This window comes from Mus caroli, unplaced genomic scaffold (assembly GCF_978045245.1).
Source record: "Mus caroli unplaced genomic scaffold, Mus_caroli_1 scaffold_11, whole genome shotgun sequence".
Lineage (NCBI taxonomy): Eukaryota > Metazoa > Chordata > Mammalia > Rodentia > Muridae > Mus > Mus caroli.
This window is the reverse complement of record NW_028227266.1, coordinates 33,275,240-33,347,328: the sequence shown is the minus strand read 5'-3', so window position 1 is coordinate 33,347,328 and position 72,089 is coordinate 33,275,240. Positions and strand designations below refer to the sequence as shown.

General features: G+C 37.8%; 1 protein-coding gene across 1 annotated transcript; it reads left to right on the top strand.

The window, feature by feature from the left end:
- The first annotated feature begins 50,910 nt into the window (after nt 1-50,910).
- Nucleotides 50,911-56,001, top strand: LOC110302597 (urinary protein 2-like). Its single transcript, XM_021173387.2, has 3 exons — nt 50,911-50,977; nt 55,564-55,692; nt 55,844-56,001. The coding sequence occupies exons 1-3, from the start codon at nt 50,911-50,913 to the stop codon at nt 55,999-56,001; spliced, it is 354 nt and encodes a 117-aa protein (XP_021029046.1).
- The last annotated feature ends 16,088 nt before the right edge of the window (nt 56,002-72,089 follow it).

Genomic DNA, 72,089 nt, shown 5'->3' with positions numbered 1-72,089 from the left:
TGTTGTAACCATTCTAATATTGAATAAAATCGACTTTCAACCAAAAGTTATCAAAAAAATATTTGGAAGGACACTTTATATTCATCAAAAGAAAAATCTACCAAGATACATTCTCAATTATGAACATCAATGCTCCAAATGCAAGTGCACCCATATGCTGTTCTTTCTTTCCTTTTTTCCTTTTTTTGTATATATATTTTTATTAGATATTTTCTTTATTTACATTTTAAATGTTATCCCCTTTCCTAGTTTCCCTCTGGAAATCCCCTATCCCCTTCCCCATCCCCATGCTCAACAACCCATCTACTCCTGCTTCCTGCCCCTGGAATTCCCCTATACTGGGGCATAGAACCTTCACAGCACCTAGGTCCTCTCCTCCCATTGATGACCGACTAGGGCATCCTCTGATACATATGCAGCTAGAGCCACAAGTCCCACCATGTGCTTTCTTTGTTTGGTCGTTTAGTCTACAAGGAGCTCTGGGGGTACTGGTAAGTTCATATTGATGTTCCTCCTATGGGGCTGCAAACCCCTTCAGTTCCTTGGGTACTTTCTCTAGCTCCTTCGTTGGGGACCCTGTGCTCCAATCAATGGAAGACTGTGAACATCCACTTCTCTATTTGCCAGGCACTGGCAGAGACTCTCAGGAAACAGCGATATCAGGCTCCTGTCAGCAAGCTGTTTTTGGCATCTGCAATAGTGTCTGGTTTGGGTGGTTGTTTATGGAATAGATCCCAGGTGGGGCAGTCTCTCGATGGTCATTCCTTCAGTGTCTTCTCCGAACCTGTGTAACTCTTTTTCCAGGGGTATTTTGTTCCCCCTTCTAAGAAGGATCAAAGTATCCACACTTTGGTCTTCTTTCTTCTTGAGTTTCATGTGTTTTCAAATTGTATCTTGGGCATTCTAAGTTTCTGGGCTAATATCCACTTATCAGTGAGTGCATATCAAGTGACTTCTTTTGTGATCCTCACTTAGGATGATATTGTCCAGATCCATCGATTTGCCTAAGAATTTCATAAATTAATAGTTTTTAATATCTGAGTAGTACTCCATTGTGTAAATGTACCACATTTTCTGTATCCATTCCTCTGTTGAGAAATATCTGGGTTCTTCCCAGTTTCTGGCAATTATAAATAAGGCTGTTATGAACATAGTAGAATGTGCCCTTATTACAAGTTTCAACATCTTCTGGGTATATGCCCAGGAGAGCTATTTCTGGATCCTCCAGTAGTACTATGTACAGTTTACATAGGAACTGCCAGATTGATTTCCACAGTGTTTGAACTAGCTTACAATTCCACCAGCAATGGAAGAGTGTTCCTTTTTCACCACATCCTTGCCAGCATCTGCTGTTACCTGAAGTTTTCATCTTAGCCATTCTGACTGGGGTGAAGTGGAATCTCAGGGTTATTTTGATTTGCGTTCCCCTGATGATTAAGGATGTTGAACATTTTTTTCAGGTGCTTAACAGCTGTTTGGTATTTATTAGTTGAGAATTCTTTGTTTAGCTCTGTACCCCATTTTTTAATATTGTTATTTGATTTTCTGGAGTCCAGCTTCATAAGTTCTTTATATATGTTGTACATTAGTCCCCTATCAGATTTACATTTGGTAAAAATCTTTTCCCAATATGTTGGTGGCCTTATTGTCTTATTGTCTTTCGCCTTACATAAGCTTTGCAATTTTATGAGGTCCCATTGGTCGATTCTCAATCTTGTAGCACAAGCTATTGCTGTTCTATTCAGGAATTTTTTCCCCTGTGATCATATCTTTGAGGTTTTTTTCCTACTTTCACCTCTATACGTTTTAGTGTCTCTGGTCTTATGTGGAGTTCCTTGATCCTCTTAGACTTGAGCTTTGAACAAGGAGATATGTGTAGCCACCTGTGGCCAAACTAACTGTGTTCCTGAGTGGGAGGCCGGAGCTGTATACGAGAGAACGGCAAGAGAAGTAACAAGACCAAGACAGATTTCTGATCAAGGCCCAAAGTTTACTAAAAATCTGTGCTTATATAGAGGGAAAGCCCATCTTCCACAGATCCACCCTTAATCTGTCTGACAGAGCTGTTCTGGCAAGAAGGTGTCACTCACTGGGTTTCTTGCTGTCTCCAGAATTTCTCAGAAATCTCTCAGCAAGTAGCAGAGTCTTGGAGAAGAGCAGCGAGTGGCAGGTGACAGAACAATAAACCATCTAGGCCAAAAGGCTCCTCCCCAGGTGGTATCATTCACAGTGGCAGCAAGGTCTGAGCCAGTGTACTCAAGGCTGTGGGAGGCTAAATTCCTCCCTAAATATATAATAAAAATTAGCTGGACTGGGACATAAAATTTATTTATGCTCCATTGTCCTGCCTGGGAATTATGGTGGCTGGTGGCCGTGCCTGGCTTGGGGACTCAGATTTTCCATAAACTATTCTTATCCGTTAAGGAGAATATATGCAGTTTGCTTGTGTTTATTTTGCACAAACATGGCTCTGTGGTGTATTATTAATAAACCACAGCCTCTTGACATATACCTCCATCTTAGATTGATATAGTTCAGAAATCTCAGTGGCCTGTCATTGGCTAACTAGCCCTCATAGCACACCTTATTCCCAAATCAGACCAAAGCCACAATATATACTCAATATGTTTCTTCATACCTATGAATTTCTGCCGCCTGCACTTGCTGGAGGCCAGGCTACAAGCTTGGTGAGGACAGGCTGTAGTGGGGTGACTGACCTGCTTGAAATACAAAGCATAGAGTTGAAAAGCAAGAGGATAAAAGCTTTTTGAGGGAAGTTCAGGTACTCTATTCAGTTGCAAATTAGCAATGATCAAGCTCAAACCCTGGCCTCCTGGTATAGGAGAGTTGGCTTTGAGATCAATAAAAATGCTGTTTCTCGTGTAAATAGGCTAAGCTCTTATATTACTCTGCTAGCTAATAAAGATTTTTAGCTATCTTCATAATAGGAATCTCTAATATTTGAATTATTACTATACAAGTCCAAGATTGAGCTAGAATAACTGGTCACATTAAAGGAAAGAGAAGAATCACTATAACTCCTCCTTATGACTAATTTTTCTAAGTCAGTTTCTACAGTCTCTAATATTTTCTGTCCCGTAAGGTTTAAAGGCTTGAAGTAAGGCATCTTAGCTTGTCCAATCTGGGACAAAGTCAAGCAAAGGTGGTTCAAAAACATATACCAAAATCAGCTTTCTTGTCACCACAGTCAGGGCATTCAGCAAACTCACAGGTCAGCCTGTCACACGAATCATTCTGGCAGTTGTCATGCTCCTGCGGCATTCTGTGGAGAAAAACATAAGCATTCCCTCTTTCCCATGTAGGGTATCCTGTTCAGGATCAAGCCATATGCCAATAAGTAGATCCTTTTCATCTCACCTAGACATGAGTATGTCTAGGTTTAAGATACTATAAGGCATTTAGTAAGTCCTTTGACATCCTAATTTTAAAATTAAAAAATTTAAAAATGTGATTTTAAATAATGTGCACAGGGATATGATTCCTCCCCTTCTTTGTTTTTTAAGATGATATAGTTTTAAAAGTTCCACAATACCTTGTCTTTGAGAATTATAAAAAGTCTCAGTAACATGGGTAAAATTAAATTGTTGACAAAACATCTCTAATACTTGACTTTTATAGCCAATTCCAATATCTGTTTTAATCTAATTTGGAATACCAAGTATATTTTTTTTTTAAAAAAAAATTAACATAGGCAGTGACTAATTACACTTTTAGTTGTTTCTCTTGTAGAGCAGTTGTAACTAGAAAGCTTGAAAAGGTATTAAATAGTCAAATGTGCATATTTTATTTATTTTTAAATCAGAAATAAGAGTATCCATTTGCAGCAATTGATTAAGTATAAGTCCTCAAGAAATAACACCATTATTTGGAAACAAGTAGAAACTGAAAACGCTAAAAACAAATTTTTAGAATTTGACATGCACATTCTCTGAAAATACCAAAATATTATCTTAAGCCATTATTATTTTGATGATGTAAAGAATGAGATTATATGGCCAATTATTCTTGTGTAAGGCCTGTAATCTGCCTGAGATATAAATCATCTAACATGGCATTGCCTTAAGAGGTCTTGTACAGGCAATCTAAAACAAATTCTTAAATGGCTAAAAACAGTCTTCTTAAAAGAACAGCTTTTTTTTTTTTTGAAGTGGTATATGCATAAATAATTGCAAATTTGAGAATTCATAGTATCGGAGGGACGTACATTTTTTAAGCAATTGTAAGCTCTGATATATATATTTAACATTTGATTATTTAACATTTTTAAACACCGTCTACAGCACACAATTTAATTATCTGTGCTGAAGAAGAAGGAAACTCAAAAGGGTAAACATGTGATCCAATTCACATATACTTTTCTCCCATAGAAGGGCTGTTTTCAAATACAGTAAATGGGATGCATGCATGCATGAATTTATAGAAGATACAAAAGCATGCATAAAAGAAATTTTTAACAGCTTATCTTTATGATAATGACTCTCAATTTTATTTAAAATGATGGTATGCAATAGGCCAAATATCAATATTCTGCAATAGCCAATTTAATTGCTGTTTGGAACAATGAACAGGCACTTTGTCAGGTTTTTAAGATACAATTTTTTTGTTGTAGTTTTTCTAAACTATATGAATTTATCTTACAATTCTTTATTAGCACCACAGCAGCCTTATAATAGGATATTAAAACTTTACTTTGAGGTGAAGAAAGATGATTTTACGTTAATCCTTTCTCTTGCCAAACAATTGCTGTGGGCACATGTAAAAACCATAACTAAAATAAGCAGCTAGTATTTAATAACCATTGATTATAATTGATAACAATTATAAAAGCTTATTTTATTTTCTGCAAAGCCTTTTTCTTTACCTGTTAATTTGTGTCTCTTGAGATAACATCCAACAAAGGTTTAAGTCACTTTAAGGCCTTAAGGTGAGGTCTTAGCCAATTAACATCTCCTGGAAGCTTTTCAAAATAAAAAAATTGAAGCAAATCAATTTTTCTTTCTTAAATTTTTTGTACCACAATTTTCTAGTATAACTGAAACCCTAAATATTAAAAAGATACTACCTCTGAATCTTTTATGGAGCAACAGCTACTCCCTAGAACCTTAAAGCTCATCGTGTGAGAGCAAAGATTTGAAGTAAGCTTCCATTTAGAGGCATTAGCTAATAAAATACTCTCCACACTGAAATATCTAAACTCTTAGCTTCTTGTATTGAAGCAGAGACAATTAAAATTTTTTCTTACATAATGTGAAGCTATATTAGACATACCTATAGGTAAAATTTTCCAGTGATCACCAGTTCACTAGAAGCAAACCCTTTACAATTATAAGGATATAAAGAAAAAAACAAACTTTCAAATCTATAATAGCGTTTTATGAAGTAAGCAAGCCAGATTGTAATGCCTTTATAAGTTCTACAGCCTGATTGACCTTTTATAAATTCTGAATTTAAACTATTAGAACAACATCTAGGTAGATCTGCAACAATGTTGTTTTGTTTTGTTTTGTTTTGTTTTGTTTTTAGATAAAGAGAAATTCCCCTGAAGGCAGGCAAGAACTCCCTAGACACTGTTAGCAAAACAAAAGAAAGCCACACAAGTTCCACTGAGGCCACTCTGAGATTTGTATTAACTTAAGTATATATATATATATATATATATATATATATATATATATATATATATATATGTATATATATATATATATATATATATATACATATATATATATATATATATATATATATATATATATTAAATCTGAGCATACTGCCTCCTGAGACTAGGCCCTGCATTGAGGAACAATTTGACTGTCTATTTCTCCAATTTTGGACAGTCATTCTTAACATGATTATACTTAAAACATTTCTTATAACTTTAGTATTCTGAAAAAGTTGTTTGTACAGTAATCCCCTGCAAGTGGAACCATAGCCAAACTGTATGAGAGTCCATTATTTGCACAAGGACGAATATATCTAGATAAGTATGTCCTTGCTTTGTATGGTTGTATGGCCTCAGAGAGCTGTATTAGCACTCTCATAAGATGATTACTCTTGTAATTATCCTAATTACAATATATAGGTGAGTTAAAGATCTTAAATTTGCAATCAAACTGCAAACTGCAGTCAATGGAACATTGGCAATTTTAACCATAATTTCTAAATATTTATGCAATGTTTATATATATATATATATATATATATATATATATATATATGAGCAAAACCCAATTTTAAACAATTTATTATCTTAAAAATTAATACCAGAAACATTACTTTAATGTTACAAAGTTTGGCTGCCAATTTATACATATGAATGCATAACAGTGCAATCTTTTTAAGTACAAAACTGTTTTATATTTGGGTATTTGTTTCATTTACATTTCCAATGCTATCCTGAAAGTCCCCCACATGCTCCCCCACCCACTCCCTCACCCACCCATTCCCACTTCTTGGCCCTGACATTCCCCTGTACTGAGGCATATAAAGTTTGCATGACCAATGGGCCTCTCTTTCCACTGATGGTCGACTAGGCCATCTTCTGATTCGTATGCAGCTAGAGTCAAGAGTTCTGGGGGGCGGGGGTAGTGGTTAGTTTAATGCTTCATTAAAACACATTGTTTTCAATCTTATCTCTATAAATCTACTTTCTAGCATAAGAGTTACATAAAATATTATCTCAATTTAGATGTATCCTAGAGGCCTAATTTTCTGGGCTAGTTTATGCCACATGTTGTTATTTAAAATGACTCCAATCCTGAGTTACCAATTTAAAGCTGACTTTATTGTGACCAATGTTACAACTTTTTATAAGCCAATATTCTATGACCAAGACATGTAGAGCATATTTAAGACCAGTCAAAAACCAAATGAAATGGCTACACTAATCTTATAAATTTAGACCAAAAAATTTTACCTTATCTAGCTATAATTGTATGATAAAAGCACTTTGTCATTTGCTGAACCCAATTTCAGATAATTTTCTAGGAAAAAACAAACTTTCAGTTTTTTTGCCTTAGAGCAAAAAAATTGCAGACTCCCCTTGCATAACTCCTGGCTACAGTGCAGGGCAAATTAAATCATCCTGCGCTGTGTAAACTGACTGAATCAATAGGTGGATAGCCATCAGATAAATTTTTAACCATTTTTTTTAATATGAAACAAAACAGAAGTCATTCATACAACGAAACAAACACAGACATGAATTGACACGTGGACATATTTTTGCACCAAATACAGACAATACAAAGAAGGTAGAAAACTTGATGTAACCAAATCTAAGAGTGTCTTCTGTAGGGGCCAGAGAGAAGGCCAGACATCTCCAGATTTCCCTCTGTCCCTGGGAGAGTTCCAAAATCCATTTTTCTTCTCTCTCTCTCTCTCTCTCTCTCTCTCTCTCTCTCTCTCTCTCTCTCTCTCTCTCTCTCTCACTCTCATTCTCCCCCTAATTCTTTTTAAAATTTACTCATTTTATTTTATTTTATTTTATTTTATTTTATTTTATTTTATTTTATTTTATTTTATTTTATTTTATTTTGACTGCAGACAAATGCCTATTTTCTTTTTCACTCCCATTTTCCACTGTCAACCCCTAGCTGATATCAATGCTGGGCCAACAATAACTCATTCTTGCCTGTATCCCTTTGCACCTACAGCAACAATTTCAAAAAGATGAAGTTTAAAGCTAGAGCTAGCATGAATACAAAGTGTTGCTCACTGTGCCAGATACATCTTCTTCTTAATATTTCTTGTAAAGCTCTACCAAGACAATCTTCTCTCGGTTGATCCACCCATAATCAGGTTGATATTCAGAGGACACCTGTACCTGCCTGTAGCCACACTAACTGAATTCCTGAGTGGGAGACTTGAGCTGTATAGGAGAGAATGACATGAGACGTAATGAGAACAAGACAGATTTCTGATCGAGGCCCAAAGTTTACTAAGAGTCTGTGCTTATATAGAGGGAAAGCCCATCCCCTGCCATACCAGGCTTGTTGATGCTTAGTTGCAAAGTTGTTAGCACTAGTCTGTCAGAACTTTTAGCATTAAGTTGCCAAGTCTACAGGTTGTCAGCTATCTCAGGAATATCTCAGGAAGACAAGATCAGCCTCTCAGTGGTAGAGGTGTCTTGGAGAAGAGCAGTAGCAGGAGACAAAACAATAAAGCCATCTATGTCAGAAGGCTCCACCCTACATGGTCTCATTCTCAGTGGCAGCAAAGTCTGAATCAGCCTGCTTCAAGGCTGGGGGAGGCTACAGATAAGAAGGGATCAATTCAAATTCTTCTACACGCTAACTGCCAGGTAAGCCAGCACAATTTGATGAAAATGCTGTCTTCTTTCCACTGGATGGGTTTAGCTTCTTTGTCAAGGATCAAGTGTCCATAGGTGTGTGTATCTCATTTCTGGGCCTTCAATTCTATTCCACTGATCTGCCTGTCTGTCCCTGGACCAGTGCCATTCTGTGTTTTTCACAATTGCACTGTAGTACAACTTGAGTTCAGGTATGGTGATTCCACCAGAGGTTCTTTTATTGTTAAGTAGAGTTTACAGTTGGTGGATGGCTCTCTGGAATGAGAATTGAGACACATACTCAGGTGACTTCTTATGAACCAATCCTCTAATTAATGAAGGATCCAATCACTGGCTGAATAGGCAGGACTTTCGTGTTGGACAGAGGAAGAAATGAAGCAGAGGAGAGTTAGGTCCCTTTTGGGTTGGGGAAGCAGAGGGGTGAGACATAGCTACTAGAATTTTCTGGTATCATGGTGGATCTGTAAGGATTCACCACTGAAGAAATCAAATTTTAATAGGGCTTGCAGGATTAAGTTTTACATGTTGTGCCCAGAGATTGAGTTACCATTGTTTCTGCACTATGTTTGTGTTGCGTTTTCCTTCACTAGGTGGCTCTACTGGGTTCAAGAGAGAAATTTACCATGGCAAAGAGTGGGTTTGCCAGATGTGCACCACAAAGGCCATGGGGTTTTTAAAGCAAGGTGTTGGCATGGTAGCAACTGCCAATGGGAACCTAGAGAGCTGGGTTTAGAGATTGTGGAGTTTTGCATCAGTCTTCACAATATTAAAACAGGCTAGCCATTGCCTGACTGTACATGGCTGTCCAGGCTGCCAGGGCAGAGTTAGAGGAACAAACATGGGAGTGTGCCAGATCATTTTTAAAATATTTCCCTGCAACAAGTCATATTTTAGATATTTCCCACAAGAGAACTAACTGCCATATTTTAAACAAAATCAAATAAATAAACTAGGGTGTTTAGTGTAAATAATATCTTGCTTATTGTATGGATACAACATCTTATGGCTCATGGCTTAGGCAGGAAATAAATGTGGGATATCTGGGAGAGAGAAAGAATTCTTGAAGAGAGTCAGGCAGGAGATCTCCGTGGGAAGATATGAAGATATAGATGCATTGTACCTGAGCAGAGGTAAAAAGCCAGGTGCCAGGATATAGATTAAAATAAATGGATTATCTTAAGTTATGATTCTAGTCAGAATAGAGCCTAGCTATATGGCTAAGGTATTTGTACTCATTGATAAGTGTTATTAGGTAAAAAAGCTCTGAATACCCACAATATACCTCACAGAACACATGAAGCTCAAGAAGAAGGAAGATCAAAGTATGGATGTTCCAGTTCAACTTAGAAGGTGGAACAAAATAATCATGGGAGGCAGACATGAGGAGGAGGAAAAGAGAGCAGGGTTATGTGTAGAAGGAGACTATGAAGATGTACAGAGGGTCATAAAATTGAACAGAGGTGTGAAGTAGGGGGGAGGAAACTTGGAGTAGACATCAGAACGTCCCAGATGCCAGGAAAGCAAGAAGGTACCAGGACACATCTGAGATGACATTAGCTGAAATACCCAACAAAGAGGAGAGAGAATCTGTAGAGACCATATGCAGAGGTTAGACATGGCCCATGTTTGAGGGATGGGGCCACTCACCCATCTCAATCATTTCAACCCATACTTGACCCTATCTGAAGAAAATACAGTGACAAAGTGTGGAGAAGAGACTATAGGAAAGGCCATCCAGAGACTGCCAGACCTGGGAATTTATCCCATATACAGAGACCAAACCCAAACACTATTGCTGATTGTCATATCTGGTATCAATAGCAGGTGAGGACTTTGGTCCTGTGAAGTCTCAATGCCCCAGCAAGGGGAAGGCTAGAGCAATAAGTCAAGAGTGGATAAGAGGGTGATGAGGAAGCACCTACATAATAGCAGAGGAGAATGGGGATGGTATAGGGGACTTGCAGAGGGGAAACCTGGAAGTGAGAAAACATTTGAAATGTAAATAAATAAAATAACCAATTTTTTAAAATGGGAAAGTAAGTTCTAATTCTAGTCAGAATAGAGCCTAGCTATATGGCCAAAGTATTTGTAAATATATTTTGATTCTGAGTATTATTTATGGGAACATGGATCTAGGAGGTAGAACTGAAGGGTTAGCTTTTATAGTTCAGTCTTTTCTCCCTGGTCATATAAAGTATATTATTCCTGGGCTGCACACTGAAGAATATGTTATCGTGAGAGGAACACACTCTTAGTCAAACCATTATTTCAGAAGTGTTTGTTTTCTCTAATTTGATTTTGGTAATTTTGTCAAAAAACTATGTACATATTTGTACTTCTATTTGTACATAGAAGAGCACAGAACATCTGCTAGTTTAGAAAACACAGAAAATAATCCAGTTTAAAGTAATACTTGGGTAAGATTTCAAGCTAATCTGTTTGCACATTTACTTCCCTTGCAAAATATCAAAAATTAAAACAGAAGTTCTTGAAGTCTCCCCCATTCTAGTATGGATACATTTGTAGAAGTCCTGTTCTGTGGTGTTTCTACATATATCTTGTACATGTGTACATCATTAACATACAAACTATGCATAGGTAATTATGATTTTATAGCTGACTGATGAATATAGCTACATAATTTGTAATATGTTCTATATTATGCATCCCTAAACTAGCTCATTGGAATTTAAGCATGAGATCCTAGGCTAGCATTATACAAGTACTAGATGTATGTACCTTAGGCCATGGCATCTTCCTAACTTGAATTATCTGTTATGTTTATACTAGTGGAAAAGAAAACCAGATGTCTCCAATGAAAAAGACACAATGAGAAAAAAGGGAAAGAAACACCTTAACTTAAAAAAAATTATGAAGATTTCTAATTCTTAACTAAATAAGAATGTCTGTTCTCATATCCTGTAAGAACTAAAAACAGAAATTTAAATCAATGAAATGGAGAGTGAAAAGGCAATTCTCAGAGTGCAATTATGACAGTTCAACTACTAGTGACAATTGAACTCTGACAGATTTCTTGAAAATGTATTAATTAAGTCAAGCAGATTTTTATTTAATACTAATCAGGCAAGAGATGGATGTTACAGTAAGTCTCCAACAAAAATAAGCCCAGGCAAAGAAAACACCACCCAATTAATATGAATACAAGCTGCAAACCTAGATTGGGCAGATCTACCACTACACTACTATCTTCCCCATCAATGAGACCCCTTATAACTTGCTTTTCTCCAGGTCACATGCTTCTGCTCCACTTTCCTTCCAACTCCTCATTGGTTGTCCTCTCTTCTCGCTCCTCCATATCTCCCAAACTTTCAGCTCCACCTTCCCTTCTCCTGCCCAATCACCAGCTCATGCTTGTATTTTACAAATTAAGGTGGGGAGAAGGTTCATAGAGAGTCACCTGAATACTGATGCATTCCTTGTTCACAACCCCTCCCAAGAGAGCAGAATTAGCATCAAAATACAAGAGCCAAAGGACTGTCTTCAACAGATGAAAATATGAGGGATATAAATGAAACAATGAAGTCAAAGACTTACTACTTGATGGTGATATGATTGCCTATATAAGGAACCATAAAGATTTCACCTCAAAGTCTAAGAGTTGATAAATGCTTTAATCAAAGTGACAAGTTACAAAATTAACACACAAAAATTAGTATAAACTTTCTTTTTTCTCTGCATTCTCACTAGCATTTGTAGTTTACTTTCTTTATTATAAACAATCTAACTAGAGGCTGGAGATATGACTCAGCAGTTACTGGGTTTTGTCAGGAGGTCCAGGGTTTAATAGCAAGTTTCTATCCTGCAGCTCACAGACATTTGTATCTCCAGTTCCAGAGGACCTATTGTTCTTTACTGCCTTCTTGGTAACCAGGTATGTAGGTCACACAGAAAAACATTCAGTCAAAACACCAACACACATAAAAATTAAGATTAAAAAAATCTAATTGTGGTGAGATACACTTTTTACGGTTAGTTTAAAAAAAAAGAAAACTGTCTTTTTAAAAATTATTATTTATTTACTTAATTTTTTTTACACTCCAGACTTTATTCTCCTACAGGTCCAACCTCTGACTGTTCCTCATCCCATACTTCCTCCCTAACCAACTGTCTCTAAAATGATGTTCCCATCCCACCCCTACCCGACCAGATCTCTAAACTTTCTGGGGCATCCAGTCTCTTGAGGGTTAGGTGCATCTTCTCTGACTGAACCCAGACCCCACAGTCCTTTGCTTTATATGTGTTGTAGGCCTTGTATCAGCTGGTGTATGCTGCCTAGTTGGTGACTGAGTGTCTGAGAGATCTTGGGAGTCTAGGTTATTTAAAGTTAAAGCAAACAGAACAGTTGGCCATACCATCTTCACCCTTTATGTGTTCTCCACTCTCCTGTAATGTATCTTTAGGGATACTTTACTTAAGTTATATGAAAGGATTTTCAGAGTCCTTCTTTAGAGATCTAAGGTTTTTCTCCTACTTTGAGTTTCAAAAGCATTTCTATCTTTATCTGCTTTTACAGAGCACACTGGATCCTATAACTTATTTGGAATCTGAAAATTCACTATTGGCATATGGCATAGAAATTATGTCATGGTGTAGTCTTCTCCGACCTCTGCCTCTATCAACACCATGCATAACACAGAGTGGACTAATCATATCAAGAACACTATCAGCAGATAGTAATCATAGGCATTTGTTGTTCTAGTCTTGGTGCTCAAGACTTTATCACTTAATTTCTACTATTTCCCTGCACTATATAGGAGACCCAGGTGAATCTTATTCAAGGAACTATTTAAAGATAATACCAGCATTTGCCCTTAATGTGGCCATCTTGACCAAATACTGTCTCTCCATAGCTTCCCCTTACCTGTCCATTTTCACCCAGCTGTTCTGTGTCAACACCTTGAATGGGGAGTCCCTGTTACTACGACATTAGCATATGGGTGGTTACTTAACTACTGTCTTCATGCTCAGCTAGTATGAGACACTGAATCTATCCCCTCAGAGCTTGTCAGTACCAGAAACATAATAATGGCACTAAGTATGTTTAGAACAAATGAATCAGGAAGAAATGTTGGAACATTTTTTAGTGGAGACAGAGAAGGTGGCATGTAGGTTGGACATTGCCTTGTATGTCTTGAGGAACCAAGTTTGCTACCAATAATTACAGATTTTGAGTGGTTCTCCAAATGTAGTGCTCAGCATGCTAGGTAGAGAACAGCAGCCAGGGAACTCTTCACCTCTCACAATGTAATGGGTTGATCCAAGAACAAATTAAATACTGATTTCCCAACATTCTCCTTATATTTCTTAAATATGAATTCAGGGGACTTTTCTTCCAAATTGATATTAGAATAAAATATACATAATGCCATATTAATTTCTATCATATTTAAATGTTGTTATTGATGGTCCAAGCTATTCTTTGCCTCATGAGAGTCTTTCTTATATACTAAATTATCTTGCACGTTCTTTGTATATAATTTGAGAGATTATCCTCAGTATGTTGGAAAATGACCATATTTGTGTACAGATGTGATTGTGGCTAAATGAGAATATATGTGTAGCACCTAATTCAATAAATAGTAACTGAACAGATGAAAACAGAAACTGAGGATTTGTGTATAAAGGGAAATTGTGTGTAAAGACATAAGAAGAAGGTGGCCATACATAAACCAGGAAAAGAAGGCTCTGAAAAACCAACCCTACTGAGACTTTGCTCTTGGAATTCTATCTTCCTTAACAATGGAAAAATAGACTTCTGTGATTTGAACCACCAGTTATCATGTCCTCTCATGGCCCTAACAGACTAATATGGAGAACTATCATAAATATCTGAATTACAGTTGAGAGATTGTTCCCCATTGTTATGAGAATCACCGTCAGACTCTGAAGCCCTTTCCTAAGCCCTTGGTGTGAGAGGAGCTGAGTGTTTGTCCTTCCCTAGATGGAATGCCATGAGGGCACACAGGATCATGCTTCTGGGATAACATAAAGGGATTGGCAGGATTGGTGCAGCTAAACTTGGCAACTGCCTGAATCAGGGTTTGATCTGGGATCAGGTTCCCTTCTAATCTTTCTGGATCAGAGCTTATTGGTATTCTAGAAGAAAATTGCTTGAACCTCAAAGTTTGACTTAAGAGAAAGAGATTTCAGAGACTGTCATAAAATCCCTAGAAGAAATTCCTGTAGATGGAGAAAGAAAGCAAGGCTCCAAACACATCTGTGGAAGTGCGTAAGGCCATAGCCCTCTAAAGGTGTCTTTTCCTACTCTAGGCTGTGGAAGTACAGCTCCAGATTTCTCTCCATGACTCATAGCTAAATTTATCTCTTTAACTAATCAGTTGGCTCAAGAATTCAGCTTGTCCTGAAGTTCATCCCAGATTGCAAAGGCTGCCTAGAAGAAATTGTTCTTAGTTTCCTACCCACTCAAACTCACAAACCATATGAAAGCCATGTGGGCAGCTGAACTTTTTCAGACAATTTCTACAGCTATCCACAACTGCCAGGTTCTTTCTCTTCCCATGACAGAGTGTCACTCTTAGGCCTTGGTCTGCTGTTGCCTCTGGAGTTATAACTTCTCAAAGGGACCTCTGACTGAAGTATCTGAGACCAACTCCCTTTTTGGACAAGGTCTCAATATACAGTTCTGCTAACCTGGGACTTACTATATACAACAGGTTGGCCATGAAATCACAGAGATATGCACTCCTCTGCCTCCTAAGTGCTAGGATTAAAGGTGCACTGTACCTTGCCCTTTCCCAGGTCTAATCCCTATAAATAGTAGATGGTTCCTGAGAATCTAAAATGTCAAGCATTCTATAATCCCAATCTCTTGCTTCTTTGTGCTTTGGCAAAGGAGAGTAAGGCTGACATAGCCTTGGGGTTACTTTGTCAAGGAACAATGTAATGAATCCTATAAAATGATGCTGTGTGATAGAGGTTTTTTTTTTTTCCTTTCGTAGGATCCTATGATAGAAATCCATGGAAATGGAAAATCCACATGGTTATTTTTATGGATGTTTTATATAGATTTCCTCGATTAAGAGAATCATTAAGAAGTCATACCGTGAATCACTCTCCATGCTTCTTCTTTAGCCTGACTGTCCATACTGCTATGGGAATACTCTGAAAAATACTTTCTGTAACTACAGGTGCCACAAAAGAGGTAGAATTGTTCATGATTCCTCCATCTATGGTGGCTACAAACAGATGAAGAGCTTGGAATGAAGGAGTCTATGTGTTAGGAATGCCTGTGAGAGTAGACTTAAGGCAAAACCTCTCATCTTGTCACACTAAGATCATGCTTTCTCATTCCAGACAAAGACTGGGTCATGGAAGATCAAAAAGAATCGTTCAAGAAGTTTACATAAAAGTCTTTATGATTGAAGTTAATTCTTGGTGTTTTGGATTTCCCAAATATCTAAGTTTGTGTTGTCATTAGCTGAAGATTTTATGCCAGGGCTGAGGTAGAGATGACATGTGAAAAGATATGACTCAAAATTCCTACCTAAAGCCAAGTTTATAGTTCATACTTTTCTAACTTAGCATCTGGCTTGATAAACTGAGAGGACATGGATCAGAGTTTCCCTTTGCCTTCATATTTTGTTGAATTTTAATTGACTTCTCTTGTGTAAACAATATGTGGAACTCCATGGCTCCTAATTTAACTCCTTAATTTTACATATATGAAAAATTATTACTATCCATGGTACCTTTGAGATCATCCAATATCAGAAAGGTTGCAAAATAATTAGAATAAATTGTAATTAAAAAGGGCTTTGGCAGAAGGCTCTCCTTGGTTGGTGGTATATGAGAAAATAGAGGATGGAGGGATCCCTGGTATTAACCTGGCAGACAGAATAATTTTCTGGGATAACTGTAGGCTACATGGAGAAGGAATATGTAGCCTTTTTTGTGGCACACTGGTATAGTATGATTCTACTATTCATACTTCTTCCCTGTTTCTTACTGAGTGCAAAGCATTTAACTTTGAAGACACTGTTCTTCATTTATTTCCTCCTTTTTCTCTCCAGAGATAAACACAAAGGAGGCTACTCAGGATTCAAAACTACCATTTGCCTTTCCCTTGTTGTAAGCAATAAGGGAATGGGTGAGGGGAATCTTTGGGCAGGAGGAGAGCAGGACAGAATAGTTTGCCCTAAAATCCCTGGTATAAGAAATAACACTGAGAAGTAATAAAGCTTTGGGTCAGAGCCATTGTTGGAAGTAAGCTTATACTTTACACATTTACCAGAAGTCTCAAGAAATGGTGAGAGGTAATTTAGAAATAGGAGAAGGGATGACAGTTTGGACAGCATGTCTTCCTCTCTGTGGATGGAAAAGGGGGTTTCAAGAACCAGAAGACTATCTATGGCTCATACTGATCTGAAAAGTATGAATGGTATCAAGGCAAAGCTTTTATATCAAACCACAATTCTGTCTTCTGGTGAATGTTCTAGTTCAGGTGCTCTGGTACCTCCTACTCAACTCCATTTACCCTTATGTTCTGATGCTCACCATTTTTAGGATGATAAAAATACCATTGCAAAAAGTCACATTTTCTGATGGATCTTTATGTGGAGGATCAAGGAAAGCAGACTACTTAGAAACAGGGCCAAAGAATCATTTCCAGAGGAATGACTTGCAAAAGGTAATTGAGGTAGAGGGAGGGTTTGTATTACTCAGAGCTGGAAGGACAATGAGAAATTAGAAGACATTCTGAAACTTAAATGCAAGGAATAGTCAGTATATTTGTTGAAGTTCTAATGCCTACCACCATTTTGTAGGAGTCATCTGGCCATAGCTACTTCTGTTCACTCAGCTCTTGTCTGTGATATTTCTATTGACTTTACTATGTTCTCATAGTCAAAGACAAGTATATCAAGATGAAAAATTAGCTGAATACTAGTCACCAATTCTTATCTGAAGAGGCATGTGTGGGATAATAGTCTTCAGGATATTTGAATATAATATTGCATTTAAGAAATCAATGATGAGATATAGGTTTCAACTTTCAACATAGTTTTGTAATAGAAAATATGACGATCAGAAAGAATTTTAGAAAACTCCTGTAATTTGGAAACGTAATTAACCATTTGCATTAGAATTATCAGTCACTCACTTTACATTTCCTTTGTTAGCATGTTAAATCTCCCACATTTTAGAGTCTCCATACATGACTATATTTATTTTCACAATGTAATCACATACACAAATGCAATATTATCTCAGTTATAGCAGTAGTATCCCACTTTAGTATAATCACTGTGGTTTCTTTTTGTTTATTTGTTTGTTTTTGTTTTGTTTTTTTGTTTTTTTTTCAAGACAGGGTTTCTATGTATAGCCCTGGCTGTCCTGGAACTCACTCTGTATACCAGGCTGGCCTCAAACTCAGAAATCCACTTGCCTCTGCCTCCCAAGTGCTGGGTTCACTGTGGTTTCTTATTAGCATCTGCCAAGTTATATTAATGGAACTAGAATAAAATCTTTAGATCTCAAATTTATTTTCAAAACTTTTGAAGTATAATTAAGACAGTATTTACACAACTAATATAATAATAAGATAAAAATTAGAATTCAACTTCATGTTATGTGGGAAATATCAAAGATGTCTTCATTTGGATTTGAATGAATATTTCATATGGACAGATTGAGATACCAACAGTAAGTTCCCAAGCTTTAAAGATTAAATTACTGTGCATCCTCATTGTACATATAATGAACCTAGGAAAATAAAAATTATGCTGAAACAGAAACTAAAGAAAAGATTTGAACTAGAGAAGAAATACAAAGTAGATAGTGATGAAGGTAACTGACAGCATGAAGAGAAAGAGAGAGACCCCTGAGTGAGATAGACCAGGAATAGACAGGCAAGCTTGAACTGAAGATTATTAGCCCTTTAGTCAACAGCCTTAGAGAGAAGAAAGTTAAATCCATAAATGCCCATAATGCAATTTATTGGGTTTGCTGACTGAAACATAGCTCTAAATGCTACCAAGATCTGTGGATTCCAATGGTTTAGTTCATAAATCAGGGCATTTATGATGGCCATGAGAAAAGTGATTTTATCTAAATTTAAAAGAGGAGAGGGAGAGAGGAGGGAGAGAGAGAGGGAATTCCAATCATATTACAAGCATTGATTGCATTACATGGATCATAAATCACCAAAGAACACCAATATCTTGGGAAAATATTGAGAAACCAAGTAAGAGTATTCAGTGACATTTCAAGATGACAGCAATCATGTCATTCTGAATCACATAGGAATGTAGTCCTGGTGTATTATTAACATAAGGAAGAATATGGGCTCATTTGGATAAGTTGACATAAAATTATATTACTTCAATAAAATGTTTATTTAATAATAAACTAGTTTAAACTCCAATTTCATACCATAAAACAGTACAGAGTATTTCCATTTCTCTCATCCCATCACTAGAACTTGATGCTAAGACCCTATTACTAAAGACACCACACACTTTGGTCATAGAACTCAGACAATTCAAGTTTGTACTCACTTGGGAGCTTCCTCTCTGTGACTAGCATTCTTAGTGCTGGACACTACTTTACATAGGATGCTGGGAGCAGGAAATCATCACCACTTTTACTCAGCTGTGAGCCACAAAAGCTGGTGTAACAATGACTGGCATAGCAAGATATGTCCACTAGTGCAATAGTTTTTAATCCTATGGTGTAACCAAACAGTTTCTCAGTGCATTTGAGACCTATCCCACAAGAAGGAACATATACCTGGTTATGTTACCTCAGCCAAGTGTTCATGGTTGTATAGGTCACGCCCAAGAGATTAATCTACTCCTATTTGTTATTAGTGGACATAGTAATAAAAACTAAATAAATATGTCTTAGAAAAACAAATTTCTTTCATTCATTTCTTATATTGGTGTGTTTACCTGAATGAGTTTATATGCAAAATCTATACCAAAAGAGGGCATCACATCATGTGGAACTATAGATATAGGTGGTTGTAAGCTGCCATGCATGTATTGGAAACATATTCATTATGGCTGTGGTGCATTCACAAAACATACATAAGTTCAAACCATTCAGACTTCCAATATGGATAAAGAAATGATTTTTATTGCCTTGAATGACCCTAGCTGAGAAAATATTGACAATTGCTGACTGCTGAGGAAGGATACATCAGTTTTCTACAGGAATGTGGGTCTGGTAGGTTTCCCATACTTTGGTGGGGGGGTTCTATCTGTATACACATACGAACATCATTAACTGGACTTAGTAGTTTAAAAGCATAAGAGTAAATGGAGTTCGGAAGTAAATGTGTGGGTGGGTAGCAATATCATATAGAAGTTAGAGTGGAGAGTGAATTTGATCTAAGCACACTCTATACACAGCAAAGATTATAAAGTATAAAAGTATGTTTTTAAAGAATGAAGCAGGGGTTTAAAATACTTAAGTTTATAGATGTTTCACAAGTGTTTTTGTTTTTGTTTTTGTTTTTGCTTTTTTAGCAAAACATAGCAGTTTAGATGTTCACCAAAAGTTGGTGTGCTCCAGGTTCTTACACCTTGTGTGATATGGAATGTTAGCGAACTTCAATACTTTTGAGCCTAATATGCAGAAAATCGAGCTCACTTCTTGATGTAGTGTTTGCACTTGTCTTGTGTAAAACTCGGGAATCTCTGTGAAGGGTTTTCCATTATCTTTCTTTGAATAGTCTCTTCATTATTTTCTTTCATGTGCATGTGTGTTTGGGGGTTATTAATTTCTGAATTACAGAAACACATTATACATAAAATAATTGAACCTATTTGAATATCCTGTTTTTTAAAAACAACTTCTTTGTGTTTTCTGTTATTGGAATCTAACATATGATAAATGTGAGTAAAAGTTGAAGAATGGCTTATGTGAAGTGCTGAGCCTGGACTGCACAAAGATCAAAGAATCAGTAAAACTAAAAGCTGGTTCTTTGAGAAAATCAACAGGACAGATAAATTCTTATCCAAACTAGCTAAAGGGTACAGAGACAATACAAAAATTGACAAAAAGAGAAATGAAAAAGGAGACATGAGAAGAGAAATTGAGAAAATCCAAAAGATCATGAGCTCTTACTTCAAATACCTATGTTCAACAAAACTGAAAAATCTAGATAAAAAGGATGATTTTTTAAACATATAATACTTACAAAAGTTAAATCAGAATCAGGTAAACTATCTAAAGTGCATCACAACCCCTAAAATAAAATGATCAGATGGTTTTAGTGCAGAATTCCATCACATCTTCAAAGAAGACTTAATACCATTAATCTTCAAACTGTTCCACAAAAATACAAACAGAAGAAACACTACCTAATTCATTCTATGAAGCCACAGTTACTCTGATATTTAAATCACACAAATATCCAACATGGAAGAAAACTTCAAACCAATATCCCTTATATGTATATAAGTGGAACAATGCTCAATAAAATTCTTGCCAACTGTATCCAAGAACACATCAAAACTGTCATTCACCATGACCAACTAGGCTTTATTCCAGGGATGCAGGGATGGTTTAATATACAGAAATCCATCAATGTAATATAACCACTAAAAAACCAAAGAGATCCATTCACTATATAAACAAAATCAAAGAAAAAATTCACACACTTATCTCATTAGATGCTGAAAAAGCTGTTGGCAAAATACAACTCTTCATGTTAAGTCTTTGAGAAATAAAAAATTCAAGGAACATACCTAAATATAATGAAAGCAATATACAGCATACCAACAGCCAACTGCAGAGAAACTTGAAACAATTGCACTAATATCAGGAACAAGGCAAGGGTGCACACTTTCATCCTATTATTTCAATATAATACTTGTAGATCTAGCTGGAGGAAGTAGAAAAAGGGAGGGAGGAAAGGGATACAACTTGGAAAAGAATAGATCAAATTATCACTATTTCTGGATGATATGATAGTATACATAAATGATCACAAAAATTCTCCCAGAGACCTCCTACAGCTGATAAACAACTTCAGCAAAGTGGGTGGGTATAAAATTAACTCCAAAAAAAAAAAAAGAACCCAAAAGACTTTCTCTACAGAAATAACAGGCTGAAAAAGAAATTTGGGGGAAAACGCCCTTCAAAATAGTCACAAAAATATAAAATACTTTACTGTGAGTCCAAGGAAGTGAAAGATCTGTATGATAAGAACTTCAAGTTTTCGAAGAAAGAAATCGAAGGTCTCAGAAGATGTAAACATCTCCCATGCTCATGGAATGGCAGGATTAATATAGTTTTTAAAAAAATGGCCATCTTGCCAGAAGCAATCTAAGTTTCAATGCAATCCCGAACAAAATTCCAACTTGCATTTTCATAGAGTTAGAAAGAGCAATTTGCAAATTCATTTGGAATAACCAAAGACAGAGGAGAGCAAAAATTATTCTCAACCATAAAAGATCCTCTGATGGAATCACCACTCCCAAACTCAAGCTGTACTACAAAGCAACTGTGATAAAAACTGCATGGTAGTGCTAAAGTGGCAGACAGGTAGATCAATGGAATAGAATTGAAGACCCAGAAATGAACCCACAAACCTGTGGTCACTTAATCTTTGACAAAGGAGCTAAAACCATGCTTTGGAAAGAAGATAACATTTTCAACAAAAGGTGCTGGCTCAACTAGTGGTTAGCATGTACAAGAATGCAAATTGATCCATTCTCTTTTTTATAATTGTAGAGCTTTATTATAAAAAGGCAGGGAGAAAGGGAGAACTTAGAGGGAGAGAGGCCAGCCATGGTAATGTGGAGAGAGGAGAGAAGGGAAAGAGAGAAGGAGGGCTAGAGATTACAGTAAAAAAGGTGAGAACTTAATATGTGATTTGATCCACACTTACCTCCTTTTACAAAGCTCAAGACTAAGTGGATCAAGGAACTCCACATAAAACCAGAGACACTTGAACTTATAGAGGAGAAAGTGGAGAAGAGTCTCAAAGATATGGACACAGGTGAAAATTCCTGAAGAGAACACCAATGGCTTGTTCTGAAAGATTGAGAAACAACAAATGAGATCTCATAAAATTGCAAAGCTTCTGTAAGGCAAAGGACTCTGTCAACATGACAAAATAGCAACCAAAAGATTTGGAAAAGATCTTTAAAAATCCTAATATCCACTTATCAGTGAATACATATTGTGTGAGTTCCTTTGTGATTGTGTTACCTCACTCAAGATGATGCCCTCCAGGTCCATCCATTTGGCTAGGAATTTCATAAATTCATTCTTTTTAATAGCTGAGTAGTACTCCATTGTGTAAATGTACCATAATTTCTGTATCCATTCCTCTGTTGAGGGACATCTGGGTTCTTTCCAGCTTCTGGCTATTATAAATAGGGCTGCTATGAACATAGTGGAGCATGTGTCCTTCTTACCGGTTGGGACATCTTCTGGATATATGCCCAGGAGAGGTATTGCTGGATCCTCCGGTAGTACTATGTCCAATTTTCTGAGGAACCGCCAGACTGATTTCCAGAGTGGTTGTACAAGCTTGCAATCCCACCAACAATGGAGGAGTGTTCCTATTTCTCCACATCCTCGCCAGCATCTGCTGTCACCTGAATATTTGATCTTAGCCATTCTGACTGGTGTGAGGTGGAATCTCAGGGTTGTTTTGATTTGCATTTCCCTGATGATTAAGGATGTTGAACATTTTTTCAGGTGCTTCTCTGCCATTCGGTATTCCTCAGGTGAGAATTCTTTGTTCAGTTCTGAGTCCCATTTTTTTAATGGGTTTATTTGACTTTCTGGAGTCCACCTTCTTGAGTTCTTTATATATATTGGATATTAGTCCCTTATCTGATTTAGGAGAGGTAAAGATCCTTTCCCAATCTGTTGGTGGTTTTTATTTGTCTTATTGATGGTGTCTTTTGCCTTGCAGAAGCTTTGCAGTTTCATGAGGTCCCACTTGTCAATTCTCAATCTTACAGCACAAGCCATTGCTGTTCTATTCAAGAATTTTTCCCCTGTGCCCATATCTTCAAGGCTTTTCCCCACTTTTTCCTCTATAGGTTTCAGTGTCTCTGGTTTTATGTGAAGTTCCTTGATCCACTTAGACTTGACCTTAGTACAAGGAGATAGGAATGGATCGATTCGGATTCTTCTACATGTTAACAACCAGTTGTGCCAGCACCATTTGTTGAAAATGCTGTCTTTCTTCCACTGGATGTTTTTAGCTCCCTTGTCGAAGATCAAGTGACCGTAGGTGTGTGGGTTCATTTCTGGGTCTTCAATTCTATTCCATTGGTCTATTTGTCTGTCACTATACCAGTACCACGCAGTTTTTATCACAATTGCTCTGTAGTAAAGCTTTAGGTCCGGCATGGTGATTCCACCAGAGGTTCTTTAGAACCAAATAACCATATAGAAAATTGCCATACAGAGCAAAACAAAGAATTCTCAACTGAGGAATACCGAATGGCAGAGAAGCATCTAAAAAAAATGTTCAACATACTTAATTATCAGGGAAATGCAAATCAAAACATCCCTGAGATCCTACCTCACACCAGTCAGAATGGCTAAGATTAAAAATTCAGGTGACAGCAGATGCTGGCGAGGATGTGGAGAAAGAGAAACACTCCTCCATTGTTGGTGGGATTGCAAGCTTGTACAACCACTATGGAAGTCAGTCTGGCGGTTCCTCAGAAAATTGGACATAGTACTACTGGAGGATCCTGCAATATCGCTTCTGGGCATATATCCAGAAGATATTCCAACCAGTAAGGAGAACACATGCTCCACTATGTTCATAGCAGCCTTATTTATAATAGCCAGAAGCTGGAAAGAACCCAGATGCCCCTCAACAGAGGAATGGATACAGAAAATGTGGTACAATTATACAATGGAGTACTACTCAGCTATTAAAAAGAATGAATTTATGAAATTCCTAGGCAAATGGATGGACCTGGAGGGCATCATCCTGAGTGAGGTAACCCAATCACAAAGGAACTTACACAATAAGTACTCACTGATAAGTGGATATTAACCCAGAAACTAAGCATACCCAAGACATAAGATACAATTTGCTAAACGCATGAAACTCAAGAAGAACGAAGACCAAAGTGTGGACACTGTGCCCCTTCTTAGAATTGGGAACAAAACACCCATGGAAGGAGTTACAGAGACAAAGTTTGGAGCTGTGACGAAAGGATGGACCATCTAGAGACTGCCATATCCGGGGTTCCATCCCATAATCAGCTTCCAAACGCTGACACCATTGCATACACTAGTAAGATTTTGCTGAAAGGACCCAGATAGAGCTGTCTCTTGTGAGACTATGTCATGGCCTAACAAACACAGAAGTGGATGCTCACAGTCGGCTATTGGATGGATCACAGGTCCCCCAAGGAGCTAAAGAGATCTGAAATCCTATAGGTGGAACAAAAATATGAACTAACCAGTACCCCCCTGGAGCTCGTGTCTCTAGCTGCATATGAATCACAAAATGGCCTAGTAGGCCATCTGTGGAAAAAGAAGCCCATTGTTCGTGCAAACTTTATATACCTCATTTCAGGGGAACGACAGGACCAAAAGTGGGAGTGGTTGGGTGGGGGAGTGGGTGGGGGAGCATGTGGGGGACTTTTGGGATAGCATTGGAATACCCAATTAAAAAAAACTCAGGTGACATCAGATACTGGCAAGGATGTAGAGAAAGAGGAAGACTTCCTCATTGTTGGTGAGATTGCAAGCTTGTACAACTGCTCTGGAAGTCAGTCAGGCAGTTCCTCAAAAAATTAGACATAGTACTACCAGAAGATTCAACAATACCTCTCCTGGGCATATACCCAGAAAATGTTCCAACTGGTAATAAGGACACATGCTCCACTATGTTCATAGCAGCCTTATTTATAATCACCACAAGCTGGAAAGAACCCAGATATCCCTCAACAGAGGAATGGATACAGAAAATAGTACATTTACACAGTGGAGTACTACTCAGCTATTAAAAACAATGAATTTATGAAATTCTTGGGCAAATGGATGTATCTAGATGATATGATCCTGAGTGAGGTAACCCAATCACAAAGAAGTCACTTAATATATGCACTCACTGATAAGTGGATATTATCCCAGAAACTTAGAATACCCAAGATACAATTTGCAAAACACAAGAAAATCAAGAAGAAGGAAGACCAATGTGTGGATACTTTATTCCTCCTTACAATAGGAAACAAAATATAGAATTCCATAGAATAGGAAATAGTGGAAGGAGTTACAGAGACAAAGTTTGGAGCTGAGACATTAGAAAGGACCATCCAGAGACTGCTCCACCCAGGCATCCATCCCATATACATCCACCAAACTCAGACACTATTGCATGTGCCAGCAAGATTTTGCTGACAGGACCCTGTTAGAGCTATCTAGTGTGAGGCTATGCCAATGCCTGGCAAATACAGAAGTGGATGCTCACAGTCATCTGATGGATGGAACACAGGGCCCCAAATGGAGGAGCTAGAGAAAGGAGTTGAAGGGGTATGCAAACCTATAGGTGGAACAATAATATGAACTAACTAGTACTCCCAGAGCTTGTGTCTCTAGCTGCATATGTAGCAGAAGATGGCCTCATTGGCCATCATTGGGAAGAGAGGCCCCTTGGTCTTGCAAACTTTATGTGCCCCAGTATAGGGAATACCAGGGCCAAGAAGTGGGAGTGGGTGGGTAGGGGAGCAGGGCGTGGGGGGGGTATATGGAAGTTTCAAGATAGGATTTGAAATGTAAATGAAGAAAATATCGAATAAAAATTTGAAAATAAAGTATTAAAAATTAAGATTTCCAGTTATAGCTGTTGTCATCACTGTGACCAAGTAAATACATGACTGAAACAACATTTAAGTGACTCAAGGGAGATTAAATAAAAGAGAGCACATACCATTGGACTGGAAAAGTGATAGGGGCATAGGGAAGGAAATAGAGAAAAGAGTAAAGTGTAGATTTTATCTAAATACTTGTGTACATATACATATTAAATAAAATATTTTTAAGTATATATGGCTCTAAATTTCTCTATCAGGAGTTGAATTTTTGTATAAATAAGACAAAAAGAGAAAATAATTATTAAAAACAAATTTTATACCTGCACTGGTACCATGTAAAGTTATAAAGAAACCAAATTATTGATGTCAACCATCCATACACTTAAACACCATGCAACCATCATTAGGAATTATAATGTCAATGCAAACTTATTGACATGAATCATGATAAAAAATACTCAGTGGAAAAATATTGAAATGTAATTTCACTAAAAGTCTACTATAAGTACCTCTTTTCTTACTCTTCACTTCTCTACTCCCTCTTTTTCTTCATCTCCCTTTCCTCTTCATTCTCCCTTTTATTCCCTTTTCTTTTTATCTCTCTCTCTTTCTCAACCAATGATTTTATTCGCCAGTAGATTTTAGATATACTGACTAGATGCAACAATTGAAGTGATTGACCTTTCCTCATATATTGTCATTAATTTTTTCCCATCAAAAAGAAACAGGACTGTTTAAGGCTTCTTGAAATTACAAACTTTCTATGAATCTTTTATCTGGGAATTAAATGGTCAAAGGCAGTGTAGAACTCCAAATTGGATTAAAAATTTGTACTACATTAAGGCTCAAGTATCATTGTGAAATAGATGGTGGAAAGACCATAAAAAGCCCTGAAAACAAGAAGTTTATTTTGAAATTGTAACTCTTAGAAATCTCAGAAGGTACACCCACAAGGTCTCACCTATATGACTATCTAACAAGTGCTAAACATGAACAATAACAATAGGCATGCTAATGTGTGTGTGGGAAAATCCATAAGACCTCAACTCTACCAAAAGAACATAAAGCAACTAAGGAATGCTGAAATAAGGAATAATGATCTTCCCCAGTACCACATGGCAGAATAGAAACGTACATGCAAGTAACATTATACTGGTTGAACAGGTTGTATTTATGCATTTAAAGTACATACATGTAACAATAATTAATTAAAAAGGAGATCATGATATTGAAAGAGAACAAGGGAGGTATGGAGAGCAGAAGTAGAAAGAGAAAATAATGTGATTATATTATAATTTCATAAAATAAAATAATTAAAAGGATTGTTTGTTGTGTAGTATCTTGAAGAGAAAAAGGATAGTACCTACTCTATGCTTGTATGGATAAGGAGACATCACACGCCATCAACCAGGACCCTTCCCCACTCTTGTATAGAAGCAGAAGAAGCAGGAGGGACAGGACAACCCAAGGTGACCAGGCTGACCAGGCATCACTATGAAGAAATGAATATGTAATGGAGAGGTGGAAAAGATTGAAGAGCAGAGCAGTATATGTGATATCTCTGGGTGGACCTGGAGATGTGAAGGTAGTGACAGGTGTGAGAGAGGGCTGGGGTAAATGATAGAATGTACAATTACCCAGTAGTGTCAGTGGGATTGTGTATAGCAGCCTGGAGCTTATGTGGTTGCAGATGTTAGATTGTCCTGGCTCTGGACAATGACAGAGGCCTGAGATGATAATTGCTTACTTCCTTGATTGAACCTTCTTGAAGGGCCAATGTAGTCCATGATATCACTGTGTGAACCATGTGTGAATCAGTGGTTCTGATATAATCAGGGACCAAGAGATCCAAAGATTATGCTACCACCCAGTATCATGTGGATGTCTATGTTCTATGCCCTAGCTTGAGGCCATGGATGATGTCCATGTTCATGTTGCTTCCAGGGACCATGTCTGTCTGTATCCATGATCCTATTGTAGCCAGTATCTGTATTGATGACTGTGGCCTTGTTCACCAATGGATGCCATTGACTGTGCTGTGACCTGACAACATGTTGCAGTCCATTGACTGTGCTGTCTTCAGTGGCTATATTGATATGAGTGGCCTGTGCTGCCATCTAATTCATTTGGATTCAGGCTACCACCAAGTGACATGTCTGGGTCTGAGGTCCTACTACAGCCAGAGTGTTCATGTCTGTGTCCCCAATCATGACCAAACGTCATGTGGATGTTCAAAGACATTTTGGGATCCAAGGTCCTGCTATAGCTGGGATCTGTTTTGTTGTCTATGTCACATGTTATCACTGAAGACCTAGTAGTTGTCTATGATATAACCTGATGATATGTTGATATCTGTGGGCTATACTGCCATCTGGGGCTATTGATGTGAGTTGGCTTGTGCTGCCACCTGAGACCATGTTGATATTTCTGATCTAGGTTACCACCAAGGGCCCTGTCTGAGTCCATAGCCTTATTAAAACAAGGTCCCATGTTTATTGTATGTTTTGGTGGCAGAAACGATGTAGTGGGCCATGATCCATGCTTCTGCTGTCTATAAAGAGCAAGGAAGGGACTTCACAAGTTTATTGATGACTGCAGATACATAGTTGAGAAACAGGGAGTTATAGAACTTCATTGATAATTCCTACCACCAACTCCTCCCCACAAAACATAACATCTAAAGCAGGAAACAATCAAAGAGCACTGTTAAAATGTTTGATAAGGATGGCTTCTATCAGGGTTGCAGGAAAAGAAGGACTCAGTTCTATTTGATTGTTGTATCGTTTTCTATGGTATCTTCTGCGCCTGCAATTCTCTCTTCTATATCTTTTTATCTGTTGGTGATGCTTGCATCAGTGACTCCTCGTCTCTTTCCTAGGTTTTCTATCTCCAGGGTTGTCCCCCTTTATTATTTCTTTATTGTTTCTATTTCCATTTTTAGATTCTGGATGATTTTGTTCAATTCCTTCCCATGTTTGGCTGTTTTTTCTTGTAATTCTTTAAGATATTTTTGTGTATCCTCTTTAAGGGCTTCTAGCTGTTTGCCTGTGTTCTCTTGTATTTCTTTAAGCAAGTTATTTATGTTCTTCTTAAACTCTCCTAGCATCATCATAAGATGTGAATTTAAATTAGAGTCTTGCTTTTCTGGTGTGTTGGGGTATCCAGGGCTTGCTGTGGTGTGAGAACTGGGTTCTGATGAAGCCATGTAGCCATGCTTTCTGTTGCTTATATTCTTGCCTTTGCCTCTTGACATCTGGTTATCTCTGGTGTTAGCTGGTCTTGCTCTCTCTGACTGAGGCTTGTCCCTTTTGTAAGCCTGTGTACAAGCACTCCTGAAGACCTGTTCTCTCCAAGTTGAATTTGGGTATGAAGAGCTGTGTGGCACAGGGCCAGCTCCAGAGTACAAAGAGAAACTGGAAGGATCCTGTCCCTGTCTGTTCTTTGGTTCCTGTATCATGATGGCTCTGGGCAGGTCCCTCCTGGGCCAGGAAAATGAGCAGAAGTGATGGTCTCACATTTGTTCACAGGTGCCCCAGCACTCTTGGGAGACCAGCTCTCTCCAAATAGGATTTGGGTAAGGAGAGCTGTGGCACACACAGGGTCAGCTCTAGGTTGCAGGTGGAAACGAGAAGGATCTTGTCCCAGGCTGCTCATCAGTTCCTGTGTCCTGAGGGCTCTGAGAGGGTTCCCCTGAGCAGAAGTGCTGGTCTTCCCTGTGCTCTAAGGTGTGTCAGCACTCTTGGAAGAACAGCTCTCTCCTGGTGGGATTTGGATATGCAATGCAATTAGTCTTAATATAAGAGCTACATTTATTGTCAGGAGCCATTTTGCCTGCTTCTGTGAGAGCCTGACTGTCAGGGAGAGTCAAGACAAGCCAGGATCTGCTAGGCAGATTTTTTGGCCTGCTGATGCATGGAATGATAAGAGGAGCTATACTTGATGATTAAGGTGATGGGATTAATATTCTCTTATTCTTGGTGGAAGGAACAGAAAGACATAAGGATGGGAACAGATATCCTATATGTGTCAGTCATTGTCTCTGCTAGCTTGTGACTTCTTTCCATGATACTGTAAAGTACATAAAGGCTATGATAAATACATATGGGGATGGCATGGTATATAGACGTTCAGCTCTTCCATTTTTTTTCTTTTGTGTCTGACGTTTTTTTTTTTTATTATTATTTTTCCTATAGTCATCCTCATTTCTCTTCCCCTCATAGGACTGTTTGACTTTGCTCTGGCTTGGTCAGTGCAATGAATAGCATGAATATCATAGGCATAGCAGCAACAACAGAAATAGATAAATGCCCTGTAAAGGGTCTTGGAGTTTGTGGCCAAGGCCAAAGGAGCATATATTCTTTCCTCAGTTCTTTACATTTCCTCAGCACAATACATTCTTGGACCTTTCCTCTCTTAAAAAAACTATCTCTAATTCTGTTATACACACACACACACCCCCACACACAAAACCCAAAACGACACAACACAACATAATGGAACAGCACACAGAGAATAAGAGTTTTTGAAATGCTCTGACATAAATAGTATGTCTGTATCACACTCCTCACTCTTGAGGAATATGCACAGGTCTATGCCGAAGAGGAGGGGGAAAGACTGTTAATGCCAGAAGGTGATGAATAAATCCATGGACACAACAAAACTGAAGCCCATATGAACTCACAGAGACAATGAAAGTTTGCATGAACAAGTTCACAAAAGCTCAAGCCAGACGAAATCATAGCATGGAAGAGAGAAAGTGAACATCAAGCCCCACCACTACCCAAGAATCTATTTGCAAATGAGAGTTTCTGGAAGAGAAAAACTCAGACTTCTTTAATGATAGTGGATATATTATTCACACTCTATGGCAGAGACTCCATCTTCAGAAATAGTTGGCCAATAGAAATTGGACTGGCTAGTTTGCTATTACAAAAGAGAAATAAAATGAGATCATGTAGGTAACAAGATCAGTCAAGTTACCATAGAAGTTTGGGTTGTGTAAAAACTATGATCAAAATATATTGTACAAATTCTTTAAGCACAAATAAAAACATTAGAATATATTTCAATAGGTTTTTAAAGTTTAAATGTTAAGGACATCTACAGGGTGATAGAATAGACTTCTCTAGGGCTTATCTCTCACATAAACTTCCATGAATATGCTTTCTAGTAAGTGGAAGATATAAGAAATGATACATCAAAAAGGGGAGAAAGAAGAAGTTTCACTTTTTCTCACATAGGACAAAAGTGAGAGAGTCAGAGACAGAGAGACAGAAAGAGAAGAGATGGATGGAGAAAGAGAAGAAAGTAAAGGAGGAAGGAAGGAAGGAAGGAAGGAAGGAAGGAAGGAAGGAAGGAAGGAAGGAAGGAAGGAAGGAAAGGAGGGAGGGAGGGAGGGAGGGAGGGAGGGAGGGAGGGAGGGAGGGAGGGAGGGAGGGAGGGAGGAAGATGAAGTATAATTTTCTAGGCATAGAAGGGTGGACTGAGCACATGATCCAACAAAATATTTCACTAAGTCAGCCATCATGATGCAAGGGTCAAAGTCAACCTCCAAAAACTCATATCCTCAGACTGACCTCAGACTCAAAACCCAAGCCTGAACATTCTATCTCCGTTACCAGGACAACACTTTCAACATTGGGATCAGGTCAGAGTCCATGGAGCCCAATTCTAGAATTGCCCCAGAGATTGGAACAAACCCAGTACTAGGGCCTCCTTTGGCCTCAGACCAAACTATGTGGACCTACATTCTAGATTAATACATATCCTCTATGCATCCATCACTCTGTCACTAGAGATGTTTGAACATCATCGTATATATAATATTTTATATAAAGAGAATCAAATGCTTTGTGTGTCCAGCTTCATTAATTCCCTAACCCCTCTGAAAGAAATATAAACCTATTTATGCAAAATTCTACCAAAAATGTTCATGGAAACTTTATCTGTAGCAGTTTTGAACTGGAAAGAGCATTGATTTTTCTCAAATGGTCAATTGGTAAATGAATGGTTTATAATGGAAGATTATTCAGGAACAAGCGAATGAACAATTGATAAATGCAATAAGAGTATTATACATAATTAAAAGTTCAGTCCAAAATGATTGTACAGTGTATGATTCTACTTGTGGAATATTCTCAGTATGACAATAGTTTATGAGTGCTCACCAATCCTCTGCAGTTTGCTCAGTGCTGTAGTCAAACTCAAAATCTGTATGCTAGCTGATTCCCCATCAACATGCTATGTTCCAGAGCCTGAAGGAATGACCATCAAGAGACTGACACACCTGGAGATCCATTCCATAAACAACTACCAAACCCAGACACTATTGCAGATGCCAACAAGAGCTTGCTGAGAGGAACCTGATATAGTTGTCTCTTGGGAGGCTCTGTCAATGCCTGACAAATGCAGAAGTGGATGCTCACAATCGTTCATTCGACAGAGCACAGGGTCTAGAATGCAGCTTCAAAGCTTATATTCTGTTTAGCCTTATTTCTGTTACTCCTGGCTTGACTGACACCAAGATGTACCCAGTTCTCCATAGCTCTAAAATTAATGTAATAGTCAAGATATTGGTGTTTCTATTTTCTGTCTCACATCTGATCATTCAGTACCACCACTCTGGCTTTATAATGTGTTATTTCGTTCAGATATGGTTTGGATGCTTCACCTAAAGGTTCACATGCTGGACACATGGTTCCAAACATGGCAGTTTGGAGGTGATATGTAGTGGAAGATGCTGAATTCTTCCTAACACCCTGAGGGCTTCTTCACTCTTCAGTGAGAGTAATATTGATCTTGCAGGGTAAGTTATGATGAATAGAAACTACTTATCTTATAAAGTATGTAACTTTAGGTATGTTGTTATAACAGCAGAAAGCAAACTAATAAAAGATTTTGTGGTAGGACTTCCTTTTTTGGTATTTCTGATGCCATTTGTCCTTTTGATTTGTCTCAGAAGAGAAGCAGCACTAATTTACACTTACAAAGGGCCTCTGTTAAAGAACTTCTGGGGAAATCACCATCCCTGACCTCAAGCTGGACTACGCAACAACAGTGATAAAAACTGTATGGTATTGATACAGAGACAGAAATGTAGATGAATGGAATAGAATTGAAGACACAGAATTAAACCCACACACCTGTGGTCACCTGATCTTTGACAAAGAAGCCAGATCTATCCAATTTGGAAAAAAAGACATCATATTCAACAAATGGTGTCGGCATGTAGAACAATGCAAATTGATCTATACATATGTCCTTTTGCTAACCTTGTCCAAGAGGATCAAGAAACTCCACATAAAACCAAATACACTGAATCTAATAGAACAGAATGTGGGAAAGGGCCTTGAGCACATCTGAACAAGGGAAATTTTTCTGAACAGAATACCAAAGGCTCACACTCTAAGATCAATTATAGGCATATAGGAACTCATAAAATTGGAAAGTTTCTGTAAATGAAGGACACTGTCAACAGGAAAAAAAATGACAACTTATATATTGGAGAAAGAGCTTTACCAACCCTAGGTTCAATAGAGGGCTAATGTTTAATACAAACAAAGAACTCAAGAAGTTCTAGGGTTCTAGTCTGGAAAGGCATCTTGGAATCCAGAAGAGAAGAGGGGGCATAGGTGGCACTAGAGAGAGACAAAACCAAGATAGTCAGTCTGATCAAGGTTCAATTTTTAATGTCAGCAAACACACTTTATAAAGAAGAGGGGAGGCCCATCCCTAGCCACACAAAGTTTCTTTGAAGTAGATAGGTCAGCCTTCTCGTGGGAACTCGTGAAGATTGCAATTCAGTGCTAACTCTGGAAAATCTTGGAGGAGAAGCATTTTGGCCTCAGGCAGGTTGGGCCTCAGACAGATAGTGGCACATCAAAGGAGCAGCACAGCAGGTGCTAGGCTGGAAGGAGGTAACAGATGTGGAGAAAGAGGAGCACTCCTCCATTGCTGGTAGGATTGCAAGCTGTTAGAATCACTCTGTAAATCAGTCTGGCAGTTCCTCAGAAAGTTGGACATAGTACTATATATATAATACCACTCTTGGGAGTATATTCAGACACATGATCTACAATGTTCATAGCAGCCTTATTTATAATATCAGGAGTTGGGAACAACTCAGACATCTCTCAATAGAGGAATGGACACAGAAAATGTGGTACATTTACACAATGGAGTACTACTCAGCAATTGAAAACAATGACTTCATGAAATTCTCAGGTAAATGAATGGAACTAGAAAATATCATCCTGAGTGAGGTGACCCAGTCACAAAGGAATACATATGGTATGTACTCACTGATAAGTGGATATTAGAGAAAAAGCTCCATTCTGATACAATCAAATCATGAGATGTAGAGAGAGGGAGGTACCTAGGAGAAAGAAGGAGGAGGGGGGAAATGAAGGACAGGATAAGATGTAGGAGGAGATGGGGAGAAGTAAAGGAGCTCAGAAAATTGAACGGAGGTGTGTAGCAACGAGTAGAGCAAAGACTGAAAGAATGTCTATTTAGAGACTGGACCACCTAGGAATCCAATGCATCTGCAGAAACTAAACCCAGACACTATTGCTGGTGCCAAGAAGCTTTTGCTGATAGGAACCTGACAGGCCCTGCATGGTTATCCTCTGAGAGTCTCTACCAGCACATGAATAAGACAAATGCAGATACATACAGCCAACCATTGGACTGAGCCAGCCACCCTTATTAGGAGAAGGACTGAAGGAGCTGAAGGATTACAACCCCATAGGAAGAACAACAATATCTACTAACCAGACCCCTCAGAACTTCCAGGGACTAAGCCACCAACCAAGTATTATACATGGGCTAGTCCGTGGCCACTGTCCATTTCTTCCCCAAATTTAAATCTGGTGCAATACAAAAATAATAGGTCAGATCAATTTTCTATCCACAAATAAAAGTTAAAATAATTTAAATATCAAAAACCAAGCTTTCCTAGGATTAGAGCTAACAAATTTGCATGAGTTAAGAGTAGTGAGATCAAAGTTGCCAGAAGAAAAACTAGAATTAGAGGATAGGATATAGTTATCCTCTGTTTCTAGTATCCTAACCATCAAATAAAATGTCTAATAAAGTACAAATGATTATAAACCTGTGAAAAATATGTAATCTGATTAAACGATATAATTCATGAAGAGGATTTTTTAAATATGACACCTACTTCCACCATTTGCTGGTTTCACTTCATTAAGCCAGTCTGGATTCTTGATAATTTTAGTTTTAGGTATAATAATCTAATAACATGATGTCACATGTAAATGTTCTGTCAAAAGCAGAGGATGGAAAAGAAACAGAAGCCAAATCCAGAAATTGGTGTCTAATAGCATTGATGTGATCCAGGAATTTCTTCCTTAATGGTTTTTCCAACCATTTCTGTCTTCCAAGATGTCTGTCTCATCTACTATACCTTGCCTATATCAAACCATACGAAGGATTTTAAATAATGTGTACTGAATAATGTATGTCCCAAGCATGCATAAAATGTGATGTTTAGACAGCAGGGGGAACTGTGAACAAAACTTCCTAGAATGAAGCTGCATTCTTCGTTGAACCTTCAGCAAGCTGGCTAGTTGAAGCTTCAACATTTAAGGGAATGTTGGAATGTTACAGGTCAAGAGTATAATTAAAAATTATATTATAAGGCTGCATTATGACTTAGCAGTTTAGAGTGACTATATTATTCTAACTGGTTATCAAATGATCATTCACTTGTAAAGCTATCTTTGGCAATGTTTTTGAAATATTTTTCCACTAGTGGGAGATACTGTTCAGATATGATTGGGGGATATAAGAAAAGGGCACTTTAGAGCAAAGTGGTGTGTGTATATCTGTGTGTTTGTGTGTCTGTATCTGTGTGTCTGTGTGTTTGCCTTGTGTGTGTGTATATCTCTGTGTCTGTTTGTGTTGTACAGCTTGTGCATAAGTACACATGTCCTTCACTGTTCTGTGCTTTGTTGTTTTTTAGTCCTAAATCTCACTGCAAATGGAAAGCACTTAAGGCTGATCTTACTGGACCGCTCCTGGGGATGGACTTCCTGGAAATGAAATCTTGATGGATGGTAGTTACTGGTGCTGTTTGGCAGACAGACTGGCTGGTGTACTATGTGTGGCCTTTGGGGTATGAAGCCCAGCGGATAGGGCCTGAAAAGCTTTAGAAGAGATCTTTGTGTTCTTAATTTCTGCACCTCCACATGCCCTCTCTCCTATTTGGTGCCAACAAGACTCTCCCCTCCCTTTTCCTTCCTGTTTTTTCCTGTTCCTGGTACTCTTCCTCGTGTTCCCTGGGTCTCTTCACTCTCTTTGTTCTCCTTTATTCTTCCACATTCTGCTTCAAATACAGTTGCCAACATTCTCAATTCATTGCACATATGTGCACCAGAAGCCAAATTTAGGATGCAAGTGAGGCAAGCAAGTTTTTCCACAGAATGCGGACAATAAAACTGGGAAGGAAAGTTTTTCACCACTTGTGGTCAAATCACATCTATATGAGTGTTCATCTTCCCTCTCACAGTTCCCTTCCAACAAGGACTTAGAGTTGTGGCAACTACTGACTTTCTTCAGACCCTCCCTTTGAGTAGTCCAAGATCCCACCTCTTCCTTAATGAGTCAGCCCTGAATATAGCCACCTCCTTTGGGAGCCTTGTTGCTTATCCACGTTTCAAGATCCACTTGTTGGCTCTTGACACTACATCTTGAGAGCTTCCTTTTTTTTTTTCCTTTGCAGCCCTGACGTGTATTCATAGAATTGTAGTCAACACTGCGAAGATTCATGAGTATGGGGACAGCTTCTGAGAGACTAAAAATGCTCACTGTAGCCTTGAAGATAGCTATACTTAGAGGGATGCATCCTGTTCTAGAGCCCTGGTACATGAGAAGACAGTGTGGGAAGAAATGTCTTCCCATGAATGTGGGAAAGGTTCATTCACTGTTGGAACTGGGTGCCACTGGCCTTGGTAAGGTAAAAAAAAATATATTAAGTGAAAAATCATACTTTTTGAGCAGTCTCTGAGCAGTTCTCAAGGAAGTTCTAGGTAAGTATATTCAGGAATGACAGTATTTTCACTCTCAAACTCCACTCAGGACTCAATTTTGGGAATAGAGTCCTTCCTGTGGATTAGACATTGAGGGATGATGGCCCCAAGAGGCCACATTAGTTGTCTCTGGGTGACTGAGGACAACCTCTATGGGTCAGTTCTCTCATCTCACCATGTGGGTTCTATGTATCAAATGCACAACTTTGTGTTTGTTCACTCACACCCTACCTTCTAATTTATCTCACCAGGACATAAGTATTAAAACCAGGTAATTTTACCATCAATAAAGAGAAGTAAAATTATGTTATGTGTGCTACCTTATATAATTCAGCAAGAACATAACTCACATTTACCGCAACCTATGTTTAGACTATTTGTAGTTTGTGTGAGTGTGCATGTTTGTGTGTGTGTGTGTGCGTGTGAGAGAGAGAGAGAGAGAGAGAGAGAGAGAGAGAGAGAGAGAGAGAGAGAGAGAGACAGAGACAGAGACAGAGACAGAGACAGAGACAGAGACAGAGAGAGACAGAGAGAGTATCTGTGTTCATTTTTCTGTGGGTCCTATTGTGTTACTGCTTTTCTATCAGTATTTAAAGGCTATAACTTCACTGACTTCTGTATAGCAACATTTCTGATGAATATTGTAGGGTGATTCATCTTTGATCATCAATTTAAAAAAAAGCACTTTCTCCTACATCTTTGGTTGTTTTAGAAAAGTTTGAAGATGTGTGTTTCGTTCCAAGTATTTATGCTACTTGAGGTTCTTTCAAGGTTGTTGGATGGATCTGAGCTTTATGTTTTGCATTATTTTGGGTACAATAATGATTATTGTGTCTTCAACTATAGAGTATATCTATTATGCAATATACCAGAAAATGACTCATATGTAATGACTGATGTTGCCTATAACTCATAGATGCTGTTTTTATATTATCTATTTGTAATAACTCCTAAATTTACTTGCTTGCTTGCTTAATTACTTACTTACAGTAATTAAGGAAGGATCTTATATATTCCATGCTTGCTTCTCACTTCCTATGCAGTCAAGGATCACCTTGAACTTCTGACTCCCTGGCCTAAAATGCTCTAGTGTTGGCATTATAAGGTATCCATAACCACACCCACACTTTTGTGTAGTTTGCATTAAGAGTAGAAGTTTGAAGAATTGTCTTTTGAAAGTGCTGTAAGACAGATCTTTGAATGGTATTGTTCCCACTTAGGAATAAAAGGAAAATGCTACAAACTCACGGTTATATATTATCTTCACATTATCATTGTTGCTTGAAGCTTCCTGATGCCATCAGTGGGACATAGAAACCAGACCAAGAAAGACCTATTTTCCTTCCCAGTCTTCCCTCTATGGCAACATGATGACACTGGCTTTACAGGACAACTGTACCTTGATAGGCAATTAGCCTAAACCTGATGTTTTGGCTTTGCATTTTATTGAGTGACTAAATCTACATCTAGGCACCATTTCTGTGAAGTCAAGAGATTGAATATAAGTGAGTATCACAGTGTACAAAGTAGTTTCCTTCTACATGGAAAGCTCAGGCACAGTGTGTAGCATCATACTGTCAGGATCATCAGCTGCCAAGTTTCAGGGTTCCTTTGGGCCTCACAGCTGTGAATCCCCATTTGAAAGGTAGTAAAATGCATGGGGGGAAAGCCATAAGTACCTTGTCTACTAGGTAAGTGAAGAGTGGAACGGATCCATTAAGACATTTGTAAACTGTACCCCCTGGTAACACACAAGAAGCACAGCTGCAAGTAATAAAATGTGACTGGTACCCATGGACATATCCTCAGCAACTCCATCTTCCAAAAGGATCTACCATCTACAACCTACCTACTCTTAGCAATCTATTCAAATATAAACCCATTAATGGATTAGATCATTGATTAGATCAAAAACCTCATAGCCTGGTCATTTCTGAAAATGTCCTCAGGGACACACGCAAAAATGTGCTTATGTTCTTAGACATCTTCTATACCATCAAGTGACTAGGAAGACACATCACAGGTGAGGATGCTCCTGCTCCACAACATCCATCTCCACTGTGTGTTCACATTCATATGTACTTCATTGATCTTCTGGAAAGTTTGAAAAGCTAAGAAGTTTCACTGGGGAAGCAAACTACTCTTAAGGGTAAGCTGCATGCCCAATGGTAGACCATCAACAGAACAAAAACTCAACAATATCATTGCAGGTTGTTGGAGGGTGTTTGTTGGTGGTGGTTTTGGTAGTAGTGGTAGTGATGGTGGTGTTTGTCTTGTAATATTTCAGAGGTTTTTTAATTTTATTTGTTTAGTTTTTTGTTTATGTCTCCTTTTACTCTACAAGTCTTCTGTGCCTATATTGTAGCTGCCAGTTTAGTGTTTTTATGGGATTCCTGAAGGTCTAAACAAGTGAGTCTCTGAATCTATACCTGTTTCTTGTACCTTTTCTTGGTATATTTTCCTTATTTCCTCTTGGTTTTGTACTATTCCAATGTTCAGTGTATATATATATATATATATATATATATATATATATATATATATGTGTGTGTGTGTGTGTGTGTGTGTGTGTGTGTGTGTGTATACATACATACATATATAAATTTACTATCCCCTAGAAGCTTGATTGCTTTCTAATGAAAGACATAAAGGAAGTTGATCAATATGGAGGAGGAGAGGGCAGGAACTGGGAAAAGTAGAGTGAGGGAAAATAGTAATCAGAATATATTACATGGAAAAAAATCTCTTTTCAAAAAAAAATCTCTTTTCAAAAAAAAATTGGTCACTGGAAGACATAAAAAACATCCAACATGGTCAAGTAGGCTTCATCCCAAGGATACAGGGATTCTTCAATGTATGAAAATCTATCAACATCATCTACCATATAAACAAACTGTACAAAATAACACATGATTATCTCATTAGATACAGAAAAAGCTTTTGACAAAATCCAAAACCACTTCATGTTAAAAGTATTAGAGAGATCAGGGAAACAGGGCATATACCTAAACATAATCAGAGCAATATACAGCAAGCTAATAGCCAACATAGAGCTAAATGGAGAGAAAATTAAAGCAATTCAACTAAAATCAGTGACAAGACCAGAATGCCCACTTCCTCCCTATCTATTCAATATAGTTCCCGAAGTTCTAGCCAGAGCAATAAGATAACTAATGGAGATCATGGGGATATAACTGAAGCAGGAGCTATTCCAAAACCTGTTGCCTGTGCATGGGATATGTTCTTCTAGCTAAGTTACCTTGTTTGGCTTCAGTGGGAGATGTGTCTAGTCTCATATAGACTTGAACTTCCAGGGTGGTGGATACACAGGGGATACTCCATCTGTTCACAGATGAAGGGGACTAGGGAGGTGGGAAGGTTTGTGGGAAGGGGTGACTGGGGGGCAGTGAGCAGAATGTGAAGAGAATAAGTAAAAAAAAATTAAATTAGGCCTGGGATGTAGTTCAGTGGTAGAGCTCTTGTCTAGCATGTCTGAAGTCCTGGGTTCAAGTCACCCAGACCACCAAAAACAAAACAGAAAAAATAAAGAAAATAAATTTATTTTAAAAATTAAATTAAATTTAAATTTAAAAAATATAAAATGACAATTAAAATTCATGGGGACCTATGTAAAGTTAAATTTATTTATACTTTCAGAGTTATTGTATGGCACATAACTATCACATATTACTGGATGGGAGAGGAGGATTCCTAGTATGGGAATCTTTCAGCACATAAACCCAGAAGAATCAACATCAATTAATAAGATCTGGCTACCATATTATTGCTTTATGCTATATTTATTTATTGAAGATCCAGGTATTGAACATGGGGGGTTATGCATACCAGTTATGTCTTCTACAACTGATCTACATCCCTAATCCTAAGAAAAAATATCTCTATGAAGTAAAGTACATGAGAGTATCTTTACCTAACCCAGATTATCTCCTTGACTGTAACTCATTACCTGCAGATCCCTGACCACCACTAATATACAACTGCCTATTTAGTACTCATCAACCAAGAAGCAGAGAGGAGACACTCTTACCAAGATTAGCTTGTCCATAATTCTCATAACAGAGGTCCTGTGAGTAGGCTGGCAAGCCAAGGCCCAACTTATCTTGGGACCTTGACTGTGTAAAAAAAACCCTCTGTGGTAGTAGGCACAAGCTGGCTTCACCTCCCCCAGTGACCATCAACTGTATGTAGGACCTCAAATAGGAGTAGAGCATCATGAGACCCTCCCTACTCCATCTATGATGTGATGCTAGTTAGCACAGCCTCATAATTCGGCCCTTAAATTCTTTCCACCTCCTCTTTCATAGTAATCACTGATTCTTGGATAGGATTTGGACAGATACAAGGGCAAAAATTTCCCTGTAAACACTCAATAGTCACGTATTCTCAGTACTTTTGAGCAGCTATGAATCTCTACATTAATTGATGTTGACTGAAAAAAATTCTCTAAGCTTTACAGCAGTATTAATCTATGGATATAAAGAAGCATACTTAGAAGGAAGTGTTAGGACTTATTCGTGTAGCAAATTGAAAGGTTCCTTACCAATGGGTTTTTGACCATTGTTACCTACATTGTCTTGTTAGTATTAGTAGAATGAACTGAGCTGGTAACTAAGGTTAGTAGAAGCATCATGGAGTGGTACTTGCTGTGAAGGAGACAGCAGTAGTATCAACAATATTGAGAAGGTAGCTAAAAAGGTCTTGGAAGCAGCATGAGCAGAAACAGTGGGGTACAGAGGCATAAAACAGATTTGGGACACTGCAAGATCTAATTCCTTAAGAAACCCAGGGCCACTAACAAGCCATAAAGACCAATGTTCTTAAAATCTTACATCTCAAAGCTGTAATGCCAGTCACTATATGAGTTCATGACCCAACACCTGAGTCCTGTCAGGAGCTTTCATACTAATAACCACTACATCTTTATTTTGGCTAATCATGATTGTCATCATGATGAACCTGGAAGATGATAACTTCAATTTTTAAAAATGCTTCCATCATACGGGGCAGTGGTGGTGCATGCTTTTAATCCCAGAACTAGGGAGGCAGAAGCAGGTGGATTTCTCAGTTTGAGGCCAGCCAGGTCTAAAGAGTGAGTTCCAGGATTTCACATAGTAAACACTGTCTCAAAAAACCAAAAGAAAAAAAGAAAAAGAAGAAAAAAAAGCCTCTATCAGTTTTTGCCTGTAACACATCAGTAGTGCATTCTCTTGATTACTAAATTATGTTGATGGCTCAGACCACTGTGGGTGATACAACAGGTGGGTCTGGGTGGTATAAGGAAGGTAACTAAATATGAACCTGGGACCTACCAGTAAGGAATCAGCTAGTCAAGCTTCTAGACTTTGGAGAGTTAAGGTCCCAGAAATGCCAGTAATAGAAGAGCTCCCCTAACCAACTCACAATTTCTATATTATTGTTGTTGTTTGTTGTTTCTGTTGCTATTTTTGTTATATCCTTGAAGTTTGCAAAAAAGAGAGCATGGTCACAAAGTTAATACTACAGAAAAAACTTAATTACTGCTAGTTCCAATAATTTGAATAGATTACGTGTTCATATTTTCTGTTCCTTCCTTACCATGTTTTGCAGCACAGTTATTGTACTGGTTAGTTTTATGTCAACTTGACACAATCTAGAGTCATTAAAGAAGAGAGAGCCTCAATAAAAAACACATCATCATAAAATCTAGCTGAAGTGAATATTATACAACATTTTCTTAACTAGTGACTAATGATGGAGGAGCCAAACCAGTGTGGGTAGGGCCACTCCTGGGCTGATGGTCCTAGATTCTAAAAGAAGTCAGTCTAAGAAGGGCATAAGGAGTAAGCCAGTAAGAAGCACTCTTCCATGGCCTCTGCATTAGCTCTTGCCTAGAGCTTCCTGCCCTGTTTGAATTACTGTCCTCACTTCTTTCTGTGATGGATTGTAATTTGGAAGGATAAGGCAAATAATCCTTTTCATTTCCAAGTTGCTTCGGCCATGGTGTTTCATCACAGCAATGATAAATATAACTAAAAAAGATATGATGAGTTATCAAGGGTTGAAGACTTTAAGAACACCTAGAATTCCATAGTTGTTTTTGAAGAGGTATGTTGAATAAACTAGTAAGTGGGGTATCAGTGTTGTCAATTGATGTGTCTGGCAAATTGAGGAAATAATTGTCTTCTATTATTCATGCAAGTCTAGCTCCTCTAGTGCTTGCAGTGTACTATCATTGTCTTGGGAGTATGAGAAGCAAGCTCTCCAGTATGGAAGCTGTACTTGGTTATGCATAGAATGTATCAGGTTCTCAGACTTTACAGTATGGATGATGCCAGTTCTCATCCTCCAATAGCTGCTCTCTTATCACAGACCACCTTGCCTTCATAATTTCTCATATTCTTCTATGTTGTGTCATTAGTACATTTTGAGTGCACATTCTATCCACTGAGTATGCACCGTGCATGATGATCTTTTCTAAAGGGCTTTGTCTTCTAGAGGGGGGAGGAGCAAAAGACTACTGCCCCCTAGCATTTTCACTAGCCCCAGGCCTCTAGTCTAGTTTCGTGACTTTTCCTTCTCACTTTAATGGACTTTTTGTGTGTGCAGATGTTTGCTTACTTTTATAAAACATGATTAAAAATCTGAAGACATTTTGATAGAACATATTAGGAGAAGGGTATAATTTTAAAATTAGGAAAATGTCTTTTGTGTTTTGCTCACTGCACATTAGAACAAGCCTATGAAGAAGTGTGCAAGGAAATTCTCTCTGAACCTTTCTAACAAGTATGGACTAGAAACAGAGTCTGTATCTAGGTAAATCTGCTTGGTTATTTGTGTGTGGATTTGTACTTGGCAGAACAAAAATAACTGCTGATTATAATGTGAAATTATACCTTTAAAAAAAGAATGCATCCTTTTATCTCTGTTGCATATGTGCTATTTAGATGTTTTTTGATACATGTTTAATGAATTTCTAGCAGACCAAAAATCTACAACACATGAGACATGGCACAATGGATGCAAATCTTGGTCTATAGAGAATACATAACAAGACTCTGTTGTTATAACTACTGGGGTCATTACCAAGCAGAGAAAGAATGATCTCCTTCTGAGATCAACGTTAGGAATATTTGAAAAGAGATGTGAACAGCAGACACCTGCCTATGAAGGAGCATGAGTCGATCCATGGACATCCTGTGCTCTTTGAAGCTCTGAGGAAGCTGGTTCTATGAGATTTCCTGAGCTTGGATACTGACAAAATACCCATGGCCATGTGTGTCAGGAAGCTCCTGCCCACATCCCGGGCAGTGCTCAAAGAAGACTCTGCAGCCTGCTCTCATCTATTCTAACCCACACAAGGTACTTGATGCCAGTTGCTCTGCTGTGTCTTTTGCCTGCCCAGACTGAGATGGGCAAACTCCTGCTCCTCCTGCTGCTGGGGGTTTTGTCCTTGTGTTGATCCAAGGTGAGAATGAGTCTTCACAGGCTGAAATAGGGGTGAGGTCAGGGGCTCAGGATAACTGAGAGTAAACTTGGGATGGTGGACTAAATAGCTGGGATAGTAGTGTGCTGGGAGCAGAGGGAGGTCAAGGTCAGGGTTTTTACTCTTATCCAACAAATAGCACCAAACTGAACTGGTAACATGAGAGTTTGGATAGGTTTTAAGGAGTAAATATTTAAAATTTCAAATGTGAGATGTAGATTTGATTTGCCAAGTCACATTGCCTTATATGTTTCCCTCTAGTCTTGTTCATATCAGCAGACAAAAAGCATATTTTTCTTTAGTTGCTTAATTTTTAGTATTTTTATTTAGTTTTAAATTGTGTGTGTGCACATGCATGTGCAGTTGTGCACATGGGTGCATGTGCCTCCAGAATACAGAAGACATTGGATCCTTTGAATTTGGATCCTCTGAATTTGGATTCACAGGCAGTTGTGAGTTGACTGACCTGAGTGCTGAGACTCAAACTCAAGTTGTCTGCAGGAGCAGTACCTGCTGGTAAGCACCGAGACTTCTCTCCAACTCTATTGATTCCTTTGTAAAAGGAAGATTTTATATGAAATACTTACCATACCACAACTTTACCTATTAAAAGTTCAAAAGCATTTTTATGATTAATGAAATTCAGACCTGTGGATCAATGACTTGTATAGTATTACATTTCAATGAAAGTAATCTAAGGATATTTTACCTCTAGGTTATCAGAATTACTTATTGTGATGCTTCATTTCTTAAGTCTTCTTATCCATGTTGGTCCTAACTCAATCAGCCACGGACTCACTAATCGTATCTTTTATTTTCCTAGCCCAAGCAATAATATGCATGTCCTGCAACATGTTTGTGAATGGCAAATGTATAGAAGGTGAAGGTAAATGCACCATGGAGGAAGGTGGTGCATGCAGAACTGGAGATATCTATAATTTCAATCCAAGTGGTAATGCTAACAGGGAATCATCCAGGGAGTCTTGCAAAGAAGTGGTGTTTCTTGTGGAAGAGCAGGCTTGTGTGAATCATGACCAAAGACTTTCATACATTAAATTTCAAATATTATTTTCTTACACTAAATATCAATTTTCTTTTCTAGGTGGGTTTCTCTACAACCATACTATACTGGAATGTTCTAAATCATGTAAGACTTCAGAAGAGAGTTATTTTCATCTGAAAATTTCAACCTTTTGTTGCAATAGTCAAGATTTCTGCAATAAATATAAAGGAAAGTGAATTCATATGCTAACTTATTACCAGTTCCTTCATCTGCTTCAGTTTCCCTGGTGTGCCTGCTGGATCCCCCTCCATACATGCTCTGCTGAAGATGAAGCAAGTCTTTGTTGTTGTTGTTGTTGTCTTGTTTCTTTTTGATTTATTAATCATTTTATTCATTTACATTTCAAATGATATCCCTCTTCCCAGAGGAAGCAACTCATATAACCTCTATGCATCCTTCTTTTCCTCTGTCTTGGATGCTGACTCTTTCCTACCCAACATCAGATATCAAACAATCTCCTTTCATCTTCATTTCCTTTCCTTTCTTCATTTATATGTTAAAATCACCACCAATCTTGCTTGTCTTGCATTTATCTCTCCCTCACAATCACTAAGTTGCTCTGGCTGATGAGCTGCCAGGCTTCTAATTTAAACATTATTTCAATTAGCCAAATATTACTAACATCTTATATTCCTAATAGACAGTGTTGTCTGCTTTTTTGGTGTGTTAATTTCTATTGTTCTGAATCATTTATTCTTTTTTCTTCAAAAAGTAGGAATTCAAATGTGAAGAATATCATTAGTATGTTTCATAACAACATCCAATTATATATTTCTCATGAATAATTTTAAAGAAGGGGAAATTTTATGTTTCTGTAAAGAATATTAAAATATATAAATTTTTCTTGTCATTCATTGAGTTGAATTTCTTTTTGAATAAATGAGATCTACAAATCTAGACTTATACTCTAGAATACCAAATTTATAATTTTTAAATAACTTTTTTTTTCTTCCTAACAAGAACTTGTAAAAAATATAAAAAGCCTTTGAAAGACTACTGTGGAGAATAGTCTAAACCATCAGAGCTTAATTTTAAAGCTGTTAAATCAGTAAATCTGAAATATCAATAACAACAACAAAATAATAATAACTTCAATGGAGATATACATGAAACTATACCTAAATGAAGGTGGGTCTCTTTATATCTGACACACGCACACACAAATAATCAGGGATAGAACATGGTGATATAGACAGTATTGATGAGAAGATTCTTATCATGTTGAAAACTGCCTTATTAATCTAAATCTACATGATCAATGTAAATCCTGTCCCTTATACAGCAATTTGGGCAATATAAATGAGTTAACAGAACAAGGATAGTCAGCATAATGTGCTATCAACCTAGTAAATTGATTTGAACCTAAATCTGGTATAATAGCCAATAAATAGTTCTTCAGGCTAACAATCAAGATTATATGAGTCATGGGGTACTAGTTCCTTATCATTCAAAATTATCAAGTAATATTCTACACAGGAAATCTAAAATGTCATACCCAAGAAGAGGATGAGGAAACACAATGAAGAGAAATGGGGACCCTGAGAGATAAAAAGAATAGCAGGCAAGACACTAGTGAAAATCTGTTATGGATTTCAGTTACCACACCTTTAATCCCAGCAATCAAGAGACAGAGATAGTGACTCTCTGTGGGTTTGAGGCCAGTAGGTCTACAGAGAGAGTTCTGTAACACCCAGAGATAGAAGGAGAAACCCTGTCTCAAAAAGACAAGACAAAACTATCAACCAAACCAAACAAAACCAATAGAATATACTTCTACAATTTGTACAGATACAAAGTCCAAGATCAAGCAAGCATTGGTTATCTATTGAGGGCCCACTTCGTAGTCCATAGGATAACATATTTTAGGGGCAGGTTCATGTATCCAGCACCATAACTGTAATCTTAGGTTTAGCATTTAACAGCACATGTGAAGAAAAATAGAAACCTTTGCTAAAATCCTCTGCTGGAGTGCCTAACCCTTTCCACAAATCAGAAAACAAAATAAATTGCAAACTACAAGATAAATTACAAACTACAAAGTAAACATTTTTATCTTGTTTCACTTAAATTCCTAAAGATTTTGATGAAACACTGATTTATTATATAGTACAGCGTTGTAACTGAGGTTCCTGTTGTTTGTCCAATTCACAAAACAATACATTTAGTCAGCAATGATTTATTAAATACTCTAAAAACCATAGCATCTAGCAGCAATCACAAAGGCATCTGGGCTTCCTTGAGCCTAATGCCTTAGGACCTCAGTGAGGAATAGACTTCAGTTTTTAATGATATGTAGACACTGACAGAGCAGGTCACCTACTAGTCTTGCAGTCAGATGAAAACACCATGACAGTGACTTTTGCTTTGTGAATCAGATATGGCTGTGATGATTCTTTTTATCAAATATATCAAATTTTATCAAATAATCCTCTAGGAATGTTTTTAGAGTGGGTCCTTCCTGACTATCTATGAAATATGTCTGGAATCTAGGTATTGACAATAAAGAGATAAAGAGAAAACATACTGCTGGACTATATTATACCATTTGACACAAATCTCGTACTACTGTCATCTGAGAAATTTGCAAAGTTTCAGAATTGACAATATGCATCATTCACCCATACCATAAACCCACATGTGGATTGAAAAATTCTGGGTTCAAACATGAACAGTCAAAAAGTTACAGGTAAAAAGAAAAGGTACAGTAGGTTTGTTGGCTGGGTTTGGCAGAGAGGTTCTGAATGTAACTGAGTATTAAGCAAACCCACTGTTGATTTGGGGTTGTGACTTATTATGGTTATAACATTTTTTAACATGTGGGTTATCACCAGCACTGATATTTTACACCACACACACACACACACACACACACACACACACACACACACACACACACACACACACACTTTCTTTCATAGTCTCAAGAATTTAACTTAAATCATGAGATAGGCTTGATTCATTTATGGTGGATTCTCAACATCTTAGTAATCTCAGGATTTGAAAAATGCTAGAATGATGCTTCCAACTTAAATGTGTCTAGAAAGTTCAATGCTGTGGCTAGGACACACAGCCTTGTTAGATCTCAGCTAAGGCTCATTAACAGAAGATCTGATATGGTTAGTGTGGGCCTGGAAGCTTATGTAGGTCCTGGCCACCCACTATCTGGAATGAGCAGAGGAGAAAGTTCCTGTATTGCAGAAGAAATTGTGGGCTAGTACCTCAGAGTTAGCCAGCCATGAAATACACTAAAGTCTGGAATACTCTGTAAGAGGAAAAGGAGCCTTTATTAGTAATTAAATTTAGACTAAAGGCAAGAATTTAGATAATTCATGCTTAGCTACCTTTAGGTTAGTCTGGGAAGATTTGGTAACTTAACACACAAATGGAGCTATTAGATCTTCAAACATGGAATTTTTTTGTCTCCATCATGAGATTGTTGGTACAGGCTTTTCTTAGTAGAGCATTTTCCCATAAATATTTATGTGGAGTTTTCTTTATGACCAGCATCCTTTAAAAAAAATAGATGTATTATTTTTTAAAATCCATGTGATGGATTCAGAAAGTAATTTCAAATTTAACAGCCATAAATATCATCAAGATGTTTACCAAGATCATTTTTCTTTGTTTCGGATTCTCTGTACAATCAGGGCAATATGGAAACCCATCTTGACAGCACATGTTGTGTTAAATGTTAGTAGCATATTAAGTATGTAAAACTGGTAGTAGTACATTAAGTTTGTAAAACTGAGAGTGGATTAGAAATTGATGCCCCACAAGGACAAATGTCTTCATTAGAAAAGGTATTAGTTTGATTAAACCTGTTTTCTTCATTTACTCTTTCTTCATCTCTTTCCTAGGATGGTTAGAATGGGGTAATAAGAGTTAGGAAGTTGGAGAACTAATAGAACTCTACTGTTAATGTTAGAGAGATACAGAAAACATACAGATAGAGTGGCACAGCACAGGGAAACAATTTGAAGCTGAGTGAATTATTAAATCTTGTGGCCTAGCACCCATGCAACTTAAATTCCTCTGTGTTAGGCACTATCTTAGTGTTGGAAAGCTAAGCAAGGAGTTCTCATGTACAATAGTCATGTTTGTAAAACATGAAGTGCACCAAGCTCCCAGAGTGTAGTACATCTGGGACATGGTCAGTCTCCAGTCATTGCTTTCTACACTCAAACCACCATCCAACCATCCATCCATCTACTTTTCATTTATTCATTTCTTTTAACCTTTGATTACTCATAATAAGAACTATCATAGAGGGTTAGTGTATAGAGAAGGTAATAGAGCAGAAGACTGTTCCTGAAACATGAGGTAGTCTCTAGCCCCTCTCTGGTCAGCTACTGAGCTTGCTCTGTGCTCTTTCATCTTCCCACAGCTGGATGCACAGGTATGGGGATTGTCTGTGGGGTGGCTATTTTTAAGCAGGATGAAATCACTAAAGATACCTTAGAGAACATCAGTAAAAATATAATTTTAAATATTATGAGACTATTTTAGATTGCGTGCATGTGTGCCATACGCATGGTCAGGTTTTCAGGAAACTTGTGTAAGTTCTGAGTATTTTAGCTGTGTGATTCAGAAGCTAAGTCTGTGCTTGGGAAAATACTACTTAGTTAATTTAGGTATTTAGAGGCTAATGCTTGACCTGAGGAGAAATTTGTTTTGTAATCCACTTATCCAAAAACCCACTTGTCCCTTTTACATACAGTGTTTGGGTGGCATTTACTGTGTTTCTACTATGCTGAGATCTACTACAAAGCAGGCATAAAGGCTGTGAGTGCACATCGTGATTTACGGAACAAAATGAACAAGGTTCTATTGTTGCTGTTTCAATCACCATTGTCAAGACTAGGTAGAAATAAAAGTTCCATGATCCTGCTCTCCATTCAACCTTCGGAAGCTCACTTAGGAAATAAACAACCCTAGCTTCATCTTTGAAGGAATATGAGATGGCTACTGAGAAATCCTCTGCCCTTTGCCCTTTGAAGCTCTGTAGGAGTTAGTTCTGTGGGACACTTTCCTGAGTCTGGATACTCACAAAACTCCCACAGGCAGGTGTGTAAGGAAGCTCCTGCCCACATCCTGGGAGCAGCTCAAAGTAGAGTCTGTAACCTGCTCTCATCTACACTGACCCTCCTGAGCACTTGCTACCAGCTGCTCTCCTGTGTCCTCTGATAGCCCAGACTGAAATGGGCAAGCTCCTGCTCCTACTCTTTCTCCTGATGCTGGGGTCTTTTGCTCTTGTGTTCATCCAAGGTAATAATGAGTCCTTCAAAGCCAAAACAAGAGAGAACAGCGACTAGAGATGTCTGAAAGTAAATGTGGCAAGGTGGCCAGAACAGCTGTGATAATAGTGTATGGGATCTGAAAACAGACAAGATCAGGATTCTAAGAAGAGCTGACTCAAAAGAAATGGAGAACCTTGTGTTGGTTCCACACTGTTCTTGCTAGAGTAAGAAGTCAAGTCTCTTCAGGCTCTCAGAGTGGGATCAGTCACTCCACAGAAAACAATGAGTTTGAGTGTACTTGTAATCTATGTCTTTGAGTCTGCCTCCTTCAATACCCAGTAGCAGTCAATGGGTGCTTATGGTTTTCTTTGTAGGTGCTTTCTACCACAGTTATCTGTTAGGAGGAGGTCACTGAAAAGTTTATCTTAAGCCAGTTTTTCATATCAAGTACACTGTTTTGATCAGGTAGATTTGATTATCAGGTTCCCCTTGGGGGAGAGGGTTTATTCTATGAAAGACTGGGAATGTGCCTCCTTTCTGTGGTGCCAGGACAATATCTATTCTTCAAGCATTTTATTTTTTATTACATTTATTTATTTAACATGTGTGTGTGTGTGTGTGTGTGTGTGTGTGTGTGTGTGTGTGTGTGTGTGATGTCATACATGTGGAGACCAGAAGAAAATTTTTGAGAGTCAATTCTCTTGCCTTTCCAAGTGGGTCCCAGGGATTGATCTCAGGTCATCAAGCTTGATAGCAGGTACCTGTCAACCCCTCCCACTGTTTCCACGAGTGGTTTTTTTTTATTGTATTTTGCTTTTACCATATCCTCCCCCATTATTTTTATTGCACTCTAACACCCTCTAAAGCATTTCTTCACAACAAGTCCTCCACTTACTTTCAAGTCTCCTTTTTGTAAATAACCCATAGAGTTTAATTAGGTTTTCTTGCATAAGCATGGGTCTGGGGTTATTACTGTAGCATAGACAACATAACAGTAGCTAGATCACTGCGGAAAACAAAACCAAAACCAAAAAGAAACCCAAAAACTGATTTCCAGACTTATAGTATATTAATTGACAATAGTTCCTCAGGGAGGAATGAGACCTCATACTCCCTTCCCTAGTCAATGATAGGAAGTCAATTGGCTTGATATTACGCAGGTCTTACATTGGTAAACACAGCTGCTGTGAGTTCTTGAGATCACTGAACAGGTCACATTCAGGAGGTGGCATTCATGGTACTTTCCCATATGCCAGCTCTTGCATTCATTTTACCTCCTCTTCTACAATGATTCCTGAGCATTTGGGGGTGGGATATGATATAGATACCCCATATAAGGCTGAGAATTCAATCATCACTTATTCCTAGCACTTAGATCTGTTCTGAGTCTCTACATTAACCACTAACCACTGCAGAGAAGCTTCTCTCTGAGGGAAACACTAATCTTTGGCCATATACATAATCTTTTGCCTTCTTCTAATCTTTGGCCATATACATAATCTTTTGCCTTCTTCTAGAAGGCAGTTTGACGTGTCCATCGAGTAAAAGAAGAATTCAAACTAGTAGTAGGTTCTCCCTTAAGACCTATGACCTTTTGAGACATGGGAATTTGACCAGCTTTGTACTAGACATGGATTATGTCTAGTGAAGCAGTCTTTAGATCTATTCAAAACCAGTTGGTTACCTAAATACCTTTATTGCACTATTTCACTACTGCACCATTGAGCATATTTGTCTGACCTGTCAGTATTTTGGCCTGTAAAATTGACCAATGGATAATACAACTGATGAACTTTAGCCTCCAGAATGCTATAGAGAATTTCTGGCGCTATGAACATTAGCCAGCATGAAGTAAGTTTTCATGTCAGTTCTACTGTGGTTACTTTTGGTCCCACACCTAAAGCCTGTTGTATCACAGCAATAAGGTCTTCCCATGCAGTTTTATTGGTAAACAAGAGTGGTATCAATGGCTTGTATTGTTTTGGGTTTCCCTATGATTTCTCAACCAATAGCTCAGAGATCCCACACCTGGCACTAGGATTTTCTTTTTAACAACTGAACTCCTCTGGAAACATTATCCTCCCATGAATTGTGTTTTAACTCTGTCTTTAAATTATATTTTTCATTTGATTACAAAGTAGTGGGTTTTCATAAGGATTTCTCAATACATGTTGAGTTTTACTTACTCCCCTATCCCTCTTCTCTAATCCCTGCTTAAACTTTCCCACCCTCAGTATTTCCCTCCTCTACTTCCATGTCACATGTGTTTCTGCTATTACCATCTCCCCTCTAAGAACCCACCCCACTCACGCAGTAGTGAGTAGTTCCTTTCTATTTTCACTAACCTTTACAAATACTGTAGATCAAAAATACAAATGTGAAAATTCAAAGCTAGGATGCATAAGAGTGTGAACATGTACTGTTTCTCTTTCTTGGAATGAGTTACTTCAATCATTATAATTTTTTTTTAGTTTTGTGTAAATTTCATTTTTCTTTGCAAATGAACACAATCCATGATGTATCTTAATCACATTGTTATTCACTCACCAATTTGTGGACAGCTAGCTGATTCTGTTTCTTAGGTATTGGAAACAGAGCAGCATTGAACATCGATGTGCCAGTAACTGTACAGTGGGTATAGTTTTGAGGGGTATATTCTAGGAGTTATAAGATTATGCCAAATGTTATTTCTGTTTTTACATTTAAAGAAAAACCTTTAGGATCCTTTTCCCTGTATCTGTATCAGTTCACATGTCTATGAAAGAAAAAGGGTTGCCCTTTGCTCAAATCTGTGTCAACTTTTCTTGTCATTTGCCTCCATTTGAGGAATGGGGGAGGGCACTATGTGAGAAAAAATCATTACATGTTTTTTATTTGTATTTTCTTGGTTTTCATAGCATGTTGGACATGCTAGGATAAATGCTTATCAGCTGTTTGTATTCTCCTATTGAGAGCTCTCTATTCAATATCATTTAAAAAGAACGAGGATGTTTGTTTTCTTAATGAATTTCTTAAGGGTTGTTGCTTTTATATTTTAGATAACCACCCTCTGTCCAATATACAGTTGGCAAAGATTTTAACTCTATAGGTTGCCTCTTCATTCTTTGTTCAAATGACACTTTCCTTGGCTGTGTTAGGAGCTATTCAACTTCATTATTTCCTACCATCCTGATAGGGATTCATGTGCAAACCTAACAGTAAAGACTGCAACCTAGTCAAAGCCAGAGCTTATGCTCTGGGGAAGAAATTAAAAGAAGAAATTAATTTCAGGACAAACCAAAATTCAAGCAAAGGTGAATTTATTAAAAATATTAAAACAGAGTAAATAATCATCACTGTGATTAGCATTATCCTCTCCCTGGAATGAGGAAGTCATGCCTGTTAAGCATGTGTAGGCTCCTCAAGGGAGAGATGCAGTTAGGTTATTTTACCATAGGAACATATGGGCCTAAAGCAACTCTGGAGTTATGTCTCTAGTAGTGCTAAGAAACCACCTTCATAATAAAGTTAAAGAATTTTTCTCAGAAAAATATTTGGAAGTGAATTTATGCAGTGTACCCTTAAGTTCCAGGGAGGAAAAGCATATGCCTAGTAAGTCCTGGTTATATGTTGATATCACCCTAAGTAAGAACAACCTAATTATTGTCCTTAACACCCTTGATTTAGGAATTTTTCATCTTGAAATTTACATCTAGCACTAAGTGAACACAATTTGTTCATAGTATTTGAAAAGGTGTCTTTTTAAAAAATATATATTATATCTGTGGGCATTAGTCTGTGCCAGTGGTGTCTGAAATCTCTGCCTTTCTCAACAGTAAAATCAGGTCAGATGCTAGAGAAAGAGATTACACTCCATCTTGGATTTTTCTCCCTGTCCCATAATTCTCTATCTTTTCATCTTGCCTAGGTCTCATTGGTGAAGCATTGCCCTTATTGCCCTAGGGATTGGAGCCCTACTCAAGATCTTGGTACCTGTGTCCATTTCTTGGAGTTTACTTTCTACTTTTTCTACTAGGAGTTTCTGAGTTTTGCATTGAGGTTTGCTCAGTTTGGAGTTTATATCTGTGTATTGTGAGAGATAGTGATCTAATTCATTACTCTACATACAGGTATCTGTCTTTTTTTTTTTCAGCATTATCTACCAAAGATAATATCTCTACTGGGTATTTTTGGCATGTTGTCAAAAATCAGGTGCATGTAATTATATGGCCTTATATCTGGGCCCTTTATCAAATCCATTGGTCTGCATATATGTTTTGTGCTAGTAGCATGATATTATTTTTTATCATCATCATCATCATCATCATGCATTTAAAAGGGAATTTTAGGTGTCAGATTTGCTTACATAAATACTTTTATAGTTTATTGCACAAAGGCTTTGTATGCGAAGGGATACCAATAATTATATTTCCTATGCAATCAAAATTGTGATGTCAAGCCCTTAGCTTCTTTTTTAAAAAGTCATTAATCCAATCAATTTGGTATAATACATCAGTACCTGAGGTTGTGTTAGGAAAATTCCTCTGGGCTATGCTGTGTCTCTGAATTCTTTCATCCTCTAGCATTCTTAGACACTATAATCATTTTCTCTCTCTTTACATTTGTTTTTCCTAGTCCAAGCTACAGTGTGCATGGTCTGCAGCTCTTTTAAGAGTGGACATTGTTTGGCAGGCAAGAACAACTGCACTACAAGATATAAGCCTGGTTGCAGAACCAGGAATTACTTCCTATTCTCAAAAACAGGTAAGGTGTTTGAGCTAGTCTGAATACATTCTTGCCGAGAAGAAGCTATATTCCTCCTCTGGAAAACAGAGTTGGTACTGGGGGAGAAAGACCCCTCACTGTGAACACTATGTTATTTTGGACACTAAATATAAATGTTTCTATCTTCTAGGCAAGTGGGTCCACAATCACACTGAATTGGACTGCGATAAGGCATGTTTGGCTGAAAACATCTATTTTGGAGCCTTGAAGATATCTACCTTTTGTTGCAAAGGTGAAGATTTCTGTAATAAATATCATGGCCAAGTAGTGAAGAAGAATATTTACTAACTACCAATTCATTCAGCAATGGCACTGTGTCCCAGTTTTCCATTTCCTCTTCCAGGCATTTCTCAACAATTCCCTCTGTATGTTTAACATGAAGTAAATGTCCACACTAACTATCAGTTGTGCTGAGAAAAAGAAAAATGTAAGAAATAGATCAAACATAAAAGTCGTATATAATTGTACCCTCCTAGCTACTCAAAAAAGGGAGGAAGGGTCACACATTCAAAGTTTATGAACTATTCGTTGCATTTTGCTGGAGAAGCTCACCATTCTATGATGATGCTCAACTTAAAGGTCTAATTTGATAAATGATATCTATTTTTCATCAGTAATATATGATAATACATAATACATAAATGTATTATGAAATACATATTTAATCTTTTGTAGGAATTCTTATTGTCAACTGCCTTTTGAGGCACAGAGAAAATATCACAAATGCATGGTTTGATTTAGAATACCTTAGATATTAATAAAATTCACTCTACCCGGAAATCTTCCCTGTTCTATCAGTCATAGCAAGAGCAATAGGAGCCATGAATCTATTTGCCAAGATTCAATAGAAAAAAGTAGGTGATCAAACCTCCTCACATGTGATCAAGGTCCCAAATACCTATGTGGCTGTTTTAGTATAAAGTTCTAGATTTCATTGTACCCCAACTTGAGGAAAGATAAGAAGCATGTAGCTAAAGAGAGTGTATGTGTTTTGTGTCCTTGGTAATCAGAGAACACTGAACTTCTCTCCACTAGGTGACAGTTTACCAATACTGTGTTGTAACTGGGGTGTCTATCAATTATCCAAACTCTTTGTGTCCCTTCCTTTGTCTGGGATTTGAACCAAGATGAAAAGTGATGCAAGAAGCACCTTGGTGAGAAACAAACACATAGAGTCTTGTTGCTCAGTGACGGCAAACTGTCAAGGTTTTGTGATTCACATTGCTGAGAATCTAGCCAAAATGCAGGGAGCAACACACCATGAGACTCCCTTCCTACACTGATCTACCTTACGTGCAACATCTACTCCTAAACTTAGGAATTATGAATCAACAGGGAACGAAAAGATGGTAATGGTTGAAGACGAGAATTTCTGTTCCTAGGTATTATCTTTTGTATGTGACAGGTAAGGTGTACCCAAGAAATCTCTACAGCAGTGTTGCCTCAACAAGATATACATAATAACTAGAGTAAATATATCAATGTGGGTGAGGAAATATCTCAAGGTTCCATCCCTAGGTCCCTACATTATGAGCTGCATGCAACTGTGTCTAATGAGAGAGAGAGAAAGAGAGAGAGAGAGAATGAATAAGGGCTTGTAAGTTTAAAGGATAATGGGAATGAGGGACACCAGAGAATTTGGAGGACGAATAGGAAGGGTGAAATTTTTTGTCAACAGATGAAGTGTGTGAAAGTTTCCCAAAATTTAACTTTGAAATTAATAACATGTACTGTTTTATCCCTAAAACACCTCTTTCTGAATATTTCACAACTCTGGTAATGTCAAGGAGTATGTGCGAGAGCAGAGATTACAACATCCATCTGACTGTTATCTAAGGGAACAGAGGGTCTTCACTTGGCTAAATTTCTGTGTGAGGCAAGGGTTATCTGTAAGATTGAACAATGACCCTGCATTCTTGCACACAAAGCAAAGACACCTGATCCTCATAATGCTGGTCAACCAATGAAAAGCACAAAGCAATGCTCACAGAGTTTAATCTTGAACATCCTCCCCCACTTATAGTCCTGGGAACTGAGCATGGTCGAGAGGATAGGAACACTAGTTTTCAACTGGTTGCTCCTGTACTTTCTTTGTTAACAAACTTTGATAAGATCCATTCCCACGTCCTTTCAAAAAATAGGCTTCTGTTCTTTTGCTGGATAATGGATTTAGCTTGAGATTTTAACTTATATGCCAAGTTTGACTAAAACTACAAGATGAACCTGAATCTGTTGACCTCAGAATGTGATTACAGGTTTGTGGTAGGACTGGAGATGTGTCCCAACACAGCTGGTTTGTTCAATGGAAAGGATCAAGGCAAGAGATTTATGCATGCTAGACAAGCACTCTACCAACTGACTTAAAGTTGTTAGAACTGTACCCTCAGACAAAACTCTACCCCCAGACTCAAGTTTCAATAACTATCATGCCTTACAGGCATTATTTATTTAGGGGTCTTAGAATATGTTACAACTGAGGTATGGATTTGACATAGTATTTTCCAACTAAGCTTTTTCTGTAATTTGAATTTTTCCAGTAAGTTTAAGCAGACTCAACCTATTGTTGTCATTCTGTCTTCAGTTTTGCATCCATTTTATATGAATAACATTATACTCCAAACAAATAATCTATTAATTTCCATTCATGGTTTCTATTACTTCATTACACACAGAGATATAACTGCATGCACAAGCATGAACACACACAAACACACACACACACTTAAATTGCAAATCACACTATGAGACTTCATATTTTCAATGAAGATAATGACCCGCATTTCAACCTATTTTACTAAAAATATTATGATTTAATTTTTAAAGATGAAAGAATTCCATTGTGTTCATAAATATGACATTTTCCTTATCCATTTATCTCTTGATATATTTCTAAGCTGGTACAATGTCTGATGTGTTGTGAATACAGAAATACTAAAATGATAATCATGAACATGCCAGTGTCTCTGAGTAGTAACTTAAATTTCTTGGAGGATATGCCAAAGAATAATATAACTAAGTCATAAGATGGTTCTATTTCTAGTTTGTAAAGGACCTCCTTGATTTTCATAGTGGTTGTGTAAGACTACATTCCTATGGTGATAAAAGTTTCATTTTCTCAACATCTTGGGCACACTCTGTTCTCCTTTGTTTTCCTGGTGACAGTCAGTCTGGCTGTGGTGAAACAGAATCTCAAAGCAGGTTAACTTTGAATTTCTCTGATGGTTAAAAATATTGACAACTTTTCAAAATCTTTTGGACCTTATATTTTTACCTGTGAGAAGTATCTGCTCAATTTGCAAGCCCATTCAAGTGAATCATTTTTGATATTTAATGTTTACCCCATGGTTTATTTTACATGTTGATGACTTTTCAGCCTTTATGCTCTTCTGTCTTTGATGACTGCTTCCCTTCCTGCAAATGAGACCTCTCCAACTTCTAATGTCTTTCACTCTCTTTCTTCAGTACTGTAAGATTTTCACTATAGTAGTCTCCCTTTCCTTCCTAAGGTTTGCTTATAAAATACTCATATATTTTAAACCATTGTAAATATGACTTTCCCCCAGACTGTTTTCTAAGTTAACTTATGATTGTCATGTACAAAACTTGGCATGTCTCTCTGCATAGCATTGCTTAAATCTTACTAATTTTTTGAAAGTGTCTAAGGGTTCTGGGAATTTTCAGCTGGAGTCTCTCTGGCCTTTAAAATTGAGGATCAAGCCATCATCAAATAGGAATGCATTGATAGTTTTATTTCCCGGTAATATTCCTATTTCTTTCTTACTGCTTTCTTATTGCTTTGGCTGAGTCGTTGACAAATATATCAAATAAGAGTGAAGAGTGGGAAACTTGGTCCTGTTAGAAAAAATGGTTTCAGGGGTTTTCCTGTTAATATAATGCTTATGAAAATGTTCTATATAGCATTTCTTAGGTTGAGGTATGTGAGACCCTGCTAGTTCTAATTTATTCAGTGCTAGATTTTGACCATAACAGAATATTTGACAAATTTGGAACACAATAGAATAATCAAACCACAGTTTTAGAACATTTTGAGTTCATTTTTTATTGGCAGGCAGACCTCTATCAATTTGAGGTTGACCTGGTGAACAAAGTGAGTTTTAGGCCTATAATAGCTACATTGTCAGATGCTGTCTTGTGTGTGTGTGTGTTGGGGGGTGTTTGTGCATGTGTGTGTGTTTGTGTGTGTGTGTGTGTGTGTTTCATTTCGTTTATTTGTTTTTTGTTCATTTGTATTTGAGACAGTTTCTCTGTTCAGCAGTCCTTGCTGTCATGGAATTCTAATTAAAGACCAGGCTGGCCCCAAACTCACTGAGATCTGCTTGCCTCTACTTCCCAAATGCTGGGATTAAGAGTATGTCCCACCATTCCTGAGTGTCTATTTGATATGTGATATAACAATAAATAATATTATACTACGTATCATTAAGTTCTATGTTAAGCTTCTGCTAATTCTTTATTATTAATATCATCTAATACTTTCTGTGCATTATTAAATTATCAGGAGTAGGCAATTACGTGATTCTTTTATTTATATGTGGAAACCATGAGCAGGAAAACTATGAGCCAAGTAGCCCTTTTACTGGGAGACTATGTCATGGAAGCATGGTTGGTTGGGATTTTCTACAGACACTACAGATGATCATTATAACCACAACTGAAGATGTGCTTTGGCAGGCTTCATAGCCCTACAAAGCAGAGTGGACTTCAAATAACCCTGCATACCAAGGAGTCCCACTAGCCAGACAAGGAGAATCTCCTGAGGTTTCCCAGCAGAAGCCCTGTGTTTGGTGTTGACTATACTCTGAATGGTAATTACATGCTCATTCCTTTAGAGCAGGGATAATCTCCACATAAACTACTGTATAGACTAATAGGTTGCTGGGTACAATTTTTCCACATCTAGGAGACTGCCCCCTCCTGTACCGCTCTCTCTTCCTTCAACTCAGGCTCAATAAAAGTCTTCTCTTAAATATTTTCCTTGTCTAGTTTTGATCTCTCACACTATCAAAGCAAGTTTAGCTGGTAACATGGAGAGAAGAAGAGAAGCAAGGGCCCACTGTGTGCTGGTGATAGTAAGATTACCTGGTAGGTTGTTTTTACCATTAGCACCAACAAAAGCAAGTAAATATTAGAGAAGAATAAGAACAGAAATAAGTCACGGAAGAGATTTGGTATGTTGCCGCAGACCCTCTGGGTCCTGTGCCTGCGTAAAACAGTTCTCTAGAGAAGATGGGTGAAGCTTAGGACGGCAGAGTGACAGACAGAAACAGACACGCAAGAGAGGTGTTGAATCTGAATGTAATTTTCTGGTCGAGCTTAGACTAATTATATTACAGCGAATATCATCAATAGTAAAACATAACAGATACAGTAAATTGAAGTTTCCCAGGTGCAAAGGGAGTGACTGCAAAGTTTACGCTAGGGATCAGCATCCCTCCAGATGCAAGAGGAGTGACTTCAAAAGGACTATGTTTATCTTAGAGATTAGCACCTGTTGGGGTCTGCACTGAGTTTTGCACTTTAGAGTTAATTGGGCTAGAGGAGTTTTAACCCTTGCCTGGCCTTAGGAATAAAGTAGTGTCAAGGACTTTTAGGCCTTGTTAATTCTTATCTTATGTCTGGAGAATTCCCATTTATTAGTATAGTTACTTAATTTGTTGTTGGCACAGAATACAGTCTGTAATAAGAATTTGTATCTCAGTGAGAATTCCAGTCTCTTTTTGTAGATAGGTGAAAAAATGACTAGTACTTAATTGGTTATTGAATAGGTTAAACTCCTTGTTGCTATCTGGAATCTAAGAACACTGGGAAAAGACTTTAGCTATGTTAGAATACAATCTTAGAAAGCATTACAATAAGGTAATACTGAAGAGAGCACGTGAATCCATACATTAGACTAATGGTGAGTGGAGGATTGATATTATGATTTATAAAAATTAGGGGAGAAGAATGTCAGACTTCAGGAAGAGAGTTCCCTTTGAAACCCATTGCTTCATCAGTCAGTTTCCCAGCTTTCGCTATGTCAAACTGACTCAACCAAAGTACGTGACAGTATGTTGCCAATGTGGAAGAAACTCACTTAGGATCTGCTTCAGGGCTGTCTTATGCACACTGTATTTTGTCCTTGCCTGAATGAATTATAAATTCACTAGAGGCTGGTCTTTTCTCTGAGTCGTCTGTCTCTAATCATCATCTGTTTGGCACTAACACACCAGGCTGTAGGAGTCAATGCAGGATAAATTGAAAACCTACTAAAGCTGTGTCTCTTTCTTCTTTGCTTTGAAACTGGAACATATTGCCTGCAGGTTGGCTCTTTATCTACTGTAGGAAGAAAAGTAAACCCTGCTTCGTTGGTGTTGTTGGGACATGTTGGTGACTGAATCATATTTGTTAGCCAAAACATTGGTCCAGCTAAGCTATTCAGAAGTCAAATAACATGCTTTCTCTGGGAAGGGTCAGTGTGGCACCTGCATCCTCTAAGCAGTCTTTCTATTTTCAGGTTTCACTGAACAGTGTATGCTATGTCAAAAATGGAGAGTGTGTTCATGAGAAGCAGTCATGAATTACACAACCTAATGAAACTTGTGTGATCCACATAACTTGGATTGCATATAAATAGAAGTATTTGTTCTCTGTGGTTGGGTTTCTGTTTCTCAAGCAGGATTTGAAGCACCAACTCTAGTATATTGTCCTTGAAGTAAAAGAGTCAAATGATATCCAGGTATGATATTCTAAACCTTGTGCCAGGCCACATGGTATAGTAATGTTTTGCTATGGTAATGTTAAGGCATATCTTGATTTAATGGAGCTTATCACCAACATTGTATTGGTATATTCATCAATCCTCTGATTCCCAACATCTCTCCTGTTTGTGGTCTGACTATATTACTTTCTATGCCATAACAAAACACCACAGCCAAGAGAGTTTATAAAGAAAACATTTCACTTGGGAGGCAGAGGCAGGTGGATTTCTGAGTTTGAGGCTAACCTGGTCTACAGAGTGAGCTCCAGGAGAGCCAGGGCTACACAGAAAAACTCTGCCTCAAAAAACAACAACACAACAACAACAAAACAAAAAACAAAAAACATAATTAATTAATTAATTTGGGGCTGCCTGAAAGTCCCAGGAGCAAAATCCATGACTGTCATCATAGAGAACATGTCAGCGAACAAGAAGGCATGGTGTGGAGACAAGAGCTGAGAACTTACATCCTCAGTCAAAACCATGAGGCAGAGAGAAACAAAGAGAGACATTGAAAATAGCATTCACTTTTGAACCTTAAAGCCCATCCCCAGTGATACTCCTTTGCCAACAAAGACTTCCTAAATCTTTACACATACTTCAGCCAAGTATGGATAAAGCATTGGTATATTCAAGCCTGTGAGGGTTATTCTAATTCAAGCCAAAGGCCTCAAAATATCACCCCTTAAATGTGTCACTTCTCACACTCTATCCAGGTAGCTCTGGCTTTTGTAATGCTCCATGAGCTTTTATCCTAGCCTGGAATCACCTTCTGTGGAAAACGTTTTCTCATCCACAGGACATTTGGGAGCTTCTCAAGTCTTCCTGATACGTGTACCTCCTGGCATCATTCAAGTCATGCTCTTCTTGTCACTCTATAGCATCTGGTTCTTTAGTGCTAATATTATCTTAGTCTCTACCTATCTACATACTCATCAGTGAGTCCAGATCCCAGCATGCATTGACAATTGCTTTATGCCTGTCTGCTTTAAAGGGAGATAATGCTATGGACCAAAAGGTCTAGAACCTTAAGCTTACCACTAAGTGCATATTTCTCCTATAGAAAAGACTCTGAGAAAATGGACTTTCTCCAGGTGTAGTTTAAGAGCATATGGCACAAATGCCGGAATGGAGCATTCGTTGTTAATGAAGAAAATTCTTTCATGAAAGAATTTTCAGACCAAATGTACTCAAATATGAGATTGTGTCCTGGCTCTCTAAATTTTTTTTTTTTTTGCTTCTTTCTTCTGAAGATGATGAATTACAAAATGCATACTCAAGATACATGAAATTCTGTGAATTTGAAGAAAAAATTTCTGGAAGTCTAATGGTGCATACATATTACTGTGATTATGAAGATTTCTGCAATGATGTAGATTTACCAGTCACATTGCCTAAGAGAGATCTAGTTTCAGTGGATTTCACCAGTCATTTTCTTTCCTACCAGTCTTACTTTTCTTCCCTTGGGCTTTACCTTTTTCTTGACTGGAGATTTCTTTAAGCCTCTGATTTACACAAATCACAAAACCTGGAGAAAGACAGAAATTCCTCAGTCTTATAGAAGTATATGTGAATATATCACATAATTTTATTCTTAATTTTCTTCAACACTCACCACTATGAGCAGACTCTTGGTATATATCAAGACATGCACCACCTCTGTGTGGGCTGGCAAAATATAGGAATAGATAAAAGAACCATAGACTGTTAAGAAGAGGATGAACAGGCTGAGTATCTCTTGTACAAAACACAAAAAAACAAAACGAAACAAAACAAAAACTAAAAAAACCCTGTGTTATTTCCACTTTTTTATTTTAATTACGTATTTTCTTCATTTACATTTTCAATGCTATCCCAAAAGTCTCCCATACCCTCCCCCCCCACTCCCCTACCCACCCATTCCTACTTCTTGGCCCTAGCATCCCCCTGCACTGAGGCATATAAAGTTTGCAAGACCAATGGGCCTCTCTCCCCAGTGATGGCCGACTAGGCCATCTTCTGATACATATGCAGCTAGAGACACGAGCTCTGGGGAGTACTGGTTAGTTCATATTGTTGTTCCACCTATAGGGTTGCAGATTCCTTTAGCTCCTTGGATACTTTCTCTAGCTCCTCCACTGGGGGCCCTGTGATCCATCCAATAGCTGATTGTGAGCATCCACTTCTGTGTTTGCTAGGCCCCGGCAAAGCCTCACAAGAGACAGCTATATCTGGGTCCTTTCAGCAAAATCTTGCTAGTGTATGCAATGGTGACAGCGTTTGGAGGCTGATTATGGGATGGATCCCGGGTATGGCGGTCTCTAGATGGTGCATTCTTTCAACTCAGCTCCAAATTTTGTGTCTGTAACTCCTGATAACATAATTAGATTCTTATTTATTGTGACATACATTTCCAGGGAACAATTTAAATGAGGACAGGTTGTTTGGAATTCTTATTTTAGCCATTTGTTGTCTTGCTGCAATATGATGGGACTATGGTAAACCTAAACATTGTGACCATAGTATACCAATCTCTTCAGCTCTAGGTATATAAAAAAATCAAAACAGAGAGGGAATTGAGGTAAGATATGGATACCAATGAAATACACTCATTGGCCTCCTCTTACTAAGTAGGCCCTACAGATGAAAAGGAAGACATCTGGATAACCTTGTTTTAGATGGAATTGCAAAAATCACTGCCTAGATACTTCAGAAGAATCCATCTCAAAGCAAAAACGTTTTATGTTCATGTACATTTCTTTTTTAGCAGTAGATACATTTCAACTTCTCAAAAATATTCTTATAAAAATATGAATGCCATGACTTCATTTCCTTAAGATTTACTTTTAAAAATTAAAGTTTTTATAAAATATAAACTAAGTAAAATATGTAATACAATTGATGTTATGAGTTATTTAAACATTCAATACCAATAAATCTTGCTCTTCATTATCTAATAGAAATGTCTTACATATACTTTTAATGTGTTCTATTAATGTATCTGTCTTTCACTTATGAAGAACTCTCTAAATTTCCAACCTCACTAGAACAGATCATTACAGGAACTTGTGATTATTTTTCTTAGTAATTCTTGAAATGTGGTTTACACAACAGTAATGTCATCTGTTATTTTGTGTATAACAACTATTTCCAGATTTTAATGTTAAAGGTTCTTTCCTCCCTTATGGCATTTCTAAATAAAATATAAGTTCACCTTTAACAAAAGAATATGGCCTGAACTATGTAGCTCGAAACAGATATTTTAAAAAATGTTAATAAGGAAATTCACACTGCAAAATTTGAGATTTTTCTTAACACACACATACAGGTTATATTTAAAAATTATTTGTATAGTAGACTTCTCACTCATACAATACTAAGATGACATAAATCTTATAATATTAAATAGTTGAATTCAATGGCCTTTTGTACATCCTCTTATTAAGCAACTACCAGTACTATGTATGTGCTAGAACTTTTCATAATGCTTTTCAAATTTCAAACTCATAAGAATTCATGATTAATCCACCCACAACTCTAGAACCACTAGTCTCTATCTCTACAGAAGTGACTCATTCCAACATTTCATATGATTTGTGTTATACAGTAGAGGCCTGAAATGAGAGAGAGTTCACTTTCTGTATTGAAGGACCACTATACTCCATGATGATGCTGAGAGCCATGTGTGCTCAGTAGTCCTGATTTGGTCAGGAGTTATTTCTATGTCCATGGTTTATGTAACAACCTAACATGGTGCAAATGTCTGTTGTCTGTGCCTTGGCCTGAAGCCATGTTGCTGCCTGTGGCCTACACTGCCATTTGAGGTCATGGTTATATCGAGGTCCAGGTTTTCACTAAGGCACATGTCTGGATCGAGGTCCTATGCCACCCAGGCCTGTATTGGTGTTAGTGATCCATGTAACTACCAAAGGCCATGTGAATGTTTATGACTCCCATCATTGCCAAGAGACAAGGTGATCATATGGCCAGGCAGCTCCTTGATCTACTACTATATTCACCTTTTGTGGTGGAATTATGTAATAAGGGATTTTGTATGTGTGTATTACAAGTAGAACATAGTTAACAAATTACCTTGAGTAAAGACTTTGTACATTAGAAAAATGGTGAGAGGTCAGTGTGGGCATGCTTATTGATGTGGGTGAATTGCAATGCCATCTGAGGCCATGATGAGGGTCTTGTCTAACTCTGTGTTCCTACTGTGCCCAGTGGATGTGTTCATTGTTTGTGCTGTTGCCAAAAACTATGAGGAAGACCATGATCCAAGTTTCAGCTCACTGAATCAAGCAAGGGAGCTACTTTGTTTTGTTTTGTTTTGTTTTGTTTTTTGCTTTTTGTTTGTTTGTTTGTTTATTTTCAAAACGGGGTTTCTATATACTTTCCTGGCTGTCCTAGAACTCACTCTGTAGGCCAGGCTGGCCTCGAACTCAGAAATCTGCCTGCCTCTGCCTCCCAAGTGCTGGGATTACAGGCATGTGCCACCACTGCCTGGCTAGGGAGTGACTTTGGTAGTGATAATGATGACTGAGGACTTACACTTACAGGAGAGCTACATGGAAGTCTTCTGTTACAACTCCTACCCCAAAAGAAGTAACACCCTTAAAAGGACACCATCATAAAGAACATATAAAATGTGATAAGGATACATAAGAGTAGCTACCCACAATTGATGACTTCTGGTAGTGTTCCAATTGGTATAGGATTCAATTTCATTAGCGAAGGAAACTGTGAACTTAACCATGCTCCAGTATGTATACAGACAGCACAAATTGACTTTTTTAACCCTGTTCTGCTGGGAGATCATGAGGGTGAGTGGTGGCAGGGAAGAAATGGAAGGATTGGAAATGAGTGCAATCAGGGTATATGAAAAGAAATTCTCCAAATAATTAATTAAAATATTATTTTTGAAAAATGCATAAAAGCAAAACAAAATGGATTCACCAAACCACACACATAAGAATGCAAATATATGTACATACATACATATATACATAATACATACATGTGTATAGAGGAGGGACACCAGATGAGATGGAGAGAAAAGATGAAAATGATGTAGAGTACAAATATAAAAATTTGTATTTTGAAATTAATAACATATAACACCTTTTTCTGAACATTCCCATGACTCATGAGAAAGTTAAAGGACATGTGAGGGAGCAGAGACATGTGAGTTTGGAGTTGAGACGAAAGGATGGACCACCTAGATACTGCCATACCCGGGGATCCATCCCATAATCAGCCACCAAATGCAGACACTATTGCGTATGCCAGCAAGATTGTGTTGAAAGGACCCTGATATAGCTGTCTCTTGTGAGGCTCTGCCAGTGCCTGGCAAATACAGAAGTAGATACTCACAATCAGCTATTGGATGGATCACAGGGCCCCCAATGGAGGAGCTAGAGAAAGTACCCAAGGAGCTAAAGGGTTCTGTAACCCTATAAGTGGAACAACAATATGAACTAAGCAGTACCCCACAGAGCTAGTGTCTCTAGCTGCATATGTATCAGAAGACGGCCTAGTTGGCCATCACTGGGGAGAGAGGCCCATTGGTCTTGCAAACTTTATATGCCCCAGTACAGGGGAACACCAGACCAAGAAGTGGGAGTGGGTGGGTAGGGGAGGGGGGGGTATAGGCAACTTTCAGGGTAGCATTTGAAATTTGAAATGTATATAAAGAAAATATCTAATTTAAAAAAAAAAACATTTCTTTACACAAAAGCCTTAATGTTTGTTTTCTGAAACTATATTCACAACTAGGAGTTGTTTGCATAATCTCCAGAATCTTTATATAATGATTAGTGTTAATTGCCAATAGGGCAAATTCTAGAGTCATCTGAGAGAGGGACTTTTTGGTGGAGGAGTAGGGGGTTATTATCCTATTTGGTATAATATAATAGGGGAATTCAAGGCCACTGTGGGTATGTCCTGATAACTTTAATTCGAGAAACAGTACTGAGTAGAAAGGCAGTAGTCATCCATTGTTTTTCTTCCTGACCAGCTGCCTCAAAGTCCTGCTAATGTAACTTAGCAGTGATGGACTTTACCCTGAAACTGTGAGTTGAGATAAACATTTGATCCCTTAAGTTATTTTTTCAAGAGTATTTTATCACATCAACAGAAATAAAACCTCTTAGAAACTATATTCTATTATGTTTTGCATGTATTATTTGTATTGTGTGCCTTATGTATTAGTTTGGCGTTATGTATTGTTTGTCCCTTATAATCTTATTTTTGTAAAACTTGTTTATGAAATGTAAAATTTCTTTCTTTTAATATACACAATTTTATCATGTTTGTTATTTTAAATATTTTCAAGTTAATAGTGTACTAATATAATATTGTTATAATATAAAAGTAAATAATCCATTTAAATCCTGTATAATAATAATTTATGACATTACTTAAATATTATTTCATGTTTTCCAGGATAAGATAATTTAATTCTTTAAACTCATTTCTGTTTCAATAGAAATAATTTTTTTATCTTATTTTATTGTATTTATGCTCTTAACAACCCCTAATTGAGCATTCTGAGGATCTCTTTGCCCTTTGTAAATGGCTGTTAACATATGTCATTAATATGAAATAATTAATATTTTAAGTAATAAACTATATAATACTTTATATTTTAAAAATATAATCATTTAAAAAGTATAGACTAGGACTCCGCCGAACTTAGGAACTTAGTCTGCACAGGTGAGAGTGTGCACCACAGAAGTGGACAGCTTCTGGGACAGGCGGGAGCCACAGAGCCGCTGAGGCAGCACCCTTTTCGTGCTGCAGACATCCGGCCACCCTCCACCTGGGGAGGACACGAGTCCGCCCTGCACGGGAGCCCTCTGCCTCAGGAGCAGGGAGCGCCATCTTGGTTCCGGGACTCCACCAAACTTAGGAACTTAGTCTGCACAGGTGAGAGTGTGCACCACAGAAGCTGACAGCTTCTGTGACCTGCCAAAGCAACACAGCACCTGGGAAAGATCCTATTTTGGGCCTTCTTTTTCGGCCAGGAGGAGGTCCAAACACCAGATATCTGTGCACCTTCCCTGTAAGAGGAGAGCTTCCCAGCAGAGAGTGCTCTAACCACTGAAACACAGAGGAGAGAGCCTGTCTCCCAGGTCTGCTGATAGATGATAATCAGAATCACCAGAAGAACAATCTCTAAACAGAGACAACTATAACAACTCCAGAGATTACCAGATGGCGAAAGGTAAACGTAAGAATCTTACTAACAAAAACCAAGACCACTCACCATCATCAGAACCCAGCACTCCCACTTCGCGCAGTCCAGGGCACCCCAACACACCCGAAAAGCTAGACCTGGAATTAAAAGCATATCTCATGATGATGGTAGAGGACATCAAGAAGGACTTTAATAACTCACTTAAAGAATTACAGGAGAACATTGCTAAAGAGTTACAAACAGGTAGAAGTCCTTAAAGAAAAACAGGAAAAGACAACCAAACGGGTAGAAGTCCTTAAAGAAAAACAGGAAAACACATCCAAACAGGTGATGGAAATGAACAAAACCATACTAGACCTAAAAAGACACAATAAAGAAAACCCAAAATGAGGCAACACTGGAGATAGAAAACCTAGGAAAGAAATCTGGAACCATAGAAGTGAGCATCAGCAACAGATTACAAGAGATGGAAGAGAGAATCTCAGGTGCAGAAGATTCCATAGGGAACATCAGCACAACAATCAAAGAAAATGGAAAATGCAAAAAGATCCTAACTCAAAACATCCAGGAAATCCAGGACACAATGAGAAGACCAAACCTATGGATAATAGGAGTGGATGAGAATGAAGATTTTCAACTCAAAGGACCAGCAAACATCTTCAACAAAATTATAGAAGAAAACTTCCCAAATCTAAAGAAAGAGATGCCCATGAACATACAAGAAGCCTACAGAACTCCAAATAGACTGGACCAGAAAAGAAATACCTCCCGACAAATAATAATCAGAACAACAAATGCACTAAATAAAGATAGAATACTAAAAGCAGTAAGAGAAAAAGGCCAAGTAACATATAAAGGCAAGCTTATCAGAATTACACCAGATTTTTCACCAGAGACTATGAAAGCCAGAAGATGCTGGACAGATGTTATACAGACACTAAAAGAACACAAACTCCAGCCCAGGCTACTATACCAAGCCAAACTCTCAATTAACATAGATGGAGAAACCAAAGTATTCCACGACAAAACCAAATTCACACATTATCTTTCCACGAATCTAGCCCTTCAAAGGATAATAACAGAAAAAAACCAATATAAGGACGGGAACCATGCCCTAGAAAAAAAAAGAAGGTAATCCCTCAACAAACCTAAAAGAAGACAGCCACAAGAACAGAATGCCAACTTAAACAACAAAAATAACAGGAAGCAACAATTACTTTTCCTTAATATCTCTTAATATCAATGGACTCAACTCCCCAATAAAAAGACATAGACTAACAAACTGGCTACACAAAAAAGACCCAGCATTTTGCTGCTTGCAGGAAACTCATCTCAGAGAAAAAGATAGACACTACCTCAGAGTGAAGGGCTGGAAGACGGTTTTCCAAGCAAATGATATGAAGAAACAGGCTGGGGTGGCCATTCTAATATCTGATAAGATTGACTTCCAACCCAAAGTCATCAAAAAAGACAGGGAAGGGCACTTCATATTCATCAAAGGTAAAATCCTCCAAGAGGAACTATCAATTCTGAATATATATGCTCCAAATACAAAGTCAGCCACATTCATTAAAGAAACTTTAGTAAAGCTCAAAGCACACATTGCACCTCACACAATAATAGTGGGAGACTTCAACACACCACTTTCACCAATGGACAGATCATGGAAACAGAAACTAAAAAGGGACACATTGAAACTAACAGAAGTTATGAATCAAATGGATCTGGCAGATATCTACAGAACATTTTATCCTAAAACAAAAGGATGTACCTTCTTCTTAGCACCTCATGGTACCTTCTACAAAATTGACCACATAATTGGTTACAAAACAGGCCTCAACAGATACAAAAATATTGAAATTGTCCCATGCATCCTATCAGATCACCATGGACTAAGGCTGATCTTCAATAATAAAATAAATAATAGAAAGCCAACATTCACGTGGAAACTGAACAACACGCTTCTCAATGATACCTTGGTCATGGAAGGAATAAAGAAAGAAATTAAGGACTCTCTGGAGTTTAATGAAAATGAAGCCACAACATACCCAAACATATGGGACACAATGAAAGCATTTCTAAGAGGAAAACTCATAGCTCTGAGTGCCTCCAAAAATAAACTAGAGAGAGCACACATTAGCAGCTTGACAACACACCTAAAAGCTCTAGAAAAAAAGGAAGCAAATTCACCCAAGAGGAGTAGAAGGCAGGAAATAAACTCAGGGGCGAAATCAATCAAGTGGAATCAAGAAGAACTATTCAAAGAATCAACCAATCAAGGAGCTGGTTCTATGAGAAAATCAACAAGATAGATAAACCCTTAGCCAGACTCACTAGAGGGCACAGGGAAAGCATTCTAATTAACAAAATCAGAATTGAAAAAGGAGACATAACAACAGATCCTGAAGACATCCAAAACACCATCAGATCCTTCTA

Coding starts and splice junctions, on each gene's coding strand:
- LOC110302597 (XM_021173387.2), top strand. CDS start 50,911: ATGGGCAAGCTCCTGCTCCTACTCTTTCTCCTGATGCTGGGGTCTTTT. Junction 50,978..55,563: donor TGCTCTTGTGTTCATCCAAG/GTAATAATGAGT, acceptor TGTTTTTCCTAG/TCCAAGCTACAGTGTGCATG. Junction 55,693..55,843: donor CTTCCTATTCTCAAAAACAG/GTAAGGTGTTTG, acceptor TCTATCTTCTAG/GCAAGTGGGTCCACAATCAC.